Raw genomic sequence first — 72,089 nt, forward strand, 5'->3', positions numbered from 1 at the left:
ATGATGATCCTTCCAATTTTGTACTTGCCATATCCCACAGTACGACCTTTGCTATTATCAGCAAAACTGACTGTAGGGCCAGCTCCTTCTCTTATGTCCTCCAGCAGGGATTTATTGCCAGTCATGTGCATTGACGCTCCACTGTCAAGCACCCAGGTAACACGAACAACTCCACTGGCACCCTGCAAAAGACAACTTGATTAGACAGTCTTTGGGACCCACACTTGATTGGGTCCGGCAGTCTTAAAGAACTGATTTCTATTAGGTAATACAACAGAGCCCCTTGGACTGATACTTGGTTCAGATTTGACTGAACTTACTTCCTTAACAACAGCCTTATAAACCTTGGTTTTAGGCTTTGGAACATAAGTCTCCTTCCTAACACGAGGAGGACTAGCAGTCTTTGATCTAGCATGCTTGTGGTTTGTGTGTTGTCTTGGTGTCGTGTTTTCATTTTTAGCATGCAAATTATTAAAATAAGCAGACATAGTATTGAAAGCACAGAGCATACAGTTATCAACACCACAAAATTTATGGCATGAATCAAATGTAGGAGCAACAGGAATATCAGTCATCACAGTAGGAATGTCAACAGATTCTACTCTAACTTTGTTAACAGTTTTAAAGTTCTCAGTAGAATGACATCTGTTATCTCTGTTCTTACTGTTCACAAAACTATTAGGCTTGTTGAATTTGGTCCTTTCAGAGTTGACACCTAAACCAGCTTTAGGCAACCTAACATTGCCTTTCACTTTGATTGGTTTCAGTGATGTCGGGATCTCATCTTTCTTCTCATTACTCTCTTTCATTTTAAGGTCTTCCTGTTTGAGTTCATATTTAATGACAACAGGAGTTTCTAACAGAGGTTCAGCTTCTGAGGCCTTAAACAAAGGTTGAGGGGAATCTTTCAAAACAAAAGGAATTGCTCTCTCCTTTGCACTCTTCTTAAAGGGAGTAATGTTACTAGCCTTACCTACAGATTTGTTATAGTCAAAGCCTATTCCAACAGTTCTCTTGATCTCTTGTTTATCATTAAGTTCTTTGACTATCATGGAGGCATCCTTAAAGGCTTTACATTTCACTTTCTCTTCGTCTAGCTGAAGTCTTAAAGCAATCTCACCTTTCTCTAGAACTTTGACTTTAGCACTTTGAAATCCTAAATCCATGGTCAATTGCTCTATTTTAGGTTTTAATACTTTCATCTCATTCATTTTATAAGCATGAATATCTAAGACTAAAGTATCAATTTTAAGATTGGCAGCTTTCAACTTTTTAATAGCATCATCTCTTTCAAGTCCTAATTGCATAAACAATTTAGGGCATGTAGGATCTACCTGAAAGCTTCCAGCAGGAGGAGGTGAAGATGATCCAGCATCAGCCATGAGAGCAACATTCCCAATCTGCTCTTCTTCATCACTATCTGTATCATCCCAGCTTTTCCCTTCTGCTAGATATGATTTGCTCTTGAAGCTTTGACTTCCAGAAGTACCATGATGCTTTCTTACTAAGGCATCATACTTCTTGTTAGGTCCAAAGTATCGTAGAAGGGGGGGTTGAATACGATACTCACTACAATTTAAAATTCTTTCGAATCTTGCGGATAAATAAATTGCAGTCCTGTAATGGGTTTCGTGTTCCGGATATTTATTGGGTCGGTTTCTGAGGATATTAAAATATTAAACCAACACACAATATTTTCCAAGGTATATCTGTATATTGATAAATACCTCGAAGGTGCTACAAATCCAAACCCGAAGGTTGGCTACAATGACCACTACTCTCAATATTACAAACTCTAACCACTACTGATATTTCTATTACAAAGCTAGGCTAGGGTGTGTGTATAGTGGGAGTAGCCGTGCAGAGCACTTGGCCATTTCATCCCGAAGGATGATCTGTAAATTGTGAGAACCACAATCACATATTTATAGGCTTTCATAAACTAACCATGGTTAACGAGTTCGTCCTGGACGACTTGAGTTCGTCCTGGACGGATTCGATTAATCAAAATAATCCAAGTCCAAAAGATGAATTGGCGCCAGGAGATGTTTGTTTGGGGCGCAACATTTGACTTTAGTCAAATGTTGCGCTCAACCAAAGTTGCGCTAGATGCTGTGGTGATCCACTTAGAAGAAATTCTAAGTACGAAGTCAAACATGGCGCTTGGGTGGTCAAACCTTGCGCCACTACAGTGTACTACTGTATTCTCACTTAGTCTGTGCAAGTTAAGTTTTGAGTCGCAACCTTTGACTTGGTCAAAGGTTGCGCTCAAGACTCGTCCCCCTGTATCTCCTGTACCACACTTAGAAAATTTCAACACCACATAATACTTGCGCCACAGGGAGGATGACCTGGAGTCGCAACATTTGACTTGGTCAAATGTTGCGCTCCAAGTAGAGTTGCACATGACTGTGTCATGGACACAGTATGTTTACTTAGAAGATTTTCTGGCCAAGTAGAAGTCAAACTTCGCGCTAGTGGCAGTCAAATGTTGCGCTTCCATAATGCTCCACGGTGATGAACTTATAAATCTCTCTAAGTGTTTAAACTTGCGCCTCCTTCCATGAATTCCACTGTTATCTCTCATAAGACTGAGAGTTGACCTGGAGTATGCTCCATCCATATATTTATATTATATTATATTCATAATATTATATAAATATATGTATAAATAAAGATATATATATAAATGTATATAAATAATATTTATATAAACATATAGTAACATATATATATACATATATTTAAATATATTCTCATATATTTAAATATATATAATATACATAAAATTATATGTAAATATAAATATAAATATATATAGGGATATATATATAATTATCTATAGATATAAATATACACATATTTATGCACATAATATAATATATATATATACACTTAAATATATAAATGTTTATGTAAAATATAAATACATATACTATATACATATATATTTATTTAAATATATATACATATAAATATACATATACATATGTTTAAAAACATATATACATATATATTATATATATTATATTTAATTAAATATACATATATACATATATAATTATATTTGTACATATACAAATATATAAGTGCACACATATATAAAATGTCACTTCCTGATATGGCTTTCTGTGGAAGCTTTGACATATGGCATTTGAGCAGTAAGCTTTGGCATAGCTGGCATTTGGCTTGACTTGGCTTTGGAACAAATGACTTGATATGACTGGATCAATTCTTCGATCGATAAATACTTTGCAAAGCTCCGTACGTGCTGACGCTTAGTGCACTGGTCTGGTTCACAAGCGACTAACACTGAAATTAAACATTGTACCGTCTTTGTCAGCAAACATTGATCAGTCGGTTCCGGGTTAGTTTATGCTTCAGTTTGTTGATTATAAATAACCAACCAAGATATATAGAAATATCTTGCTTCAGGGGTTGCACTGAAATCTTTCGAGTACTTGGACAACATCTTCATTGCTTCCACAATCTTGAATACTTCAATCTTTATTCTTCACTGAGGCATGAACATATTAATGAACTTCTTCCAGTGAACTTATTCCTTCAAGACTGTAGATGACTTCTTCAACCTTTGTCTCCGTATCTTCCGATTCCGGTGCAGGCGTAGTGTTATTTACTTGTCCTGTTCTATTGTTGAGTTATCATCCCTATGTAACAGATAGGGTTGTCTTTACATTTAGACTTACAATCTCCCCCTATTTGTTTGTTAATCATAACAAGCAAATCCTCTGGAGGATAACTCAACTAACACTAGAAAAAGTAAAGTCCTGAACTAGTAAATAATGCTACAAAGTTTCTGGATCATATAATACATTTCCAGATTTCATGAATAGAAATAACAAATGTGCATATCACCTTTATTTCTTTGGATCTTGCTTACCTGCCAGATAATCCTCATAGTCTGTCTTGAAGAGAATTCAAAACATTCCATTATGCAAAGAACAATCAGCAGCTTCATTGAATTCTTCAGTGGTAATGAATAAGTTCATGTCTACCACTTACTGAAGAATAGATGTATCACCATGATTCCTCATAAGTAAAGAACAAGTCTTCACTTCCTAGGAATCATACCACGTACCACCTAAATAAGAATACAACACAGTGGTGAGGTGTACATGAGTTGTTATTACTTCTCCTCCCATTACCTTGATCAGGTTCCCCTTAGTGATAAGTAGTTGTCTCCCCTTAGATGAAAGATCAATCCTCCTCCTTAGTTGAAAGAAGAATCTCCCCCTCAGTAGTACACAGCTAAAGAGTAGTTTAATCCTCCTTAGTTGTAGACAGCTAAAGAAAGCTAACTTACTTTTTCTTCCCCCTTTCATATATTCTCCCCCTAAATATATTCTCCCCCTTAGTTGTGGAATCCTCCGAGGATATGTGGTATCAAATATGGTCAAGGAACGTGTACAATACTTCCTGTACCTGAAGATAATCTCCCCATAGAGAACTAAACAACGCTAAAGCTGGGGTCGAAGAAAGAGTTCAGAAGAAGGGTTTACTTCGATTGGGTTGGTCCCTATGCTGAAAGAATAGGTTCCAAACGGAAAAGTAATGAGTAAAACTAACATTCCAGTAACAACATCCACTTTGTCTTTAGGTATAAATTTGGTAATTAGTAGGTGTCTCACTAAAATGTTCTGCAGGTGTATCACTCAACACTCAATTTTCTCTCGGTTTTTGGGTAAGGGTGTCACTCACGAGTTCTGTAGGTATATCCCTCCACACAAATACTGAGCTTCCAAAATGCTGAGTACCTGCAAGAAAATCACCTTAGCCACCCTTAAAGGGGGGTCACCGGTGGTGCAATGGGAGTTCGTAATTCCCAGTCCCTGCAGACTCATCGGATAAATCCGAATCATGGTCCACAAGTTGCCAACCACTAAGTGGCTTATCCAATTAAGGATCCAGAGTTGTTTGCTCTGGGAGGTTAGACAAAGGCTTAATTATGGCAAAGGCCTAAGTCCTCCTCAATGTCTGTGAAGACACTTGATTCAAGAGAATCATCAACCATAAATTCACACCGTGAAATGGAATGAACCGTAGTTGCTTCCGTCAATTCTTTCAACAACATGTGAGTTTTCAATACCGATTATTATTATATGTACGTCACAAGTGTTACACTCTTCTCAAAATCCTATGTGTTTGCACTCACTTATGCTCACATATTTCTCATTCTGATATCTCACTGGTTCTTCTCAGAATCTCACCAAGTGTTTAACTCTCAGTGTTTGGCTCACAGTGTTTCTCTCAGCACTCAAAGTATGGTCTTCTGTACCTGCATGAGAAAATCACCATAGCCCCTTCAAGAGAGGTCACTGGCGGTGCAATGGGGTTTCGTAAATCCCCGATCCTCAACTGACTCATCAATAAATTGACTCATAGTCAGAGAGTTGCCGATCTCCTATAAATAGGAAATCCATTCCGATTGGATCCAGATTTGTTCTTATCTGGGGAGGGAGACGAGAATCCTGAAGATTTGGCAATTGAGATCCTCGTTTCCTCCTTACACCTGTAAAGGCATCAACCATCTTATCTACCGTAAAATGGTAAATGAAGAAGTTGCTTCTGGAACAAAACCTTTAACCTTACTGTGCACTCTCTTGTATTGTGTCCATAAGATTTTTGTTTAGGCTCTTCATCAGAGTGATTACTGATGATGTGCTTGACTCAATACAAGATGCTCTGGCTGACGAGCGAATTTCAATGGACTCATCCTGTTGAGAGAATGATTCCAGAGACTGTTTTATTGCCTTTTCAGCTCTATATTCTTTTGAGAGAATACAGATGAGCAACAGTTACCTCAAGTTCAAAAACACCTTTTCTCCTTGAGAGGTAGAGCTGTGGGTACACTATCCCTCACATCCTTATTTGCTGCAACGAGTACAGTTTCTCCCTCATTGACCTCTAGTCTAATAAGTTCCTTATTACTCCAGGGGGAAAGTTGGGATGTGTTCTGAATTTGGTTTTATAGTCTGGGATAAAGATTGTTGGTTTTCAACCTTATGACTATCTAGGAAAGCCAAGAGGCTGATTAAGTTCCAAAGAACAGAAAGAGATATAAATGCATTTTAGAAAATCTGTGATTTTGAATGAAAGCAATTGCATTTAATCTTTTTAGGAAAAATGAATCAGTTGTGATTGTAAAAAATGATTTTCATAAAGAATGACAATCACAATCGATGAAAGAATCAAAGTTTTCCATTAAAAACTGGTTTGAGTACAAGAGTCTGAATCTATGTATAAAAGGTTTAAATTAACTTGTCTTTGAAAAAGACACAGACTCCTGTTTCTCACTACAATTTAAAAAGGAAACAAGAAAATTTATGCGCTACAGTGTATAAAGCACTCGCCACACTTATTAGTGAAAAGGCCTCATACTAGCACATCGTCAAAACAGACGCTGCAAGTGACAAAGATCACCAAGTACACAAATACAAGATAATCAATGTCTCATCCTATGACGCTACATGTATAGATGCAAAATATTCTAAGAGATATTTATGAAATAGAGTAGTGGATACCAATTATTGAAATCAATTGATAAGAAAATTTCTTTGAAGAAACTCACCACTCCAGAACATAAATATGAGACAGAATAAAGATTATGTTGTCTCCCTTGTACTCAGAATATTAAACACCTAAAATATATTAGCACTAGTGGTTTTAAGAAATATGCAACAATATTTCACCAGTGCCAACACATCACAATCAATTCACAAATAAAACATCAATAAAGCATCAAAGAAAGATACCAATTAACTATTTCAAAAATGAACTAATCATGCTTCTTTTATTCTATCAAAGTCAATCATGAAACAAATAAGCATATAATTGTCATGGATCACAATTTAACTAAGATAAAATAAAAATTACTTACGCAATATCATATAATTATCAGATCAGCATATAACAACTAAAATCATGACAATCATACAAAGATATTCGCAAGCCCGAGGGAAAGTTGAGGAAAAGTTCACGAGTCCTATACAAATAATCACTAAACACACGTGAACGCACACAACTCCTCGCAGAAAAATATTAACAGTTGATATTAGTGATCTACATATAAGCATGCAAAGAAAAATATCACTAACACTAAAAGTATCACAACTATATGCAGTTAGATATGAAATAAAATATCAATTAATAAATCATCAAATATCTAGCACAAATAGTTATGCCTCAAGTATATACACTAATATAAATGGATTCAGCCTAGAGAGAATCTAAGTAACTCCACAAATACTAGTATATCATGACTAAATTCTAACTAGATTCTAACCACATACCAATTACTGATACAAGTCACAAGTCTAGAAACAAATAAGTCATGCTTCAGATTTTATACCTATAAAAATGAATTTAACCTAGAAAATAATCCTAAGTATGTTCACAAATACAGATATGTCACGACCAGATTATGACAAAGTTCTCTACTAGATACCAATTGTTAAAGAGGTATAGTTCAAGAAAAATAACATAATTAAGTCATGCTTCATGTCATCTCTAATCATTTAAATCATGAACAAATAAGTCACTTAATTGTCATGCAACATAATTTAAATAATTGAAATAACAAACGCTCATGCTAAAACATATAATCACCATCTAAGCATGCAAAGCAATAAACATGGCAATCACATATAATAGCAAAAAGCACGAGGTACTGGATTTTAAATAAATTCACAAGTCCTAAGTATAGACAATTTAATACTCATGAATTCATTTAATAAATACGATAGACATGCTCATGAAATAAGTAATACCTTATGAAAAATATAGTATGTGATCCACTTGCAGTTAAGTAAAATGATAAGTTGAATACCTCTGAGACTTGACATTTCAGTTGATGTACCTTTCTTGTACTGATCAAGTTCAGTGGTTGTTGGCTTAAGTCTTGACAGGTCTAGAATCTTCCAAATTGCGCATATTCAAAAGATCCTTGACTTCCTTTTATTGCCATCATTCTTTAGGCTAACTAGTAGACCATAAAGAATTGCAACTTTCCAACAAACTCATCATATCACTAATCTGCATTCACTTAGCAATTATCTTGCACAAGTGATGTTAGTCCACATATAATATAATCATGGTATCACAGCACAGATAGTTGTATTGTGTGTGCCTTGTATCATGAGAGGTATTAATTTGGATACCAAATATGACTCTAGCAAACAGATATTAAAATAATATGCTAATCAGAAGTCATACCATGTTCGTGACGATCATCAGGTGTTGGATAGCAACTCATAGAGAGCTGGTGAAGAAAGAGATATACAAATTCCGTTGGATCTGCAACTGCAAAGTCCTTGAAATTTTGTATGAATCTTCATCTTCTAGCTCACTGTAATATCCTAAACCCGAGTCTCGTCAATGGTGCTTTAGTTCAATCATGAAGGTCGTTGAGTCCTCTAAGATGTAGAGTTCTGAACTTGAAGATTCTGTTTCCATAATCTTCATAACCTTCTCCTTTGTAATAACTCTAAGCAACCAAATTGGCTTGTCCCTCGTAACAGAGCCAAAAACATCCAGTTGGAATCTAAATACCCGACAAGTACTAAGTAATGAATTGTCATTAGGTCAGGGTATCAGACTCCGCACAATCTGCTTTCCAACTTGATTGAGATCATATTGCTGTGCAATCACTCAATCTGGATCCATTTAAGAGCTTCTGAATCTTCCTCAAGTTTCACTTCAGATTGAAACTCAAAGAAATAACATCCTTTCACAATAGCTCTCCCAGTCTTCACTTCACCGTTAGGAACATTTAAGAACTAGAACCCGGGAATGATATTGACTCCAAACCCTTTGTCTAAGCAGATACGTTCTTGATATGTCCTGTTTATCTTGTGTGGTGTTGAGTTTGACTAGTGGATCTACCAAATGCTCCCCCTAAGCTGTTGCTGGGATTTCTTTAATAATCCTTATCCTTGCAAAGAGATTCTGCTTGGATCTGAATCATTATTAAACCAATAATATCACCTTTAACAGCTTGGAGCAAAGTGTCGTTCAATCTCTTGTTCAGACTTACAATCACCTTCTGTTGATTAATCACAATCACCCTGTAGACTGTAGACTCCATAGAGTAGCCGAGGAAAATATTCTTTGATCTTCAAATGCAAGACTTGTAAAGAGGCATTTTCCTCCAAACACATACCAAGAGTTAGTGTTTGCTTCTGATTGGCCACTGACAAGAATGGTGTCTTTCTGGATTATCAATGATCAGGGTTCATCTTGATCAACCTTCATTTGTGACGTCTTGTCCTTCGAACACATACGAACAACACGAAAGAATCTAGAGTAGTCAATGATCTTCGCAAAAAGATATTTGGCTTTGTTGTAGACATGACATTAACTGATCCGTAGAAATTCATACGTATCATCTGAAGCGGCTCAGTAATATAGATCATATCTTTGCTTCTGTGCGATGCTCCTTTGACTTCCCTATTGACATACCTCATAATCTTCATCCATAATGAATTTCAGATGAGGCAGTCCTCTCACCAAATCTCTTCTTACTAATAAAAAGAGCTCCTTGTTTTGACATACAAGTGCGAGAGCTTCAAATGCCATAGCTAACACTTATCTCATGAAGCTTTACTATCGAAATAGCTCACTTCATCTTCAGTTGAAGTTCCATATTAGCTACGAGCAGATTCACATCTTTCCTGATTTGAGATAAAGCACTATTCCATGAACTGACATAATGTCCATTGTCAGAGAACAGTCTGATACTCAGAATTTGTGTGCTTTGACTCTTCCAAGAAAGATATACTTCCATGATGACATTTCAGGAAAACAGGCATGTCCCGCAAGAGAATCTTTGTTGTCATCTTTCAAAGATTATTGACGGAACTCCTCACACGATCACATTTGCTAACAGGGTACTTTTATGAATCATATGACTTCAGCTACTCAGCAAACAGAGTGCACCAAAAATCATATGGAACATATGTAACCTGCAATCACAAATGGAAAGAGTTCTATGGTCCCCAATCATAACTGGGTCCGGATGGATTAGAGATTTTTCTTTAACAGTGGTAACAACAGAATCAACTTTAACATGCTAATTCTTATTTAGACATTGCCCTAATGTGATTCTCAAACATGCTTTTCTAAAATCAATGCAAGTACAAAGACATGCATTCATGACATGAAAGTAAGCAGACATGATGTTGAATACACATGGCAAACAATCAAAGATAAGACAAGAGCAAGACAGGCAGTTATGCAATTCAGAAGATTCAGTACTCTCTACTTAAACCAATTAACACAAGTGCAACAGGTAGCAAGTAGAATTACATATATTCAGTAATCTTCGAAAAGCATATGGATTAGACACAAGAAATTAATAATCACATTATCAATTCATACTAATCCCAATCTGTTGTTATATGGCATTATACTATCTCTATTACCTAAGTCAGTTTTAGATCTAACATGAAGTTCTAAAAGTTCTACTGACACAAGGTAGACATTCCATCATAGAACAAAATAAAATCCTTAACAAACAATTCAGATAAATAAGCAAGTCTAATTGTACTAAGGAATCTGAAACAAAGTGTTTTAACAAAGTTATACATGCTAGGATCATAACCCCTAAAACTAAGAGTCGTGTTCCAAAGGAAAGCTTCTAATCTCACCATTGCAAATAATCAAATTCTAAATATTCATACACATGTTAAGAATCTGCTAAAGACACATGCACAAGATTATCATCAAACCTAGTTACTAGAGAAGTCATCTAGCATACTAGTTTAACATTATCTATTGTGATGTTATCATGCTTGTGCTTGTGTATTAAACAATTCTACTCAGAGATTTATAACATGCTTTGAATACAAAGAAATATGTATTGCATAGTTAGAAAGAATTCGTACCTGAGATGTGCGAGTTGAGTCATCTTCAGAGAATGCTAGGATAGCCAGATAACCATAATCATCCTTCTCATTAGCAATTGATCCATCTCACACCTTTCCTAAAATAGCATAAGAACTTGTTGTGATGTTTCTTTGAAAACATCCACTTGAATTTCAGACAAGCCCTATCATCCTTGTTTGTCGAGGCTTCAATATATATAGCAATCCTTCTTTGCTAAAAATACCAATCAATATTGTGTGTACTGACCAACTCAGTTTTCAATAAACCTGTCGAACTGAACCCCGAAGAGTCTCCACTTGAAACCAATGGATTCCATCTGAATCTGACATGACTAAACCTCTCAGACAGTGTTATACTAATCCTTGAAGTGCTGTCCTCACATTCTTCAAAAGTGTTAACTTTCGTCGACTTGAGCTTCCTCAAATTCAGCAGTTACAAACTCTTCTGTTCAATCCTAAGGTTCTGACATAAATGCACGAAACTGATTTGGTGTGGTAGTAACTCGATAAATATCCATAAACCTCCACAGTTCTCTGTCTTTGGTTTAGTTGATTCCAAATAGATTTAGCATTGGTACAATTCACTGAGTAATTGTATATCCATGAATAACTGAGTTAGATTGAAATCCCTTGAAGATTCGTCCATAAAAACTTCTCTTTTCCTACTACCAGTGGTGCCATTCAAAGTTGACATTCCGAGCCCTGGAAAGATGCTTCATTGTAGATGTAGCAAATTCCCATCCTGATCTGGTGATCTGATAATCAAGTCGGAGTAATTACTCAGATCAAGGCCTGAAGTGCCTTCTTCAAAATCCACTCTTAGTAGTACCAAATTAGTCTTCAATAGAATCTTCTTCGAATCACAATCAGCTTTGTCGAACATAGAAAACTGCTTCTAATAATCCTTTGAGAAATCAATTGGATTGGGTCATCAATGTACTTCCATTACCGGTTCTGAGAATTTGGTATTTGAAAGCCCGGTGTTTGTCTTGTAATCTGTCAGCCTGATCTGTCTCAACTAAATGTCAATCTGATTTGTCTTGGAGTAGAATAATTAAAAAAAGTTACGGGACACTTGATTATTTAAACTAAGTTTAAATTATAAAGAAAATAAATTTAAAAATAAGTTTTAAAAGATGAAAGAAAATAAAGTATAAAATAAACTTAGTCAAATCTATAAAATAAATTTAATTATATTTAAAAAATAAATTCAAATAAATTCATAATAAACTGAATAAGTTTAGAATAAATTTATTTCAAATTCATTTAGTAAATATATTAAAATTTATTAGATAAATTTAATTTTTGAAAATATTCAAGTGTCTCGTCTCCAATTAAATCATAGCTTTCAAAACAAACTAAATTGAACCCTTGAACTTGAACTTATATCCATAATCAGTTAAATCCTCTTAAATTTATATTTTATATTTTAACTTAAATTTAAATCATAAACTATACAAATTTAAATAATAAATTTATAAAAATTTATGATAAACTTGATAAAGTCTAAGAGTAAACTTTACAAGTCTAAAATAAATTTAAGCAAATTTATTAAATGAATTTAGTAAAGTTTATAAAGTAAATTTAATTAAGTTTATAAGATAAATTTAATTAATTCATAATAAACTCAATTAACAAGTTTAAAATAAATTAAGTCAAATTTATAAAATAAACTTATTAAAATTTAAAGTATAAATTTATAAGTCCCGGTCCAAAGTTCAGTATCCGACAGATAATCCTTGCTTAGGCCTACGAACAAATTCAGCAACACAAACCGGAAGAACATTTCCCCTAATCAAATATCAAAAGCTAGGTTCTTGATTTTCCGTACGATTAGGATCCTGATTTGTATATCAATCAGCCTGGCTCTGATACCAATTGTTAGGTCCAAAGTATCGTAGAAGGGGGGGTTGAATACGATACTCACTACAATTTAAAATTCTTTCGAATCTTGCGGATAAATAAATTGCAGTCCTGTAATGGGTTTCGTGTTCCGGATATTTATTGGGTCGGTTTCTGAGGATATTAAAATATTAAACCAACACACAATATTTTCCAAGGTATATCTGTATATTGATAAATACCTCGAAGGTGCTACAAATCCAAACCCGAAGGTTGGCTACAATGACCACTACTCTCAATATTACAAACTCTAACCACTACTGATATTTCTATTACAAAGCTAGGCTAGGGTGTGTGTATAGTGGGAGTAGCCGTGCAGAGCACTTGGCCATTTCATCCCGAAGGATGATCTGTAAATTGTGAGAACCACAATCACATATTTATAGGCTTTCATAAACTAACCATGGTTAACGAGTTCGTCCTGGACGACTTGAGTTCGTCCTGGACGGATTCGATTAATCAAAATAATCCAAGTCCAAAAGATGAATTGGCGCCAGGAGATGTTTGTTTGGGGCGCAACATTTGACTTTAGTCAAATGTTGCGCTCAACCAAAGTTGCGCTAGATGCTGTGGTGATCCACTTAGAAGAAATTCTAAGTACGAAGTCAAACATGGCGCTTGGGTGGTCAAACCTTGCGCCACTACAGTGTACTACTGTATTCTCACTTAGTCTGTGCAAGTTAAGTTTTGAGTCGCAACCTTTGACTTGGTCAAAGGTTGCGCTCAAGACTCGTCCCCCTGTATCTCCTGTACCACACTTAGAAAATTTCAACACCACATAATACTTGCGCCACAGGGAGGATGACCTGGAGTCGCAACATTTGACTTGGTCAAATGTTGCGCTCCAAGTAGAGTTGCACATGACTGTGTCATGGACACAGTATGTTTACTTAGAAGATTTTCTGGCCAAGTAGAAGTCAAACTTCGCGCTAGTGGCAGTCAAATGTTGCGCTTCCATAATGCTCCACGGTGATGAACTTATAAATCTCTCTAAGTGTTTAAACTTGCGCCTCCTTCCATGAATTCCACTGTTATCTCTCATAAGACTGAGAGTTGACCTGGAGTATGCTCCATCCATATATTTATATTATATTATATTCATAATATTATATAAATATATGTATAAATAAAGATATATATATAAATGTATATAAATAATATTTATATAAACATATAGTAACATATATATATACATATATTTAAATATATTCTCATATATTTAAATATATATAATATACATAAAATTATATGTAAATATAAATATAAATATATATAGGGATATATATATAATTATCTATAGATATAAATATACACATATTTATGCACATAATATAATATATATATATACACTTAAATATATAAATGTTTATGTAAAATATAAATACATATACTATATACATATATATTTATTTAAATATATATACATATAAATATACATATACATATGTTTAAAAACATATATACATATATATTATATATATTATATTTAATTAAATATACATATATACATATATAATTATATTTGTACATATACAAATATATAAGTGCACACATATATAAAATGTCACTTCCTGATATGGCTTTCTGTGGAAGCTTTGACATATGGCATTTGAGCAGTAAGCTTTGGCATAGCTGGCATTTGGCTTGACTTGGCTTTGGAACAAATGACTTGATATGACTGGATCAATTCTTCGATCGATAAATACTTTGCAAAGCTCCGTACGTGCTGACGCTTAGTGCACTGGTCTGGTTCACAAGCGACTAACACTGAAATTAAACATTGTACCGTCTTTGTCAGCAAACATTGATCAGTCGGTTCCGGGTTAGTTTATGCTTCAGTTTGTTGATTATAAATAACCAACCAAGATATATAGAAATATCTTGCTTCAGGGGTTGCACTGAAATCTTTCGAGTACTTGGACAACATCTTCATTGCTTCCACAATCTTGAATACTTCAATCTTTATTCTTCACTGAGGCATGAACATATTAATGAACTTCTTCCAGTGAACTTATTCCTTCAAGACTGTAGATGACTTCTTCAACCTTTGTCTCCGTATCTTCCGATTCCGGTGCAGGCGTAGTGTTATTTACTTGTCCTGTTCTATTGTTGAGTTATCATCCCTATGTAACAGATAGGGTTGTCTTTACATTTAGACTTACACTTCTGCTTCAGCTCATCATACGAATCCTTTCTCTTTCCTTGAACCTTGGGCTGCTTGCACTCAGTTGCAAAGTGTCCAGGTTCACCACAATTGAAGCATTTGAACTTGCTTCTGTCCACCATCCCAGTCTTGTATCCTCCTTTGCTTGTTGAAGATGAATAGCCTCCCTTCTGAAACTTACTAACAGTAGGTTTGTATTTATAGGAAGGGTTCTTCCGAAATCTCATGTTTCCAAACTTCTTGGCAAACAGTGATAGAGATTGATCTTCTAACTGTTCAAGCTCTTCCATTGTATAGAACTCTTCGTCACCACTGGAAGAAGCAGTCTGACCCATCTCAGGTACAACAAACTCCTGAGTGGTTTTAGAAGGAACAACAACATCCTTCTTTTCTTCCGGTATAGGTGACTCAACAACTAGAGCTCTCGAATGGTTCTGTGTTTTACCCCAGCCATATCTCTGTTTACTCTGAACTTGCTCCAGTTCATAAGTTTTCAAAACTCCGTAGAGTCTTTCCAGAGAAATCTCATTCAGATCTCTGCTTTCCCTGATGGCAGTGATTCTGTGTTCCAGATGTTCGGGAAGGGTTAAGAGAAACTTCATGTTGACCTCTTTCTTGTCGTAGAATTTCCCATTCAGATTTAAATTATTTATCAAATTATTAAGTCTGATAAATACTTCTGAAATCCCTTCACCGGGATGAGAACCAAACTGTTCATACTGAGCCATCAGTATCTCTTTCTTGTTTTCCCTAACTTCCTCTGAGCCTTCATTGATAATCTCTAACGTATCCCAGATTTGCTTGGCGTTCGTACAATTAACAACAGCATTGTACATTACTGGATCTAGAGATTCCACCAATATTAGTTGGAGAGCGTCATCTAAGTTCATCTGTTCACTCTCTTCATCTGTGTACTCAGAAAGTTCTTTCGGAATGATCTGATGAGGTATTAACACACCATCCTCTTCGTGTGCTAATATGACATTCATCGGAGTAGTAACACCTTTGTCCAAAATCCCGATGTATTTTCGGTTCGCGGTGCGGAGGAATAGGAACATGTGCCTCTTCCATAGGCCAAAGTGTTCTTTGCTGAACGGTGGGATTTTAATGCTACTGATCTTTTGTGTACTCATATTTAAGGATTTGAAGTGAATAGTGTTTGGATGAGATTTGGATTTTTGAAAGAAAAATATTTTAAATCAGAATTAATTTTTGGAATAAAATTAATTCGAATAAAAAATATTTGGACGTTACAGAGTGTGTATAGGATCTGATACGGAAAAATGGTATCAACTGCTCTGATGCCAATTGTTAGGTCCTGAAACGATTGTAGAAGGGGGGGGTTGAATACAATCGTCACTAAAAATCGCGGCGGAATAATCTGATTTGAATTGAACTTGTTAATCAGATTTTAATTAATTAATATAACAATGTTTTAAGTCGTTATATAATTAATAAGGTTCGTTTTAATGTCCACTAAAGTTCGTAGAATAAATTCGACAGGATGTATTCTAGTTTAGTGATTAAAACAACCGAGTGATCAAAGCACAGAAAACTGTGGATATAACAATTGCAAGTTACAAACAACTTGAAAGCTTTTACAATGCTTGAACAACTTTGAAATGAAGAAGTGAGGCCATATATATAGGCAAAGCACTTGGAACTAGGTATGACATTGAAAGGAATGACTTAGTGGCTTAGGAATGACATTACAAAGCAAAGTCATGCCAAAAGGAAGGAAGGAATGACATTTAAAAGGAATGTCATACTGCCACACACGGTATGACATTATTTTCTTGGCCTTCAAGGGTCCTTTGGCATGACTTAACTAGCCATAGTCATACACAAACATTCGGTATGACATATTAAGTCATTATGGCTCAAACGGTATGACTTATTAAAGTCATACAAGCACAAGACATACATTAACCAAGAAAGTCATACTGATTGACACGGTATGACTTTCTTAAGTCATACAAGAGGAAGTCATGTGAGTGCACACGGTATGACTTTCCTAAGGAAACTCATACCGAACGATAAAACCATGCAAAACACACCAGAATGACATTTCTAAGTCATGTTGACAATGCCATGATGAGTGACACGGTATGACATTATTGAATAATGTCATACCGACTGCTATATGTATATAAACACTTGTATTTAATTAAATAAATATCCAATAATCACTTAATTAATTATATTAATCATATAAATTCATAAATTAAATTAATTCGAAGGTGAATCAATTTAATAAATAAATTATACAACTAATTTAATTATTTTGATAAGTGAAGTGATTAAAGAAATATTTATATAATTCTTTTCTTCAAGCAGCAGGGACTCCAGACATGTTTAAACGCTGTAGATCTTCGTCTTGATTGAACGACCACTTATAGTTGATGCAGAACACTTAATCTGAGTAGCTGACACACAAATGTACTGTCTGGTTCATCTGTATCTAGCTGAATTAAATATTCTTTATCAAATAAACATTTGAGACGTGGCTTGTTCGTCGATTCTTTGTCTTCGTAGTTCTTCTTCATTAGTAACAATAGTATGGAATCTTCTGAATAAATAAAGTATTAAAACTTTATACCTTCTGAACTTCTGGACGTGCTACAAAAGATTATTTGTACACTGAGGCTTGAACATATTAATGAACTTCTTCCAGTGGTGTGCAGCAGCATCCTGAAATTCTTCAGACATATAATTTCAATAAATCACTTGACGTTCTTCGTACGGATTCCTTCAACAGTACTTGCTATTTACCTTGCCTTCTTATCAGAGTTGAGTTGGTACCTCTTTAATTACAAATAGGCTAGACATATGCCTTTCAACCTTGCTTTCTTATCAGAGTTGAGTTGGTACCTCTTTAATTACAAATAGGCTAAACATGTGCCTTTCATGTATGCATATCCAGAAGGGTCTGGAATGCCTGCAGATGATGGATTCCACCATACCGGCAGAGTATCATGACGAGTTTAGCAGGATTGCTCCTACATTTATTGAGCCGTACTGCCGATTCATGCAGACGGTTAGAGGGTCGGCATATACGCCCCCGGTGTTGGAGCATGTCCATCTCTCTCCTTCTGCCAAGAGGCCGTTAGTTGGAGACAGCTTTTCACATGATGTCGTTGATATGACACAGCCGTCTCAGCATATCTCTCACGACCCTCCACAGCCTTCTTCTTCGAGGCCCAAGAAGATTGATGTTCGCCGGCCCGCGGAACATAAATGGATGATTAGCAAAAGGCTGATAGAAGAGAAGATGGATACTATCCGGAGAGATTGGGGATGGGGGAAGGGTATGACTGTTGGTCTCGAGGGTGGTATAAGACATGATCTCATGTTCACGCTTGCCCCTATTTCAATGAAGAGTTTGGCCCCCGGTTGCTGGTTAGATGATCGGATCATCTACACATACATGGTACAATTTCTATTATATTTATATTTCTGTTGTACGTTCATTTATATTTGTGTTTGTATAATTCTGTTTAATGTTCTAGGTTGATATATATAATGTTCTATATATGATAATTCGATGCAGTGGCTGTTACGTGATCGGGAGGAAGCAATTGCTGCAGAGGGCATCCACACCAGGGAGCCTACGTACTACTTCATGGATCCCTTCTTCATCCCTATGGCCATGGAATTACCCTACCAAAATGTGACGGAGAGGGTGAAGCATTTTTATATCAAGTGGGGTAGTTGTGGGATTGGTCCACCACTCAACCAGGTGGACTACATATTTGTTCCCACAAATGTTAATGACAATCAACTGGATTCTCATGGCCTTTGCTGTGAAGAAGTGGGCTATCATGGTTCTCGATCCTCTTAACAATAAGGCTGAATATCCAGAGGAAGAAGAAGCAATAGTACTAAATCCTTCACTCCTCTTCTAGTAATCTAAATGATGGTTTTATTTTGATATTTGTTTTGATGTTTTTGTTGTTTTTTAGGTTAATGTACTTGGAGGGATGCTTCGTTTTCTTGCCAAGGGTCAAAAGTTCCCGAAGGAGGACCCTCTAGTTCATGTTTGGGATGAAATGCCGAAGCAGCAAAATTATTTTGATTGTGGGGTATTCGTCTACAAGTACATGGACTACACCTTGCAAGGGTATGACCTCTCCACCTTGACGTGAGATACTTCGGATGTTGACCTTTTCCGCTTTAGGATTGCCAAGGAGTTGCAGAAAGGGAGAGATAGATGAATCCCTCATCATCTTATGCGGAAAAGGCTACAACTTTCCAATCAATAGGACATTTATGTAGTTTCGTAGTTCATGACATTTATGTAGTTTCGTAGTATATGACATTTATGTGTTATTTATTCAAGTTAAACTATGTAATTAACTATATTTCAATCTCATGAGATCTTGGTTGTTGATTATATCGATTGATTATCGACCGTGTCCACCCCCCCTCCCCCCCGACCCCTTTCATTAAATATTTTTTATGTGTTTCTTGTTTGAGTATCCCCCGCCCCTTTATTGCATATTGATAGGAATGTCCACCTCTATGTTGTGATTAAATTTGAGTTTTTTTGGAGTATAGTCATTTTTTGGATGTTTGAGAATTTTTGACGGTTTCGGCCATATTTGAAGGCTTCGCAAAATTTGGTCAATTTTTTTAAAAACATTTGTTGTTGGAATGTCGTTTATTCAGTTTTTGTTGTTGTTGGAACTGGTTGACACTGTTAAAAATAGGTGGGAATGTGCAGAAACAAACTGCACATTCCACCTGTTTCCACTGCATTGTCCGCAGAAAATATCCTCGGATGGTAAGGAGTGTCCGCGGATAACCCAGTGTGCTATTTTTTTGTCTCCCCATATGTGTCTTTTATGCTCAAATATACTCTTCTAGGACCCCTTAACCACATTATGACTTTTAAAAGTTGATACAATAAGTTTTCATTACTTAAAGCCAATTGTTTCGAAAATGACCACTTTCAACAATTTTGTGAACTTTGAATGCATACTGTCGTGAATACACACGTTCAAAAATCATAAATAAATTAGAATAGACTAGAAACACCATAATTGAAGTAATCGTAAGACCTCGTACCATTTTGACAATGTTAGCACTAAGAAAGAAATTACTACATAATATTGTCATTTCAATGTAAATAATATATCAAACGGTGTCTAGTTTGTTACGCTTACAGAAAAATACATATAAAACCTGAAATTAACATTAATCAAGTACGAGAAAGCGAACTAACTAAACACTGCTAAAATGTTGGAGAAGCCTCTCGATAATCGGTGCTTAGATGGCCGGGGCGTAGCATCTGCTTTGACGAAGCATGCAACCCAATAAAGCACAACAACACAACCTTCACGTAGCACACCGTCGGTCACGTTGGCACGACTATAGTGATCATTCCAGATTGTCACACGAATGCTATTAGACCCATCATAGAGACGAAATGTGCTCCATTGAACTTGTCCCGTAATCCATTTCCCCGTATCATCACCATCAAGGTGGGACACTCACCCCTTGACATATTCAATTCTCATTTGGTCATGAGTGCAGCCCGGGCGAGGCCTCAACTTCATAATGTCGGCTATCCTATCACACTCCACAATTTCGCCACCATTCCACAGCGAGACTTTGTTTGGCCCATCATGATAGTCCTTACCCAAGTTCAAAAAAGGGAGGAAATATGAGGTCAAGTTATACGTCACCCTTTCGAACATGTTATCGCTTGCACACCACTGAGAAGCTTCGGTCCAATTTCTTGACCGGTAGGCCGCTTCCTCAAGTGGGTACAACTCGGTGTCTTCTTCCTCCGATTGGGGAGGTGGTTCGTACATCTGTACCAATTCGTCGAGCTCACGACATGCTTCCTCCAAGAAGCTCAAAGTAGGTGAATCACACATTTCTTCCGAGTAGGGTGGTGCTTCGTACATTTCTGCAAGTTCGTCGAGCTCACGACATGCTTCCTCCAAGAAGCTAAAAGTAGGTGAATCACACATTTCACCCAAGTCCGAGATTGAGTTGTTGACGTGTGACACTGACTCATCATCCGAATCGTCGGCCATTTCACCTACAAATCCAACAAAGAACACGTTAGTTACACCAACTCATACGAATGACATATAAACAAAGAACTAAAACATAAGGGAAATTTACTTAAAATGTAAATTACAATTGGGCAGTTTCAGCTTTTCTTAAATCATCTTCTTTTTTTTGGGACACGTTCTAACATCATGTCCCAACATATTGCAATACCGGCATTTTCTTTTTGTTTTTGTTAGTTCCTCAACGGGGCTTTTAAAGCGCTGCTCTTTTTTTCCGTCCCTTCGTTTTCGACACCAAGGGGTCAAGGATAGTCTCATGCAACTTCTCACCACTTTCTTGAGTTGTTTTTGAATTGAATTCACCTCCTTCATTTTCGACCCCGTCAACAGGCATGCTCTCAAGTATTTCTGTTTCCCGATTAATAACCCCAACGGCATACTCATACCGCTCTTTCGATGCCATGCAACTATGACTAAACATCATGGTAAGTAATATCATGTGGTTAAATCTTTCCGTAGGAGTCAATTCATGAGATGGTGATTCAACTTCGGACGTGTGATATGGCAACTTGCCGTCAACTCTATTGGCGTCATTTGCCCAGCGCCGTTTCACAAAATGTTCCGGTAGTTCCACTACACACCTCTTCGTCAAGACGGCAATAATGTGACGGCATGGTATGCCAACATGATCATCTATTCTACAAATGCATGAACCCCATAATGACGCCTTGTTGAATGATACAAGATACGTGGTTCTCTGAGAAGCCTGAGAAGCACGCATCAACGGTCTATAACATTTGTAGAATGTGTCTTCAACATCTTCCGAGGACTGATCTCTATCTTTCTCCCCAAAGTACTTAGATGATTCAACCAATTGTTCCTGAAATCTACGAAACATTTCTTTCGTATAAATGGAAGCCGCGTGGTGCTCTAAAGCAGTTTTCATTTGCATGCAGCAACTTCTATGAAACGTCTTGTAATCCTCGTCTTTCTCACGCATGAATTGCCTCTCCAAAGCTTTTTGTGCACCCTCTACAAAATCTTTCAAACCGGTGCAAGAACCAACATAGGCATCGAAAAAGGCATTCATTCCTTCACTTCTTGATGTGGTCTTTTGACACGCAGAAGAAGTGTTTCTTGTGTAAGCCTCGACCAACTTATGCTTCAAAGCATATAACCTTTGAAGCCATGTATTGCCTTCCAAATTGTACTTCAAAATCAAAGTCTTCCACCGATCTTCAAACACAACTTCGGTCAAAGAGTGATAAATGCAATTGTTGAAATCAAATTTAAACCCTTCCTTGGAATAATATGTTGCAAGTTTCTCGGGGAATTTGTTGCTAATGTGCCATGAGCATAACAAATGTGATGTATTCGGAAGTTGTGATTCAATAGCCGCGGCCATGGCTTGATCTTGATCGGTTATGATAGCCAACGGTTCTTTGCCTTCCATTTCCACTAGCCAAGTACTCAGAACCCACTCAAAAGTTGTCTTCAATTTATCCCGGACGAGTGCAAAACCAAAAAGTATTGATTGGTAGTGATGATTGACTCCGGTGAAAGGCACAAACGGCATAGCATACCTATTAGTTCGATATGTAGTGTCAAACGCAACCACATCACCGAAGTTTTTGTAGGCCATCAAAGAGCGGGGATCGACCCATACAAGACACTTCAATCTTTATTCGTCATCGAGGAGAGTCTTGATGAAAAACTTACCGCCGCTCTCTTCTTGCAAACGGTACAACAAATCCAAACCGGCTTGAGCATCATTAACTCCCATGTTGTCCTTCCTAAAATCACGTACGACATTTCTTAAATGTTGGCTATCAAAACCTATGTGTTCCGCTCCTCCATGCATTTTACCAAAAATATTCATTTGTTGCTTGGCGGGACACCCGAAACATGTAAGGTCTTGATTAATTTTTTCTGAGCCGCCCTCACATGTCTCTCCCCTCTTATCAAGCTCATCTTAGAAGGAGTAACAACTTCGTGATTGTGTTCTAATTCCAAAGCGGTTATCTCCCAATGACTTGTTTTTTTCTTATTAACCAAGTACATTCTAACTTTGCAACCACTCCTACGAATCACATCTCTACGTCGTTTGCCCTTAACACTACCAAGACTACCCATCAAAATTTCATCGTCCTCAACGGGGTTTTTCCCATGATTTTCTCCCGCTAAATTACAGACATACATTCGACCATATATGGATTTATCTTTGGCACGCTTCTGTGTGTTTTGTATCTTAATTACAAAACCGTTCTTTAAAGCATACGCCCTAAACAAATTCTCCCCGACTTGTAAATTAGGAAATTGTTGATTCAAGTAGGGAATAATAATAGGGTCATCTCCATCAACATTATCCTCACTATGATCATGCAAATTACCACTACTTTCATGCAAACTACCTATATCATCATACAATTTCTCACTTTCATCTAATTCTTCACTAACTAACTCCTCACCATCACTATCAACAACTTCAACATACCCAAATTTATCTCTATCATTACCACATTTAACTTTATCATCATGTACATCAACATTCTTGGTTTTTTTCAAACTTTTTCTACCTTCAAATCTTGCAAACATTTTATCCATTACAACACAAAGAATAATCAACAAATCACTACTACAAATTAAGCTTACCAAAGACAAAGATGGAAGTTGGATGAGATTCTTGCCACAAAGCACCACAAATCAGCTCTACACTTTCCAAAAAAAAGATGAACACAAGCTTTGTTGATCAACTAGGTTATAAAAACGGGCGTGCAAATGTCTCTGGGTTGTCCGCGGAAATTAACCGCGGAAACCCCTTGTGTCTGCGTAACAAAACGCGGAAAGACAGAGTATCCGCGGAAAATAACCACGGACACTAAAAAATCACATCTTTTACCCCAGCCGTTGGATCGTCGATCCAACGGCTAAGGAGCAGGTTGTTGTGTAACTGTTCCCTGGCAATCAGTTGTCAGGGAACATGACCCAAAAAGAACATAGAAAGATAGAGAGAGATAATATACGGAATTGTAGAGAGAGCCTCTGGAGAGACGTGAAAAGCGAAAGGACATGTGAAAGGGGAAGCAAACCTTTGTAACCGCGGATAGGAATTGATAAGGTGCTATATAAAAGTAGAGAATTAATTAATTTTAAATTTAAATAAACACAGAAAGCAGCAAAACAGAGGATGGCTAGAAAAACAGGAATACGAGGAGGATTTTGAGAGATGCCACGTCATCCTCTTGATATCCTCCTTTATATAAACGGTTTTTCTAGTGTGTGCCCATGGGCACACACTAAGCACCAAATTCTATAAGTTTGGTGGATTTTGATTGGCTCCTACTTCCTTATAATGGTGGACCCCCTGCAAATTCACCAACTACACCAATAAAAATCCACCAAATTTATAGAATTTGGAGCTTAGCATGTGCCCATGGGCACATACTAGACAAACTCTTATATAAATATAAAGATAGCACCAATTAAAACACCCACCCCCATTTTCATGTCATTTTGTGCAAAAAATATTTACCCAATTTTATGCATATAGCACTATTTATTTATTTAATTTTAGTCAATTCTGATTTGATTTCAGTTTTGGCGGACCAACCAAAATCTTATATATACCACCTATCTCCCACCTACGTCAAAACCTTAGCTTAAAATTATTAATACATACTATAAATAAGAAATATAAACATTATGTAGAAAAAACTCAACTTTAATATATGGTACACTCACATTGTTTATTATAATTATAGTCCATCTCCTCATGTTGGCTATATTTGTCGAATCTTTCCACACCTGTAGATATCCATAACAAGATTCCACGTTATTTATTACCATATTGAACTCATATATTCTATTTATTACAAACTTAATATTAATATCATACTATTTTTAAAATATAGTACTCAATACCGTTGAAACATAATGTCATACAGGTTCAACAATTTTACATAATGTCCTAGAGGTTCAATTGTGGTGTGTAGTCAACTAAGATTTTAATGTATTATATATAGGGTTACTCTCAAGAGAGAACCAATCCTTAAAATAGAACCTTAGCTAAGATTCTGCTGCAGAACCCTAAATTTTAAATAGAATTTTGGGATCTAAATCTAAATACATGTTTTTTGCATCGTTGTTTGTGTTCAAAAATAATTTTACTTGTTTTTTCCGTTGTTGTGTGTGTTCAAAAATAATTTCATCTAGATTTTAATGGATTGTATGTGATTTTTATTTTATCCTGATTTTTGATAAATTGTAGTAGAGTGGATACATGGTCTTTAAAATTTGAGCACAATGCATCATTGCGATATTTGAAAATGCTTAAAATACAACAATCCTCAAAATTCATCATTTTATAAAGTCCAAAAAAATTTATCAATATTTGAATACCATCATATTTTAATGAAATTTTAAATAATCTCAAGCCAATACCATCGAATTTTTAACTACAATTTTAAATCTTAATTGAATACCACCAGATTTTGTAGTATAATTTAAAAATCTTGATCGAATACCACCAAATTTTGTAGTATATTTTAGAATCCTAAATCAATACCCCAAAATTCTGATACATTTTTTAAAGTCCGAGTTGAATACACCTAGATTTCATAAATAAATGAAACAAATTATTTAAATCTCAATTTAATATGAAAATTGCAGATATCCCAAAAGTTATTCCCGATTTGAAGAAAATGTCAGGTATCCCAAAAGTTATTCCCAATACTTTTTCAAATCGTAGTTAGAAATAACTGATTGATTCGATTCACATTAATAAAAATGGACTCCATTTATCCACATAAATCACCAAATTAAATTATCAATATGTCCCGCAGGCCATTTCAAAAAAAAATGGGACAAAATACAGTATTCCGTATTCTTATAATTAATTATTGTTTATATTCCGTCAGAATTACTTTTTGTGTTTGGTTGAAGTGAATGAATATGAAAGGAATGAAATGAAATTTATAATCTTACGAGCAAATATTTATAATTTCATTCCTTCCTCCATTTCATTCTTCACACTCTATGCCTAGAGTTGACGCCCTAAATTTAAGAAGGAATGCTTCATTCCTTCTTATACTCATTTTTTCTTCAATCTCATGATAACAATTTTGTACTGACTCAATATTTTTCAAAATTTTGTTCCTTTCGCTATTACTTTCATTTATTTTAGTCATTCTATTACATCTTATTCTCCCCGACCAAACACAACATTAAAAAACTAAAATCCCATGATAAAACAGAGGGAGTGGAAACAGAAAAATAATGGAGGAGACGGCGTTAACGGAGCTGGAGCGGCTCCAAACCCGCATCCTCCAACGAATATCCGACCTGGAACTCCGCGCTGGCCTCCCTCTGCCCTACACTCCTCAAAACGACAACGTTTCGGCTAATGAAACTCGACTCTCCGAAATTTTGTTAAATAACGGGGTTAAATACTTCGCGTTTAAAAAAGTGGGCTTCGATTTTTACGATTTGAGCCTGGAGTTGAGAAGAGATGCTCTTTGTGCTGCCTCGGTTCATCATCTTTGTAAGAGCATTGTTATGGTATGATTTACTCATATTTAATTTAATATTCGCTCGGGTTCTACAAGAAATTTTTTACATGAGAACAATTATTTTGTGTTTTTTACAAGAATTTGGGTGGGTCAATGCTAGGGTATATGTCACGGGAGTTCTCACTGGCATGCCTGCATGTATTTTACGAAAAGGTATGCCCAAATGGCATGCCATTTTCCATTAAATATAGCAAAAACTGTTGCATCATTACAGAATTGATACTAAAATGCACTTACAAATATAACAAAAGTTAATAAATATTAACAACAAAACTTAGTACAATGGTAACTTATATTAATAGTTTATCTAATATTTAACTATGAAGTTGGATTATATTTAAAATTTTCAATATTTATAAGATATAATATTTATATAATATTTATTATTTATATAAAAAATTAGTAAAAAAGCATGCCAAATGGACAAAAAGCATGCCTAGAGCATGCCCAATCTGGCATGCCCGTGCCGCTGTGACATGAACCCTAGTCAATGCATAGGTCTCTTGTACTTTTCAGCTTATAGTCAAGCTCACACATGAATTTTGCATTCTAATATATTTCATAATAATTTCTTGTATCACGGGCACAGAGGTGCAACTTCTATTATTATAAATAATTTTTCGGTTTTTCCAATATGCGCTCACACATACTAAACACTAAATTTATGGATTTAGATCACTTTAATTTGTGTGGTTTTTATATATGCAGGGATCATCGTTATTAAGAAGTATGAACTAATCAAAATTAGTTAAATCCATATGAACATCCCATCATAAAACCGATAATTATTCTCTTTATATTATCAGTTATATCAAAATAAGTGACCGAGATTTAACTTGTATTGTTAGAAATAATTAATCAATTTATATTGTTATTTATATGCAGTGATTTTTCCTGGCACCGCAAGTGACATCATAATAACTTGCATTGTCACAAATAATTAATGACATAAGTAGTTGAATGTTGATTTATGTGTACAGTAGCTACAAACCATTTGTGCTTATAAACCAGTTAACCATGGACAAGTTATGGTGTCATAATGAAAGAAATCATGCAATACTTAGTGACAATGGTACAAGTGAACTTGCATTGTAACCAATCTCACAGGTTGATTGAATGTAGATATGTGAGTACTATATAGGGCTTATGTTTGAGCTACATACCAGTTTAGCCGACAAGCCAGTTATAACTTATAAGTCACTTCATTGGATCACATAAAATAGACAGTTGCTTGATAAGTTTGTATTATAAGAAAAGATGATAGATATAGGTGAGTTTAGTAATGTCTTGTGATTGTATGTTTGGATTTAGAGAAGGATATGGAGCGGACTACATCTTTGCAGATACTCCCTCCGTCCCACCAGGTTCTTTACACTTACCTCTTTTGGACGTCCCATCCATTTCTTTACATTACAAAACTTTCCCAAAATAGTTAATAGGTCCCACCACTTTATCACTTTTCCTTCCTTTTCACACTACTTTTACTCCACTATCTCTCTTTTATATATTAAAAATCGATGGGTCCCACCACTTCACCCACTTTTCTTCCTCTTTTTCACTACTTTATACATATTTCTTAACCTCCGTGCCCAAACCCAATGTAAACAATTGGGTGGGACGGAGGGAGTATATCTTATAATTAAAAGTAGGATTACGTCTAGGCCTGTCAACAATTTTTATCTGTATAGGATTAAACTACATGAAAAATACATGAAACTGGGTACAAAATCTTTCACAAAATGACATGTTACAAGTTTTTGTTAGAACGAGCCCCCTGTATGTGCATTGTTAACATCAATTAAAATATCCCACTTCAATTGTAATGTCATTTTGGTGCAAAATTTTGTAATATACTATGTAATTTTGGATTGATACTGATTCTTTTTACAGGTAAATACTCGAGCCCCCTCAAATGTCACTGATTGTAGTAATCGTAACTTGTCAAAGTATTATGTTATTATTGTAGTACGCGTATCATTTCTATTGCCAGTCATTCTTTGATTCCACTGAAATATTCAGCACTAAAAGTAAAGTGTCTTTTTGTTGCAGTATACTGCTCGATGTAATATGAAGAATGTGAAGAATTTTTTGTATTCTCTCAACGATGGCAAGATACCAAGAATGAAATTTAATTGTAAGTTAAAACTCTGTACTGAAACAGAGATATAAAGGCTTTAAAATTTCTCATAGGCAAGTAAATGTTTTATGTAGTAGCATATAACGTTTCTGGATTAGTCTGTATTAGATGCTTCTATAAGTTTTAGAATCTTTTTGAGGATTTTGCACAATTATGAAGGAGAGGCATTGTTGTACACAAGGGCAGGGGTGGAAATCAATCAATTATGGAGCATCGGGGTAAGAGCTATGTTACCCAGACTCGGTTAAAAGTGTCCAACATGGATACGTGTCCGAGTGTCGGACTCGGCAGTAATGTAAACTTTTTACATGTTTTTATCCTAATATAAGTGTCAGAGTGTCCATACCAATGTCCGAGTGTCGAGTGTCCGACACGGGTACTCGAGGCAAAATGAAGAGTCTGGATAACATAGGTTAAGAGAATGACAAATATAAAAAACAAGCGAGGATCTCTAAAATGTCGTTTATATGCAAACAGAGGGTGTAGATGAAAATAATCCTGAAAAAAAGAGCATAGTAATATAGTCATTTATCACATACTAAATAATTTGTTTGTACAACTTTTGCTCCTAATTTCTCATTTATCAAAGGATTGTTTTCTGAAAATGTTAAAATATACAACTTAAGTTTAAGCTCTGGCTTGTATACATTTTGGTTTAGTATTGCTTGCTCCGGAAGAGGTCTCTGAGATGTTGACCGGATATGTACGCAATGGAGTGACATGTATCGGCATGAAAACTGACATTCCGGTATTATTCCTTTGTAGACATTAATTCCATTTGATTTCTTATCTCTGTAGTACTCAACAAGTCTGCAATTTATACATGCCTGTCTTTTATGATACACTTTCTGGATAAAAAGTTAAAGTTTGATTACTGAATTTCTTGATAATTAAACCAACATTTATATTTTACACCCTTTGCTGGCGATATTTAAATTTGTCAAAGTTTTTCTGTTTTTTCCCCCAAGTTTTGTCTTCAAATCCCTTTCATTATCGGTGCTTGCAGAAAGTCTTCTAGCAGCTCACATGTAATGGTTGGACAGAACTATAAAATTCGCCAACAAGCTCCCTTAAAATTCTATTATCTTGTTTGACAAATCCTTGGCAGCACTTATGGTCCTTAAGCTTTAATATCTGTCATTATATAGTCTTCTCTGTTATAGACTCTGTTTTTGTTGATACCCGGAGAGATGATAATATATGTCTTTTTCTCATTTTTCCTCCTGGTCTGCATATTTGTGTGTTTCGACTGGTGTGTTTAGTGTATAACAAATTAAGATAAGACTTATATGAAATTTGCACCCCTTTGATTTAGGGTAAATGCACTTTCCACCCAATACTTTCACGACAAAAACTTCGCATCCCTTAATTATCTTTGGGGCGATACTGTGACTACACTTTTAATACATTCCTTACAAAGCCTAAAACATTGTTTAACCAATTGTTTAACTGACGATTATAATGATGTTTAGTGATTTTAATGATGAATTGTCAGGATCTGCCAAAACCTGGTTTGCTTGTGCCTGGAAGTGCAAAGACATGTTACTGATTTAATATATTTGTCGAGAAATCAAAATTCTTTAACCAGTGCTATATATTTATTAACAACTATTTGCCTTTCACCATATTGTTTGTATGAATTGACCTGTTCTGTTATATTCAGGTATTTTGAATAGCAATATAAACTTTTAATCCATCTTAATAACACGAGGTTAACTCTTGCATGGAAAGTCTACTTTTAATCATGTCATGACTTGTGTATGAACAAAATAGTAACAAGAGGAAGGCATCATCATACACTTACATTGATCTATACATGTTTATTATATGTTAGTGTGCAATTGTGTGACATGTAACTTGTGTATTGCCCAACAGATTATTTTGGACGAAGCAATTGTAAAGCTTGATCCGGACTTCTTTTGGATGGGAGGTGGAGATATAGATTTGAAGCTGGGAATCAGAACGTCCGAATTCATCAACTATCTGAACCCTTTTATTGTGAACTGCAGCAGCTCTTAACTTGCCAATGTACATCAATTAATATAGCATCAGGACATGGCTAGACCGCGATTTCATGGTAAATCGTCTCCCTGAAAATTCCGTTTCCCATTATACTTGAAGTCTACAACTTTGTGGCTACACCTTCAGAATGCTTATATTTTCTAGAATTAATTTGGTAAACAGTTTTTGTATTTTCCTTTACACCAGAGGAAACAAGTTAAATATAATGTATGCAGTATTCTTTCGTGTCCAGCTGCATATTTTAGCTGAAAAATTGCTCCTGTCTTCTTAAGTTCAGTTCCTCACCGGCTCACTCCCATTGTTTAAACTTACGGTGAAAAAAAGAATTAAACTTGGCAGTTAGGAATACAACTGAAAGTGTAGAAGACTTTAGTATAACTGTCTCCATTTAATACCAATCAACCAACACCTTTACATCATGTCCAAGCAGAAGAAGAAACGACAAGACATCCATTTCGTTTAAACTTTTATTCATTCATATCATATTAAATACAAAGATAGCAGACATTACATGGGACCATCTCCACAATATTCCTGTCAGCTTTACAATTGTATTACTACTGCTAGATTTCTCTTCCACTGAAAATTCCAACATATATTCAAAGCCATAGATATAGCCTTGCTGCAAAATTCAAAAGTTACTTCTGTATTTCCTTTGATATTGAAGGTATATACTTGTACATATATATTGTTTTGTTAGAGTAAAAGCATATATAATATTTTGTAACGATATATAACTGTGTTGACATATTTTTACACAACGAAAAAGTAAGATGGTGATTGTTTGCAATTGTGTGGATTTAGTGTTTTATATGTGAATAATTGGTATCTGCAGTTTGGCTCAGACTGCCCATAACTGCTTTGTATATGCATGAGATCTATAGTTTTTTGTTGTGGATAGGTGGTTTGCGATGGGGTTTAGCATAATCCATAGATACCACGTCGTCCATGGTTTCGTCATCTTCTGATTTTGCAGTTTCTTTGACCTCATTCGGAGAAGATTCTAGTGTTGATCTTGCTTGCCTCCATTTCTGCAAGAAAAACAAGAAACTGTGTAAGATCTTAAGGTTATTACACCATGTAATCTATTCATCAGCCGTTCAGCCCATCTTAAATTATGAATTATTAATTTAATACCTCTATCTGGGCCGTCTCTTCCAAATATGATAGTGCAACCTTTCCTCCTACAAGTCAACAAATTATATAGTAAGACATGACAGCCACAATACTTCTGGGGACTGGGGACTTCTGATATTGTTTGTTATTGCGAAGAACTTGAAAGTCCACTCTTTAAAAACCGAAATATTGATTAACCGTAGAAAATTTACTCATAAATCGTCGATAAGTTAACTATTGCAGGTCAGACATAGCTTAAGGATTACAGTTTGATGATCCTAGACCTTCATAACAAGGACAGTAAGAAGGTCAAGTTAATCTGTTGTCGATGAATGAAATTTGTACTATCACTACAAGAAAAGCGGCTAATTTCGACCTGAAGCTATTTTCGACCAGATTGTGACTGTCGAAATTAGCCGCTTTTCTTGTAGTGTATAATATGCTCTTTCTTCATTTTGTGCTTTACAAATTTAAAATAGAGTTCAAAGTCCATGTAGATGGAGTAACACCCATTTGTTTTAACTCATGCCACTGATAATTTTCTATTTCTGAGATTGAGAATATTACTTTTGTGTTTTACTAAGCCTTCATTCGAATTTTTATTATATTATTATGACATGGTCATAAACAAAATTATAAGCTAGCTTAAACAGGTAGGTGTAAGATTATGTTCCTGCATGGCTTGCATAAACTTACATACCTTTCTTCCCTTCTTTCTTCAAGGAATCTGCCGCTGAGTCCTTTCCCATCACTTCATCTTCGAATTCATCTGTTCCAGTAGTACTAGTACTGATGTGTTCTTCTGTCTGGACTACTGTTGGCTCTGAGTTTATGAATAAACTTCTGAGTTTTCTGCTATGTACATCCTGCATAGATACAAAATCCAGAACAGAAATTCTCAGTAGCATGTTAGATGCATAAATCAGATCAGAAACTCTTTAGCATGTTAATATACATGTATATGTACTAGTGATCTTACCTTGCCAATCGTGTGAAATATACTGTCAGTTTTCCTGTCTGCAGATAAGCTTAGGCCGCGAGAATTGCATGCATGCAGAGAAACAAGGAAAACTAGAAGAACAAAAACAAGTTTCGACATGGTAAGCCAGAAATATGATTCTCAGATATAGTATTCTAGCTACTGCAAGACCAGATGTATCTCTGCAGATGTATGGTGAGTTGTGAGTTTGATCAGGGTTTGGGTTCCTATAAGTAGTGCAGTGGGAATGGAAGGGCATTAAATGCAGGCAAGATAGGGTTGTTATCGAGAACATGCAAGTGTTTTGCATGATGAAGCTAGAAAACGAAATCTAAGATCTTTGGTGTCTACTATATATGTTCCCCTTTTCTCCCTTTGAAATCAATGAAGTGGCCCTTCGAATAAACCAGCATTATGTTTGTGAGTTTTGACAGTAATGAAGTAGATTGAAAATGGATGGGAGAAAGAAGTGATTATGATTAGTGATAAGCATATCATGGGCAGAACCAGAGCCATACATGTAGTCAATATTAATTTTAACATAGTTTTTAAGTTATGAATTAACCAAAAATCTCAAATCATTGATAATTAGTCCTTTTTCTAAAAAAGTCTACCGATTAATCCATATTCCGTAACTTGTTGAACTGATTAAATTTCCGAATGATCCTCGATTAATCTGATTAATCATTATTCCATAACTTTACCGATTAAGTTCAATTACTGCTTTTTAAATATTTATTAATTACAATAAACAGAGTCAAAATATGATGTGAATAAAACCGACGACTTGTCAAATGATAAGAGATAATTTCCGTTTTTATGATAATAGTCGGTTTTGACTCTGTTTCTTGTAGTGTTACACCTCTTTACATAGTTGCAAATATGGGTTATTCTAGGATTCTATCCCTGTAGCATTTCTGACTGAAAAATTCTTTTTCATTTGTCCCATTTTTTTTTTTCATTTGTCCCATTTTAATCAAACTTAAGACGAAAGAATTGAGAGCTTTGTTAATTGACATCGTTTTCTAGCTTTCAAACAGAATAAGGTGGTGTTTGGCTACGGCTTTTAAGTCGACTTCTGGGTTTATAAGTTGGAAGCACTTATTTCGTACTGTTTGTGTAATAAGTCAAGAAGCACTTATAAAAAGCTAGGAATGCTAGCTTTTGTTTCAGGACTTCTGCTTATTTGTCAAACACTTTAATCACTTATAAGTCTTGTCTGGCTTCTAACTTCTACTCCACTTATTTATTTTAAGCAAGAAGCACTTATTTTAAGTTCAGCCAACGGCCCCTAAGTATATGTTTAACGTGATTTGATGTGGTAACACATACGATTGCGTGTGTGTCGAGATCTCAAAAAACTGTTGTCTAATCTCTCATTTGGAAATTAATGACCAGACATCGACTTGATTAAGCGGTTTAAACCGGTGCATCTTAATCATTTAAGTGTGTATTATTCATAGATTTAGTAGTTATACTATCAAATTCGAGGCATGGCTTTGCTAATAATTTATTAATAATGGCACTGAGATTATGTGGTCTTAAGTAGGCTAATTTTTTAGCTCTTATCTACATTTTCTTGTAAATTTCCAGCCTCTTGTTTTCTTGAGGGGTCCGTCTATTTTTTATTCTGCATTTTAGTTTGTAGCAGATATTTTTAATAATTTGATTGTATAAGAAAAATTAATACTTTTATCTAATTATTTTGAGGATTATAATGTTAAGAACAAAACATATATTTGTTTGAAAATAATAATTTTGTCACACTATTATATCAATGTATCTAGAGATATTGTGCAATAAAAGATGCACCGGTGGCTATATATGTAAAGAAAATTGTAAATTATTAATACAATTTTTTCTTTTTAGCTTGATTCTCCATGTATCCACTTTCCTGTGTAATGATTGACAAAGCAATTAGGTAAGAACTAAGAAGCATGTGTTGACTATACAGAAATTGTCCAAAAGCAAAACACTTTTCCATACTGACAATGTAAATGTGAATAGAAGTGTTTTTTTTCTTTCTTCTTTAACTTCGGGAGAAGTGTGAGAAGTGTTTGAAAGTTGTGAGAATGACAATGAGAAATTGATCTACTCTACGTCCTTTATATTGTGAGGAATTTTAGGGTGGGATATTATAAACAATAACTCGTTTATATATAAAGGTTGATTTTCTTACGAGTAATTTTAGAGTTGTGATTAAAATTTACATTTAGTTACAAAAATTCGCGAGATTTACAAATTTTTGGAAAGGTCGCTAGACTTTATCTCTGTTTTTTAAAAGAGTGGCTCCCGTTTCAATATTTTGAAATCTATCCAACTTTTTGTTACTCGGTATAAACATTGGTAACAATTCTAAATTAATTCTGAAATTTAATTCTTAAAAATTACATAATATATAATGTAATAGTTTCAATATTAATTTTTTTTTGGTTGTATAACATTGTTAAACATTCAACTATGAGTATCATGTTATACAACATAATTAACGAGTATAACGATTATTTTTATAAATGATGGAAAACTATGTACAATATAATTAATAAATAGGAAATGATGATAATAAATATTAAAATTATAGGATGCCAAAGATTAACTCATAATGTTGTTTAAGATTAGTGATATGTTAATTATATATAAATTTTGTTCATGAAAAATATTATTTATAATTAAATTAAACATTTAAAAATGACACTACAAAAGATGTACTGTACTCATGTTACCTGTCTACTAATCTAACAATATGAACATATACTCGTCTGTCCTATTTAATTCTATACGTTTCTTTTTCACTACTCGACACGCACTTCAATGCTCTTACAAAATATAGTTTCGTAACTTTTTTTAAAAATTTTCTTTTTCTAAATAAAAATATAACATTCAAACTTTTATTTAGAAAAAAAAATCTTAAAAATAAGTTATAGAACTATATTTTACAGGAGTATTAAAATCCGTGCCGCGTTTCCGCTCCCAATGTATATAACTCAGGGGAGGAAGGAGTATATAGCATGGTAATTATGTACTTCGGTTTTGTGTGAGAAATTAAATATTACAGTATACGAAATTGTCAGTATATATGTGTGTGTGGGGACAAAATTCTAGTAAAAAACACTTTCTAGGAAATTGGATCCACAAAGATCCATCTCAACAACCTAAACATTGGAGTATGAAGAAATATCATTTGAAATTTCTGTCCTAATAGGTGACTAGAAGAGCTAAAGAGTACGCATACACCCTACCACTAAAAAAATGTGAGAGAAATGTTGGATATCTTGCAAAATGCGATCTTGCTACCGGACCATAAAGTTAATCGTTGAAATTGTGAGTAAATATCATGGACCACATTTACATTGATTGTAAATAATTTGCATGTATCCGAAACATAAAGCTCGACTCGATTATCGTCGAATTCGCGTGACACATCTACTAACACATATCAGTAGACAAGGGGTCGGGGATTAGGAGATGAAACATGCAGGTCCTACAGGGAGTGGCATGCATGTAGGGACTGGACTGCTTTAGGGGACATTGTTTGATGGTCAAACCGTCTTGTAAAGACACATGGGGTCTTGTATCTTACCCCGCCGTCCCGTGCCATGTGAACTAACCAGTAATTCAACATTATTTTTACGAAGAAGAAACACAGAAATTTCTGGTAGAAATAATATTCCTGTCAATGTGATTGCAGGCTATTGCGTGAGCTCGTGGGTTTACCAGTGCGCACCCGAAGAGTAGCGGCTGCGGGTTCCTACGTTAAAAAAAAAAAAAAAAACTTTAGAAATTTCTTAATCAACTCCATTTCATGCCGGTAAATGCATAGAGTTCCCTTTGTTTACCTACTATCGAGTTACTCTGATCGATTTGGTTCACGTGGCAAGATTGACTTGTATAGATGAGTGCAGCTGGAGAATTCTAATGAGTCCACAAATAGAAAATGAAATAAACTTACTCCCTGGTGCCTGAGTGATCTTAGCAATTGTCAACATATATGATGGATCTAGTTTCCGTCCTGGTGTTCTCTCTTATCTTTTCTTTTTATACCTCTTTTTTCCTTAATCACTCCTGATTTTTCTCTTCTTATGTCATCTCGGTGACTATACTGCTTATAGAGCATGTGACTATTTGAAACTACTGCACAGGCAGATAGGTGAGTCAACGAGATAGAGGGCAGGTGTTGCTACAGATGGAAGACAAGTATTCGTCAGGGGCTAAGCAGGCGTGATTCCAAAGGTAGACGGTCTCAAACCCTATAGTCCTTTGGCAAGTGTCGATTTTTAAGTCTATCAATATAGAAAATAAAATAAACTTACTTGTCCCATAAATCGGTTCCAAGCCTGCCAAAAATTATTGTTCTTAGACTTTTAACTAAAGCAATCATGAAAAAATTGTAAACTCCAAGAAATTTAACCATCCTAAATTAAGTTCTGGCTGCCATGCCTAGAGCCGGCCAAACGGGCGGTTTGGCTCGGCCCGAACCGGCCCGAACCGACATTTAGCCCGTATTTTCACGTGCCGGTTCGAACCGGCACGAACCGGCCCGAACCGAGGTTTAACGACGAGCCGGTTACGGTTCACATATCTTCGATTCGCAAACCGTCACAAACCGGCCCGCCAAAACCGATAAAACCCGCTCGAACCGTCTGGAACCGCGACCCGCGAAAGCCCGCGGTTAACCGCGACCCGCGAACCACGGTAGCCCGCCAACCCGCGTGAACCGCGGTTCCGTGAACCGCGGTTCCGTGAACCGTGTGAACCGTGTTACTTGTTTGAGCATGTTTGCATGTAAACTATGTTTGGTCAATCTCAATCATGATGTTAAGTTCATGCAAATTATTACTAGAATATATGAACTAGTAGTAAATATTGAGTATATTTTTTTATATAGATTTACAAGTTCTATTGAGTTAAAATTTGACAAATTGTTAGTTTAAAAATTCTACTCCTTTTTGTGGCTAGTTTTTATTCTTAAAATTTGATTTAACAAAGTATAAAAGATCATTTTAAAAGATAGTTTTTAATATTTTATTATATTATTAATGATTTTATACTCGATAAGTTGTGAATATAAAAAATATTCAAATATATAAATTAAATATTATTTTTCACTTATAAATAACTTAGAACTTCTACAATAAACACTTATTTGTAATTAAGTCAAAGCGACCAATTTTGGTGAATTTAAAATAATTGCTTTTTGTTTAAAATAAATAAGTGGAGTAGAAGTTAGAAACAAGATAAGATTTTGAAATATTAACATGGTGGAGAAGTCATGAGATACAATTTCCAGTTTTAGCTAAAATTGCAAGGGACGTATTAGTAGTCCCTGCCTCTACAATTGCATCGGAGTCGGCTTTTAGTGCAGGTAGAAGAGTTTTGGATGAGAAAAGATCAAGTCTCGCGCCAGATGCGGTAAAGATTTGTGTTTGTAAAAAAGATTGGGACCAAGCTGCGAAAAGACAACAAGGACTTCAAGAAGATGACTCGGATGAGGAAGAAGATCCTTGGATGTTGATGGATACTTCGTCGTCCGAAGGCGGCAATTCGGCAAATGAACAAGAATAAATAAAAAATTTCTTTCGTTATGTATTTTTTTATTTAGTTTGTACAAGCGGTTTGTTCCGTTAAAATTTTTAGAGAGGAGTCCTCTCACATTATTTGTAAAATCTTTTTCTAATTTATAAAATTTACAAGAGGTACCGCCCTCTTTTTACCATTTATTTATTAGTTTATAATAATTTATTTATTAATTAAATGAAACAATTAAATCCCAAAATCAAATTACATTGCAAAGTCACAGTTGCACAGTGCACTAAAAACAAACACTTGCACTTGCACTAAAAAACAAAAAACAAACAATGATCACTTAATTGACTACTGTGGCAGTGTCTCTGCTTCTGTCTGCTAAACCGTGGCAATTGAACCGTGGAACCGTGACCGGTTGAACCGCCAACCCGCTTAACCCTTCAAACCCGTATAAGCCGGTTCCGGTTTCCACTTTCCTCAGCCCGGCCCGGCACGGACCGGACCGTCAACCAATACGTGCCGGTTACGGTTCTTCCTGTGGCGGTTCGGGAACCGTCTGAACCGGCCCGAACCGCCCCGGCCCGCCCGTTTGGCCGGCTCTAGCCATGCCAAGAGTAGCTCTCAATATTACGAGTGTCAAACAGTTCTCATGGTTAACTATTTCATAGGAGTAAGAATAAAAATCAATTTTATCAGCAAACACCACAAATTAAAAACAAAACATACATCTAAAAAATAACATTCATTACCATTAGTTAAGCGATAATAAATAACAATAATGTTCATTACCATATTAAGGGATAATAAATAACAAATACTACTATGAGAATCAATACGAACCAGTTCTAACTTTGAAGATTGTTCCTCTTGTCATGGTAAATTTCAAAGATTATTTTCTTGCCATATACTAGATTTTAGAGATTGTTTTTCTTGCACGCTCGGACCCAAAAGTTTGAGACTCCACTTTTATAGTAGTCTCACTTTGGACATGTATTATATTTAAACAATAACCCATGAGTGTTAGTATCATGTATGCATTACCATTATAATTATAGTGATGTCATAGATAACCTCCTCATATTTATGAAGCACGCAATAGGGGGTAATACGATTATAATTTAAAAGAAGAATTCCACTCACCGAGTAATTTCTTAAACCTCATCTTCATGTGGTGCAGCTTTTCAAGAACAAGTCTAAGTCATAAATCTGAGTCATAAATCTGATCTTAAGTAGACACTTGTACATATGCAAATAACATTAAAATACAGGTGACCACTGAATTGGTTATATAAGAGAACTATAATAGGGAAAAGTATGTCTTGAAAAGTAAGCTGAATTGCATATTGCTCGATGAAGTTATTTTCTTGGCAAAAGAGTAGTGAATTGATCACCAAGTACAAAAGAAAACACAAATATGAAGTCTTTAGCTTAAAATGAGCAAATAAAGAGTTACTCCCTCTCTCCCATTTAATTCTATACGTTTCTTTTTAACTGTTCGACACGCATTTCAATACTCTTATAAAATATAGTTCCGTAACTTATTTTTGAGATTTTCTTTTTCTGTATAAAAATATAACATCTAAACTTTAATTCAGAAAAGAAAAATTTTAAAAATAAATTGCACAACTACACTTTGCAGGAGCATTAAAGTCCGTGCCGCGTCCCCGTCCCCCAATGTATACAACTCAGGGGGACGGAGGGAGTATAACCCACAAGATGAGAAAGGCAGAGGTCTATGCATAAAGATATAAAATGTATGATAATTAGACTTTTTTTAGGTGGCTCCTCAATGGATCCTGTGTGGCTGTTGAGCTGGTATAATATCTCAAGTGGCTCCTCAATGGATCCTGTTGGTATAAATATCTCAAGAAAGCTTATTGTTATAGTATTATATATAATAGATAGGTTGACACTAAAAGCTCATTTGTTAATGGGTGAATGAGACCATAATCTCATATTTGCTATTCATATTGTTTGACTTATATGTTTTTAAATCTTTTAAAATCTGAACAATTTAATAAAAACTTCTGGACGACACGCCCTCAGAATGTGCGCTGAATGGTTCACCTTGTTACCGTCTTGTGTCTTGCCTAGGTTATTTTTCTTCTCCCTGAGGTCCCTTAGATCATGTGACTCATTTTAAACCTTGCACCTTTTTAATAGAATTGAGAAAATCCAGCCTATGCGTATTCCTACTTTTTCTTGTACGTATAAAATACATAATATTTAAATTCTTTTTACAAGATTACTTTTCCAATGATTTATAAATTATGTTAAGAAATTAGGTAATTAGATTTATTTTTTCTTTTATTTCTGATTTAATTGAATATGTTTATCAAGTTATTACTTATGAAAAATAGTATTTTTCGTTAATATAACTTTTGTGTTGAATTTTCGTAATTAATATTTCAGTGCGGTCATAAACATAAAACCATCATTCAGAAGTTTTAGTTTTGTTAATCAAATGACATTATTTATTCTTGTCCAAATTTTGTACTCATCCATAAAATAATGTTCAGATTTAACAAATGGGCTCTAAGTTCTTGTTGTTCAACCAAGTTTGATGTAAAAATTTCTAAAATTCATAAATAAATTATTAAAATAAAACTACATTTATAGATGAAATCAATAGAATGGCGGAGTATATTTTGGTATTCACATTACTCTTAATTAATTTATATATACGGTTAAACACTATGTAATATATCATACACAATCAAATATTAAACTACACTATAGGATAAAAACGGTTATTTTCGAATCTCAGATTCTAGTCGAAAATAACAGTCGACAATCGACCGAAAAGAGTTGGTCGAATATAAGCTACGAAATTAGAAATCCAGTCGAAAATATATATTTTCGACCACATACGGTCGAAATTAATTTCAATTAAACTTGGAATTATAAATTTGACCGAAATTTGAAATTTTAAAAATTTCAAAAATTTGTCAACATATTTCAAAAAATTCAAATGCCGCCCAAAAAGTTTAATTAATTTTGACCAAAAACGGTCGAAATTATTAAATTTAACAAAAAATGTCAAAATCAGTTCAAATTTTTTTTTGACCAAAATTGGGTGGTAATTTTCCTGCTCAATAATAATTTGTGGGAACTTTCCCCTTTATTTTGCGGTCAAAATAAACTCGACCAAAACTGAATAAGTTATTAAATTCGCCCAGAAATGGTCGAAATTATTAAATTTCAACAAAAAATGGTTGAAATTTTTTGAGCTAGAACTTTCCCACTTTCATTTTTCCACCGGAATATTTTCGACCGTAAATGGTCGAAATTAATTAATTCGACAAAAAATGATCGAAATTAGTTGATATTTTCCAGGCTAGAATTTTCCCACCTTCATTTTGCCATCAGAATTTTTTTGACCATAAATGGTCGAAATCATTAAATTTTATATTCAAAATTTTAAAATCCCTAAATAAAATTTTAAAATAAAATTAGATTTATAGATGAAATCAAAATACAACGGTGTATATTTCGGTGTCCACATTACTAATAATTTATATACACGGTTAAACACTGTAATATAATCATACACAATCAAATTTTAAACTATAAAATGTCAAAAAAAAAATTGACATATGATTCTTCGGTTATATATTTCAACTCATTGTATCGACTAAGACCAATCCAACTACGATCGGATGTCATCTACAAAATATACACACAATTCAATATAAATGCAAATACAATAAAATCACAAAATTTTAATTAACTCATACCTAAAATGTATACTAATACACACATCTATACTAATTTCATCATACTTAACATCAAACATTTACACCAATTTCACAAACAACACTCTACACTAATTTAACAAATTTAGGAAACACAATTTAACCTATATAATTATCATAAGTAGGTATTGAATTTATATTATTTTAAGGAAAAAAACTAGTAAAATTTAAATACTAGAATGTGATACTTACCTAATGATCTCAAAGATTTGATGAGAATAATATGATATATATGTTGTCAGTAAAAATTTCTGCCTAGAAATTAATTTTGACTGCAAAAAAATTTGACCGTGATTGGTCAATTTTGATGATGTCATCGAATCAAGCTTTGACGGGAAATTTCCTTCCATTTTTTACGGGGCTCACCATTTAAAATTGATCGGTTAAATTTGACTGATACCTAATTCTGACCGTATTTGGTCAGATATGTGAGCAGTCAAAATTAATCGGTCAATTTTAACCTTGATTTGGTCATGCGAGTTTGACCTTAAATGTGACTGCGTTCGGTCAAAAATAAGGCGGTAAAAAATAATCACTCAAAAATACTCTGTTTTTCTGGTAGTGATAGAAAAGAAGAGAAGATGAAGGTGTTTAGAACTGACCAGGGCGGGGAGTTTACTACAAATGAATTTAAGAAATACTGCGAGGAAGCTAGAATTGAGCGACACTATACCACTCTCTAAAATATTCTGAGTTTTTTTTTTACCAGAATTAGTCCATGCTTTAATAACGTTTCTTTCCTTAGCAAGTTCAGTTTCTAGATATATATGTTTTTCCGGTAATTCTTGTTTTACTAAGAGAACATTATCCCCCTCTTTTTCAAAGTCTACAATATTGACTAATTTTGATTTTAAGTAGTCATTTCTCTTTTTTCAAGATGTAGACTTTTAGATTTCATTCTTTCATTTTCTAAAGTATAATCTGTGACATCCCTCAAATCCGGGGGTCTTTCCCGGATTTGGTGTCACTAAAAGAAAAAAAACAACTTAAAACCTGTATTTTTGGAAGAAAGTAAAAAATAGATATTTCAAAACCTGAATATTTTAAAGAAAATGATTTAAATTAAAAATCGATTTCACCCCCTGAAAACAGGATCGCATACAGGCTATAGTATTGAAATCAGAAACCAAACCATCAAATCTCATTACAACTTAAACTATATTATTAGCTAAACCCCGATAAGAAGGATAGCTTATAACCAATTTAATAAATCTATATATACAACTTAATCAAATTTAGACAACTCCAATTACCACTAGCCTCAACGACTTCATCCTGGATGTTCTTCCTGACTATCAGGTTGACTTTAATCACTTGCGATTCTCGCCTAGCCTTACTCTTACGCTTGGCCTAAACAGACGAACCATCTTTAGCCCTAGCTGAAATGGTTAGAAGAAAATAGCAAGAGTGAGCAACAATGCTCAGCAAGTATATAATTGAAAATCACATGATATATAATTGAATCGATTAGGGTGATTGATATAAGTTTTATCCCTGATTAAATCAGGAATAACAATAACTCAAAGAATTTTTTCATTTACGACTCAACATGGATAACAATCACTGTATGCAATTAGGTTAAATGAAAAACCGTTAAACATAAAGGTCATTTTTCATTAAATACAAATAATGTTCTTTTCATATTCTCCATTTTCTTCCACAGTTTTCCAATTTCATTTCATTAAATCATATTTCCATCAGAACGCTATTTTCGCTAAAACATTAAGTAGATTGAATCTTTACTCAACGCTTCTGAACAATACGGGTGATCAGCCACGTAAAGTCCCCATACCGGACATAAAGTCCCTCTGGACATCATTTGGGGCACCCAACGAGGCAACTCTCTGGCCTTTTACGCTAGACTAGTAATACTAGCCTCTTACGCCATCTTAAAATGACACTGGACCGGCGTCACTCGGCCTCTTACGCATCCAATCCTCTTGACATCTGAAACCCTAATTGGAGTCGCCGCCCCCAATTTTCCCGATCCAATCGACTACGGTTCACTGAGTATGAGCTTGAGACACTATATTATGACTGTAAACAAAAAGAGACAGAGAAATAAGAGAAATATATAGAGGAGACAGAGAGATAGAAAGAAACAAAAGGAGATTGATACAAAATAGATAGAGAGGATAATACATCAGCCTTCAATCTAAGCCCTATTCTTGGATCCTTAGATTAATTGAACAAGTCAGCCCCTTTTTGTCAAACCCTAATGGAAGCCCTTTCTCTCTGATTGCATTAAAGTCCGATTGAGAGTTTCGAATTGAAGTCCGACTGCGAGTTCCGATTGAGAGTGACCAGTGAATGAGAAGCGAGATTAGCGACAAAGACAAAAGAGAGAGAGTTTTCTTTGTTAGAGATGAAGTTGTAGGATAGATGATTTTGATTTAGTTTTTTCAGCTTTAAGATAAAGACATTTGTTTTTCCCCGCCTCAATTTTAATTAAAATTCAATCCCGCTCATGTTTTTTTTTAAATTTTCGATGTTTGGTTACATTTTTTCTAAGATCAACCGTAACATCAATTTTGGTGTAACACTAGATGGCTCATTTTCTTTATGGTTACATTAAATGACATCAACGGTTACAATAAAAAAAACCGTAACCATAGATAGTCAAAAATAATTTTAAGGCAGCTATGGTCACACTTTGGCTGGTTACACCAAAAACATTCGTTACAATAGGCCATATATGGTGTAGTGCGAAAATATTATTACTTAAAACTTTTACCTTCAAAGGAAATTCATTTCTTTTCCAAAACTATTTCTTCTCAATTCTCACCATTCTTTTTCATTTTCAAAATTTATCCTTTTCATTTATTAAATTATTCAAGACCAACTTTGTCAATACTTTGAATACAATTACAAAACCTTGAAGTAGGGTTCAGAGGGAATTCAATTAAGTTGACTAGAAATCAAGTTTCATACTTCCACGTCATATACTTTTCATACTTCCGCGGTATAGGGTTTCGTTTTAATCTGTGCTTATGACATATGCTTACTTATTTATTATTCTTGATTGGATCATGAAAAGTAATAAATAGTATGTCATCTTTATATGATTTTTCATATTCTTTAATGGTTACTTGAGCATGGTGCATAGTTATGGCCTTAAGACCTTAGTTGTAATGGTTTGTTCTTTTGGTTTGTAATAAATACGACTTGCATGTCGTTTTCCTTTTGTAGTTGTTTTATCTCGAATGTAACTCGAGTTCTTTTGTAAGTTCATTAGTATAATTCTTAATGTAACATCCAAGAAGGACAAGGGGAAAAAGGAGGCATCCTATGGAGGCCATGGAGACAATGGAAGCAATAGAGAAGACATATGTAATAGTTATTTTTTTTACACCATAGATTAACCATGATCTTTTCATTAGCCTGAAAAGGTCACATAGGATTGGGCCATAACTATTGCACGTTTACTTTATGCACTTTACATATGATGTATAAATAGTATGTGTAGAGTAGCAAATGCATGTTTTTAAATTAGATTAATGATGCATGTATGTATTAGATACATCACCCATGCCATGCCTTTAAACAAGATAAAATCTGTAACGACTCAAGATTTAAAATTAACTAACGATCATGAGATTCTTGTGTTTATGAAACACAGAATTAATTATGGATTTTCGGTATTTAATAAGAGGAAGATTCCGTCGGATTTGGGGTTTTTAAGTATAGCCATTGTGCCAACACCTCAGGTCGGGTTTTCAACCAATCAAAGAGTATCGATTTGAAATATTTAATTCAAGGAAAAATTGAGAATCTCTTTATGATGGGATCATGATCGTTCTTAATTAAAATCCCTAAGTAAAAATATTAAGTTTTAATCAGATGCTTTCCAATGAATGAACACTCATTGAATCCTAGATCGATACGGGGAAGGGCTGTCAGTGGCAGGGGACTCCTATCTGTCGTGGTAAAATTCGACAAATATAAAAGGTTATATTCGGATGTTGTATCATTGGGTCTAACTTAACTGAGTTATCCTAATAAGGTGAATATAAACGGTTATATTCAACTATTATGAACTTAGAAGCATAGAGTTTGGTTAAAAATCTATTAGATAGATAAGATCAATTGTTGTTCACCAAACTATCCAAGAATTATATATGATATAATTGACAACTATTTTCTACCTAAATAATCATGTTTTAAGGACTACCAATGGTTGACTTAGGTCATGACGAAATATGGATCTTGGCTCACTAGAAAGATTTATGGGATATACTTTCTGAATTAATAGTTAGGGCTATTAATTTGATAAAAATAGTGGGAGATATATTATGAATATATCATATGAACATAAATATTTAACTCAGACAATCTAATGTTTATTTTGCGCTTTTATCATTGCAGATACTGAGTAATGGCAAACAACACAAACACACTATCCGTACGATCAGTCCTTGAGAAGGAAAAACTGACAGGAGGAAACAAATTCCTAGACCGGCAGAAGAATTTGAGGATTGTCCTCAGGCAGGAGAGCAAGCTTCATGTCATTGATATTCCTCCTCCAGGACTCCTCCCTGAGGGTGCTACTGCTGATGAACGAGCGGCACACACAAGGGATGAGAATGATGAAAATGATGTTGCATTTCTTATGTTGGCAACTATGAGTGCTGAGCTTCAAAGACAGCATCTGCATATGGATGCATATACTATCAATGAGCACTTGAAAAGCATGTTTGCAAGCCAAACTCGTCAAGAAAGGTTCAACACGAGTAAGTCACTCTTTAATTGAAAACAAGGGGCAAGTGAACCAGTTGGCCCACATGTTCTGAAGATGATTGGTTACATTGAGTACCTTGAAACTTTGGGTTTCCCGATTAGTCCGGAAACTGGTATTGACCTAATCACGAATTCTTTGAACAACAAATTCACTCAGTTTGTTGTGAACTATAATATGAATGAATTTGACAAAACACCTACTGAATTGTTGCATATGTTGAGAACATATGAGACCAACATGAAGATAGTTGAACCTGCTCCCATACTGATGGTGGGCAATGAAGGTATGGCCAAAGGGAAGGACATGTGGAAGGGTAAGAAGAAGATTGGATCTGATTCTACACCCAAGCCAAAGTCAGGTCCCAAACAGGCTTTAAAGCCTAAAGATGGTGTTGCCAAGGGTGAATGTCACTACTGCAAGAAAGCTGATCACTGGAAGAGAAACTGTCCAATTTACTTGGAGGATCTAAAGAAAATGAAGGCAGTTCAGATTTCTGGATCAGGTATTTATGTTATAGAAGTCAATTTGTCTATTTCTACATCTTGGGTATTAAATACTGGATGTGCTTCTCACATTTGTATAAATGTACAGGGCCTGCAGAGAAGTAGGACTTTGGCTAAGGGAGAAGTGGACCTAAGAGTAGGCAATGGAGCAAAAGTTGCTTCTTTAGTTGTAGGGACTTATTATTTATCTATGCCCTCTGGCTTGTTTTAGAACTAGATGACTATTATTACGTGCCTGCGATTCGCAGAAACATTATTTCTGTTTCTTGTTTGGACAAGAAAGGTTTTTCGTTTACAATAAAGAACAACAATTTCTCTTTTGCTTTGAATGATTTAACCTATGGTGTTGCGCGTTTATTTAATGGTTTATATGTTCTTGATTTAGATAATCATGTATGTAACATAGAAAACAAACGACTTAAAATGAATGACTCAAATCAAACATACCTCTGGCATTGTCGTCTAGGCCACATAAATGAGAAATGCATATCCAAATTACATAAGGATGGATACTTGGATAAGTTTGATTTTGAATCATACCAAGAATGTGAATCTTGTTTGCTTGGTAAGATGACTAAAGCCCCTTTCACTGGTAAGGGTCAAAGAGCCACTAAACGTCTAGAGCTAATACATAATGATGTATGTGGCCCAATGCGTGTGATGGCTAGAGGAGGCTACTACTACTTCATAAAATTTACTAATGATTTCAGTAGATATGGATATGTATATCTTATGAAGAACAAATCTGATTCTTTTGAAAAATTTAAAGAATACAAGGTTGAAGTAGAGAAGCAAATTGGCGGAGGTGCAAATATTAAGATCTTACGATCCGATCGTGGGGGTGAATACTTAAGCACCGAATTTAGAGAGTATTTAAAAGAGTATGGTTGTATCACAACTCACTCCGCCAGGTACACCTCAATGGAATGGAGTTTCAGAGAGGAGAAATCGCACCTTGTTGGACATGGTGCGATCGATGATGAGTCATGCAGATCTTCCAATAAGTTTCTGGGGTTACGCTTTAGAAACGGCGGCTTTCACACTTAACCGTGTTCCTACTAAGAAGGTTCAAAAGACTCCATATGAGATATGGAAGGAGAAACGGTCAGGCATGAACTTTATGAAAGTTTGGGGATGTAAGGCGTTTGTGAAACGTCAAGTATCTGACAAGCTTGGACCTAAATCCGAAGAGTGCATTTTTGTGGGATACCCTAATGTAACAAAGGCGTTTTATTTTTATAGTCCATCTGAGCAGAAAGTGTTTATTTCTCGAGATGCTTTCTTCATGGTAAGAGATTTTGTTTCCAAAAGAAACAGTGGGAGAACTATAGATCTCGATGAAGATCGAGAACCACAAAATAGCATTGAACCTGAAGTGGAACAAGAGCAGAATAATGATAATGCTCAACAAACACAGGTTGTTCGTAGATCTGGTAGAATTCGTCATGAGCCAGAGAGATATGGATTTCTCTTGACTCAGTGTGGTGATTTGATGCTCATAGATGAAGATGAGCCTCTCACATACCAAGATGCTATGAACACTCCGGACTCTAAGAGATGGCTTGAAGCCATGAAATCCGAGATAGATTCCATGTATGAAAACCAAGTATGGACTTTGGTTGATCCACCTGAAGGGGTAAAACCCATAGGGTGCAAATGGGTTTTTAAGAAGAAAAAGGACATGGATGGAAATGTTCAGACCTATAAAGCTAAGCTGGTTGCAAAAGGTTTCAAACAAATTCATGGTATTGACTATGATGAAACTTTCTCACCAGTGGCTATGGTCAAGTCTATAAGGATTTTGCTTGCCATTGCAGCATTCCATGATTATGAAATCTGGCAAATGGATGTCAAAACAGCCTTCCTTTATGGAAGCCTTGAAGAGGATGTGTACATGACACAACCTGAGGGTTTTGTCGATCTAAGGAATGTTGGCAAAGTATGTAAATTGCGTCGGTCCATATATGGATTGAAGCAATCCTCTAGGAGATGGAATATCCATTTTGATGAATTAACAGTCACAGAGTATGGCTTTGTTTAAAACGAAGATGAACCATGTGTTTACAAGAAGGTTAGTGGGAGCTATGTGGCATTCATAGTACTGTATGTTGATGATATACTACTGATGGGGAATGACATACCTTCTCTAAAGGTTGTTAAGACTTGGTTAGGGAGCAATTTCTCTATGAAAGACTTAGGAGATGCTTCCTACTATCTAGGAATGAGGATCTATAGAGAAAGATCTAGAAGAATGATCGGTCTAAGTCAGAGCACATACATTGATAAGGTTTTGCATCATTTTGGAATGCAAAATGCAAAAAGAGGATATGTCCCCGTGTCTCAAGGGATAACGATCTCTAAGGACCAGTGTCCGAAATCATTGGATGAGAAGGACCACATGAATAAAGTTCCATATGCTTCAGCAATAGGATCTATCATGTATGCAATAGTTTGTACTCGCCCTGATGTCTCGTATGCTTTGAGCATGACGAGCAGATACGAGTCTAATCAAGGTGAAGGTCACTGGACAGCAGTCAAGAATATTCTTAAGTACCTGAAAAGAACTAAAGATTCATTCTTGGTGTATGGAGGAGAGGAGAAACTCGTTGTAAAAAGTTACACCGACTCAAGTTTCCAAACAGACAGAGATGATACTGTATCACAGTCTGGTTTTGTGTTTTGTCTAAACGAAGGTGCTGTAAGCTGGAAGAGTTCAAAGCAAGAAACAGTAGCTGATTCTACAATGGAGGCTGAGTACATTGCAGCTTGTGAAGCAGCTAAGGAGGCTGTTTGGATTCGAAAGTTCATTTCTAATTTGGGAGTGGTTCCATCGATCGCAGATCCCATTGATCTATACTGCAATAATAATGGAGCCATTGCACAGGCTAAAGAACCTAGATCACACTCCCGGGCCAAACATATACTCAGGAGATTTCACCTTATTCAAGAGATTAATGAAAGGGGTGATATACACATATGTAAAGTGCACACAAATGATAACATTGCACACCAACTAACCAAAGGCTTGTTGCAACAGAAGCACGATGGTCACACTAGTTTCATGGGTATTAGATATATGGGTGATATGCTCTAGTGCAAGTGGGAGATTGTAAGTGTAGGTGCCCTAGAGGCAATACATTATTCTGTTAAACCTTTATGTCAGTTGTTCATTCGATAAATGTTTTTATTATGACTTTAATTACTGCGATATTTTGTTAGCATAATAAATGTCCTTAGAATCATGATACACATTATATAGTTTAAGTACATGACTTGAACTTGAGATTATATAATATATCATATTCTTAAAGGTCCCTAGTCGAGTATTATTATATAGGACAATAATAATACATAGATAGACTATTATGTTGTTTGACAAGATAAACACATCTCATTTGTTATAAGTATGGGGATACTAAAGTCAATACATAGGTACATGTGAGAGTACATAGTACTAGACAGACCCACAGTGATATTCTTCATGTTTAACAAAGTCATAAGAAAGACTCACAGTGATAATGGTGTAAAGATCCTTTGACTTGAAATCATTATATTTCTATACGAGGATTAATATACTTTGACTACATTAAAAGTTACCTTTAACCGGGTGATGATAAAAGTGGACATCTGGTATATCATGAGTCGTATGAGAAATATGAATGATAGATAAAGAATTTAGCCCTCCTATAAATAGGAGAGATATTATTGGCCTCTTGATTGAGTAAGACTATAAAAGCATGGCCATGCTCAATTAATGATTTGTCTTGATAGTCTACTCATGGATCAAGTAAACCCGGATTAAATATTGAAGAGGATGACTAAATACATGCCTCGAGTTTAATCTCTAATATGTATGGTTAAAGGGATTATAGTACACGAAAAACATTAGTCACGAAAGGTTTTATCTAATCACGATTTAATTATTGTTTAATTGGGTAACAATGATGTATTACTAGATGCCGCTCATTGTTTATAATTTTATTAGAGAATAAAATTATTGCCAATTAAATGATAGCCTATAAGGTCACACAAATAGAGCACTTATTGGAATAGTTAATTTAAATTAATTGATGATTATTTGAATTTTATTATAATTAAGTAAGACTTAATTGAGATAAGATAATATAAATTCGAATTAAAGGGAATGCTTTTGCCCATAATAATTATGTATGACTTAGTTATTAATTAAATAATAGAAATTCGTTTTTATTATTTAATCCTATACCTACTATGGTTGGGCTTTCCTGTTACGGGCCTTTTAACCGGTCATTATAAATAGATAATGATAGGAGAAGGAGGCTTGTACCTTTTGGGAGAAAAACCCTAGCAGCAAAGAGAGGCAGAGGCAATTCGGATCGTCGAGAAGGAGGCTAGTACGTCCATTCCGTAGCCAAGATCGTGAGACTTTCTTGGAGGTGCTCGTGTGGATACTGTTATTTTACATTAACTATAAGAAAGATTGTAGAAGGGGGGTTGAATACAATCTCTTACAAAATAAAAGATTCAAGAACAAACACTTTAAAACAACAAAACAGAAAAACACCAAGTATTAAAAATACGGGTGAATTGAATGATCCACCCGTGAGATTTTATATTGAAGAATCTGTGGATTGATTACAATTCGCATAGCTGCAGGTTCATCACTTGAACAGTTTCTAACTCTCAGATTTTCTCTCAAGTTTTTCGAACAAATTCAACTGATGCTTCTAACTTGGTTATATACTCCAAGTTTTACAAAGCTTTTTAACTAGAATACAAATTGCACTCTAATCTAAACAATGCCGCACATCTTTTTCTTATGCATGCTTTCTGAGATGTCTTCATCTTTGACCATCATCTTGATTTGATCCAGATTGCATTGCATGAGATAAGAATGTTTCTGCTTCTTCTTTATTTTCCTAATCAGTCTTCCATGTCTATTTTAGTGTAATTCGATCCATGTGATTTGTCAGACTTAAGCTCTAGTCACTTTCAACTGCTCTTTGCTTCATCAGTTGAAAGTTCTGGTTACTTTCAACTGCTCTTGACTTCATCAGTTGAAAGCTCCTTCATCAGTTGAACGAATTACAAACTTCATCAGTTGAATGATGTTCCAGTCTCATCAGTTGAATTCCTTAGCATCATCAGTTGAATACTTTGTTTTCAGTTGAATGCTTGATTTTCATCAGTTGAAACATGACCCAGTCTTCATCAGTTGAATAGTTACATCTCATCAGTTGAATATCCTTCACTTAGATAAAATTACATGGCATTGGATATTTACAATTAGCCATCCTATTCTACCCATCCGTTGATAATTCCCAAAGACAAGAAGTATAACAATTACAACTGAAATTTGATAAAGATTCTAAATAAAACATGTTACAAAGTGTTTATGTTATCATCAAAAATTATTGATTCCTAACAATCTCCCCCAATTGATGACTGGAGAAGATGCAGACATAAATTCTATAGTTGATGATAACAAAACACAAATAAAACAAAATGCAGAATTTAAATACAGATGATTATGCTCCTCTAGACTGAGCAGATTACTTGTTCCTAGAAGATCTTCTTCTTCGGGACTTAAGCTTTTCTTCAAGTATATCAATCTGTTTCTGAAAAATCCTGTGGAACCATTCTTCATCACTGTCCTGTCTGTTGAGCTTGGATTGGAGAGTCTTCAGAGTATTCAAGCTAGCAACCTTGAGTTGATCCTTAGGTCTGAAAAATCTCCTAACACCTTGACTGTCCCTGAACTCCATGAGTGGGGTTGTTTCATGATGAATTTTCTTTCCAGTGTAGGGGATTTTCAGCCTTCTTTGTAGACTAGCATCTGAGGTCCATTCCTTCCTGATTTCAAGGATTCTCTTCAATACCATCTGTTTGGAAGGTGGTGTAAATCCTCCTGTCCTCTTCATGGAAGAATAAATCTTGGTTAGAGAGCTGAATCCTTCAGAATTCAGAACCCTGTGAAGAGGCCAGATGACATCACCTTTTCTTTTGTATGAGAATGCCAATCTTTCAGGAAGCTTGGAAGTTGCTTCTATTCCTCTAACTTCTTGAAGATCATCCAACTCCAGTTCCAACTCAGAGATTTCTTCAATGTTAGCAATGACAAGATAGTCATCTGGATTTTCAGGTTCTTTTTGAGGTTTTGGAGGGTTAGCCATTTTCTTAGCCACAGTCTTCACTTTCTTCTTTGGCTTTGGAGCTTCTTGAACAAGGAAGGCTGGGATTGGAATATTGTCAAGATCAATTGGCTCCTCCTTTGGCATTATTGGCTCATCATGGAAGTTGACATCTGGATGCAGCACTGTGGTGTCTTTGATTGGAGAAGAAGGTTTTGAGATTGGTACAGACTTTTCAGGCACTTCTTCTCTTCTCTTAACAGCCTCAGGCATCTTTGATCTAGACTTGACTCTCTTCTTCTTTGAAGGATTCTCAAGAGCCATTCTATTTTCACTTTGAAGTTCAGTTGCCAACTCCTCTTCCAGCTCAATTGCATATCTTTCATCAACCTCTATTTCTTGATTCTTAGAGAGTTGAGACTCATATTCTTTTCTTTCACAATCTCTGGCCACCTCTTCAGCTTTTGCAAATGAGTAGTGAGGATGGCCATTTCCAATGAACAGCTTTTGGCCTTCTCTGTAGATGATGGCAAAATGTGATTTTAAAGCCACATCTGTAGAATCTTTGTAGCTCTTTATTTCTTGGCCCAAAAGCTTGTACTCATTCTTGTCAGACCTGGCTGGTGGGAAGTAGATTGAACTTGAGTCTTTGTTAGGCCTAGAGTAACCACAACTGTTTCGAAATAGGGTGGCTTTGAATTCATACACAATTGATGGCTCACCCTTTTCTTTCTTTGAAGGTATGACAATTTCAGGTGTGATTACCCTGAGAATTGTAGTTGTGGTGGGAAAAGAAGTTGGAACTGTTGTGGCTACAGATGTGGACTGTGAATTTGTAGAAGTTTTCTTATCCAACAGAGCCAATCTCTTTTCAATGGAGTCCAGAGCTGCAAGTCTTTCAAGCCTTTTCTTTTCGTTAGCAGTATGGAAAGGGGGAGGAATTCTGCTCACCAACTCTACAGGAGAAGGCAAGGGTTCTTTCTCCCCCTTTTTTGTTAGCATCAAGTGCAGTGGAAGGACTGGGAAAAGAAATGCCAGATGCCAGAAGAAGATGTTGGAGAAGTCCAGTTTGCACTCTTTGGTGTTGGGGCATCTCTTCCATCCTTGAATTCAAAATTTGGACATTGTCCTCCAGAGCTTCCACTTGCTTTTCCAGTTGAGCTTGCTTCTTTTCAGTTGCAGACAGTGCAGATTTGACTTGAGTAGAGAACTTCTCATCAATCTGTTTAGATAAATCAGTTTTAATAGAAGTGATGAAAGAGTTGAGATGTTCAGCTTCTTTCTGGAAATGGAGAGACTGATACTTGTGCAGTCTGAGATTTTCCAAGGCTTGACTAGAAAAAGTAGCAGTAATGGATGGAGAAGGGGAAGAGCTCCCAGATTGTGGATGGAGAAGTGATGTGGCTTGCCTCTGCAACTCCAGACTGACCACTGTTGCATTGGCAGACTGCATAGAGAGCCAAGAGGGAAGAGAGACTGTAGGCTCTTCACCAAGAGAATCCTCAAGAGCTTCATTGAGGTCTTCATCACTATCATCATAATGGAAATCATCACCAGCATTGGCAGGCAGAGCTGGAAGTGCCTCCTTTGCTCTGAGCATGGATGATGTAGTGTGAATTAGATTTAAACTCTTCTCAGCTGCATGATTGTCCAGTCCTGCAAAGGCCTGAACAGAAGACATTCCATGAGTAAAAGTCTCAGGGTCTAGTGAAACACTATCCAATATGGATCTGTATTTTGCTTGATATTCTTGTTCACTAAACCCTTCATTGACACCTGCATTTCTCTAATTTTCTCTCAGTTCTTGCATCAAGGGCTCCCCTTGGCTCACAACACAGCTCACCTCTCCCTCACTTACCCTTTCTAAAGGGCCACTCATTTCCTCTACTTTTTCCTGGCTTGAAAAAATAGCCAGACTCTCCACTCCCTCTCCTTTTGCCAGCTCCTAAGGCTGCCTCTCCACTCCAGAACTCACTTCACTCAGTCCTAAAAGTGTTTGTGCTACCATGTGATCAACTGCTGTAGAGGATGGTAGATTAGTTGAAGTAGCAGCATTTGTCAACTGATGAGAGACATCAGTTGAAACATGAGTAGTTGAGGCTTTCAACTGATGAAGGCTGTTAAGCACATTAGTTGAAGGACAAACACTGTTCAACTGATGAAAGAGATCAGTTGAAGATAAGGAAGAAAAAGGCAAGGAAGCTGTGATAGTTGAGTCTGTGGTGATTGATTTTGAATGTAAATCCACAGAACACATTGTCACAGAAGAAGAAACTTGATGAGAGAGATCCAACAAATCATCAAGATGATGATGATCAATCTCAGAGAGGGGCTTCTCCATGAAATCCAAAGATGGAGAATTTACAATTGTGGTGTGAATTAACTCCACATCCACAGAAGAGGTAGGGGAAAGTGTTTGAGCTGTAGTAATAGTAAGATCATGTGTGTGCAAGACAGATTGAGAAGTAGAAGGGGGCTGTGACTCCACATTTATTGGAGTCACATCAAGCTAACTTTGAGAATATTCAGTGTGTGTAGTGTGCTTGGACTTGTCACCTTTGAGTTTCTTTCTCCCATAGGCTTTTATAGGTGATGGTGTGTCCCTCCCCCTCTTTTGCTGTGTCCCTGGATGGGGACTATTTTCAATAGCAACATCCTTTTGGGAGGATGCTGCTAGGGATGTGTTTGAATCCTTATTAAGCTCTACAGTCTTTTGGGAGACTGTAGAGTGACTAGGCTGGTTATCACTCACCTCTCCAGCCTTATCCTCAGGGTTTCTTTTATGTTCACCATGTCCCTCCCCCTCACTTACTTCAACCATACTCCCCTCAGGTTTGTGTTTCTTGGATTTTACAACAGGTGCCTTTTGAGAGGCACCTGAGGTTGGTTTAGAGGATTTGGATTTTGAAGGTTGTGCCACTTGTGTGGACTGTTGATGGGCCTCCTCAACAGCCCTGATGGCAGAAAGCAAAGAAGATGAGGGTTGAAAAGGAGTAGAGGGAAAGCCATGTACCTCTTTTTCTTTACCAGCTTCCATTATTGGCAGATAGACCACCTCTAAAGAGGGGTATAAATTCATCCTCAAGAGGTCTTTGAACACCCACTTTTCCTGCACAAAACTTGGAAGCTTGGCTGCCTGGTTAGTGATGACTAACTTGTCAGCAACATGATTAGCTAACATCATCAAAAATCTAACATAGTATATGTTCTTAGGCCTATCAGTCCTATCACCTAGCTTCTCCCCAATTTCATGGATCATCAAAGTACAAAAGTTAAAGTACTCATTGGTCAAGAACATATAAAGCATTTGCAGAATCTGAGAAGTAATAGCATTGAAGTTACTAATTTTGCCAGAAAATGATTTAACAAAGGCATCACATAAGTGACTCCACTCTCTCCTAAGACCTCTCCTCTCTATTTTACCTAAAGCATCAGTAGGCAAAACATAATTCATGGCATAGAGCATGTTAACCAATTGAACATCAGAAGGCAAAGAATTAACAGTGTTATCAGTAATTTTAAACCATGCATTCATGATATCACAGTTAATAACATGAACATTATTTATAAGAGAGAAAGAAATAGTATCATCCTCACTATTGAATTCAGCAAAAGTCCATATTTCTTCTACAACCTCATGATAGACAGTTGGAGTTGAAAGCATGGCATGAGAGAGTTGACTTGCTTTGATGAACTCCATCATTTTGTGATACTCTTTCTCCTCTACCGCCTTGGTGTCCACAAAGGAGGCAAAATTGTTCTTCTCATAGATAAAGTTAGTGGGAGAAGTGTATTTCTTCATTGGCACCATTGCAGTTACAGAAAAAGCTTGAAGAAGATGAAAGTTTTCTTTGCACAGAGAGAGAAGGGGGTCTGTGAATTCGAAAGAGTGTAGTGAAAAAGAAATGAAAATAAACTAAAACACTTAAATACTTTTTCAGAAAATTGCTGTGATTGGCTGAGAAATTACCGTTGAGAAAAAATAACTCTTATTTAACTCTACAAAAATTACATACACGATCGTATGTATAAAGTAGAGGAGAGATAAAAGAAATTTCAACGGCTCAGATCTGATAATGGTTTCAACGGATGAAATAAGCGCCTCTTTAAACTTCTTATTCAACTGATGATGATCAGTTGAAAGTGTTTTCAACTTATGTCATCAGTTGAATGAAAAACAAGACAAAAGAGTATTGTTTCAAACATCAGTTGAAACAATTTCACTAATTCATCAGTTGAAATATTACATATTTTATCCAGAATTGTAACTAACTTAATTATAAAAAATGGCTGCCAAATTACAGAAAAATTCACTATAAATTAGTTAACATACCTAATTTACTTACCAACCTTGTGAATGTGGTTTCATCAAGAGGTTTTGTGAAAATATCTGCAATTTGTTCTTCACTTGGAACAAAATGCATTTCAACTGTACCAGCCATCACATGTTCTCTTATGAAGTGATATTTGATGTCAATATGCTTGGTTCTTGACTGCTGCACTGGATTTTCAGTTATAACAATAGCACTGGTGTTGTCACAAAATATTGGGATTTTTGAGAGATTTAAACCATAATCAAGTAATTGATTTCTCATCCACAATATTTGTGCACAACAACTTTCAGCTGCAATGTATTCAGCCTCAGCTGTAGAGGTTGAAACAGAGTGTTGCTTTTTGGTAAACCAAGAAATCAGCCTATCTCCAAGAAATTGACATGTGCCTGTTGTACTTTTTCTATCAATTTTGCATCCTGCAAAATCAGCATCTGAATATCCAATTAGATCAAATCCAGAGTCTTTAGGGTACCAAATACCAAGATTTGGTGTTCCCTTAAGATATCTGAATATTCTTTTTATAGCAATAAGATGTGATTCTTTAGGATCAGCTTGAAATCTAGCACAGAGGCATGTACAAAACATAATAGCTGGTCTACTAGCTGTCAGATATAAAAGAGAACCAACCATGCCATTATAATTAGAGATATCCACAGATTTCTCATTAGGACTTAACTCCAATTTAGTAGTAGTTGGCATGGGAGTCTTAGCTTCTTTGCAATCCATTAAATCAAACTTCTTAAGTATATCATAGATGTACTTAGTTTGATTTATGAATATACCTTCCTTTACTTGTTTAACTTGTAAACCAAGAAAGTAGGTGAGCTCTCCCATCATGCTCATTTCATACTGACTTTTCATTAGATTAGCAAACTTTTTGCAAAGTTTCTCATCTGTAGAACCAAAAATTATATCATCTACATAAATTTGAACTAAAATAAAAGCACCATTTACATTTCTGTAAAATAATGTTTTATCCACAGTTCCTCTAGAAAAATGATTATCTAATAAGAATTGAGATAGAGTGTCATACCATGCCCTTGGTGCTTGCTTTAATCCATAAAGTGCTTTCAATAAAAAGTAAACATACTCTGGAAATTTTGGATCTTCAAAACCAGGAGGCTGACTCACATACACCTCCTCTTCCAATTCACCATTTAGAAAAGCACTTTTGACATCCATTTGATAAACTTTAAAGTTTGCATGAGCAGCATAGGCCAAGAATATTCTTATGGCTTCCAATCTTGCAACTGGTGCAAATGTCTCATCAAAATCAGTTCCCTCAGATTGAGAGTCACAAGCCTTGCTTTGTTTCTGGTGACAACTCCATTCTCATCCATTTTGTTTCTGAATACCCACCTTGTGCCTACAATTGTTCTATTTTTAGGCTTGGGTACCAGCTTCCATACTTTGTTTCTCTCAAATTGGTTTAATTCTTCTTGCATAGCAAGAACCCAATCAGCATCTTTGAGAGCATCTTCTATTACTTTAGGCTCATCCTGTGAAAGAAATGCACTGTATAAACATTCATCTTGAGAAGCTCTTCTTGTTTGTACAGATGCATTTGCATCTCCAATAATTAATTCAAAAGGATGATCCCTTGTCCACTTTCTCTGAGGTGGAAGTGATTGTCTTGATGATGTAGCTTCATTGTTATAGTTCAGATTTCCATGTTGAAAAGCTCCCCCTAAATTTGACATCTCATTATTTCTGGATTGATTGAAATTTTGAGACATTCTTTCAACTGATGATCCTTGAGCGATTTCAACTGAAGCCTCCAAAGTAGTTTCAACTGATGCTTCAGTTGAGTTTTCAATGGCAGTTGTCTCTTGTACCAAGGACTCACCAGTTGGAATATTAATTCCAGGATTAGTTCCAGCATTCTGAACAGAATCATCACAATCATCATCATTGTCATACAGATCACCTTCACCTTCATTCTCAAATCTAAGATTGTCATGAAATCCTTCATCTGTCAATCCTTGAATCTTTTTATCATCAAAAACTACATGAATTGATTCCATAACAATGTTGGTTCTCAGATTGTATACTCCAAATGATTTTCCATTAGAATATCCAACAAAGATAGCTTCATCTGCCTTGGCTTCAAATTTTCCAAGATTTTCACCTTGATTCCTTAGAACATAGCACTTGCATCCAAATACATGAAGAAAGCTGATTGTTGGTTTCTTTCCCTTGAAGAGTTGAAAAGGAGTTAGATTGTGAGGTTTGGTAATTAAAGAAATGTTTTGAGTGAAGCAGGCAGTATTCACAGCTTCAGCACAAAATTAGGTTGGAAGCTGAGCTTCATTTATCATGGTTCTTGCAGCCTCAATGAGAGTTCTGTTTTTCCTTTCTACCACTCCATTTTGTTGTGGAGTTCTTGGTGCAGAGAACTCAGGAATAGTTCCCTTATTTTCACAAAATTCTTTTATCACAGAATTCTTGAATTCTGTCCCTTTGTCACTTCTTATTCTTTCAACTTTGACATCTGGATTGTTGTTTAGTGCCTTGATATGATTGATAATGATTTTCCCAGCTTCATCCTTAGAATGCAGGAAGAAAGTCCAAGTAAATTTTGAAAAATCATCAACAATCACTAGACAGTATTTCTTCTTTGAAATGGACATAATATTGACTGGTCCAAACAAATCCATATGCAAGAGCTGAAGAGGTTTCACAATTGATGAAAGAGATTTGCTTTTGAAAGAGCTTCTCTTTTGCTTTCCTTGCTGACAAGCTCCACACAGACCATCTTTGGAGAATTCCATCTTTGGTATTCCTCTTACCTAATCCTTCTTGACTAACTCATTTAATGTCTTGAAATTTAAATGAAACAATCTTTTGTGCCATAGCCAACTGTCATTTGAGCTTGCTTTGCTGCGAAACCAAGTGATTGATTCAGACTTGACAGAATTGAAGTCAGCTACATACACATTTCCTTTTCTTTGTCTAATTAGTACCACATTGCTGTCATCTCCTTTGGTGACAACACAGGCTGTAGGAGTGAAATTGACTTTGTATCCTTTGTCACAAAGTTGACTGATGCTAAGCAAATTGTGCTTAAGACCAGACACCAATGCAGCTTCATCTATGATGACATTCTCTTTTGCTATCAATCCATATCCCATAGTATATCCTTTGCTGTCATCTCCGAAGGTAATGCTAGGGCCAACTTTCTCTACAAATTTTGTGAGCAGGGAAAAATCACCAGTCATGTGCCTGGAGCATCCACTATCTAAGTACCACAAATTCTTCTTATGGTTTCCCTGCACACATTTCCAAAAACAGATCAAGTTGATTTTGGTACCCAAATTGCTTTGGGTCCAGATTTGTTAGTCTTAACAGCTTTTCCTTCATTCTCAACTTTTCCCTTGGATTGAAGTGGTTCAATCTTTGGTTTTGGTTGAGAAATTGGAATTTCAACATTGTTTTTAAACATAGGCATTTGAGGCATGCATACATTGTTTATACCATGCAGGTTTGAATGAAATTGAGGCATGTTAAAAGCATTGAACATATATGGCATGCCAGGCTGAGAATATGAATTGTGAGGCAATAAACCAGGCATCATGTTCATAGCAGATAAGTTCATGTGAGGAACAGATGGCATAGGAATAGGCAATGATAAATTAGGAGCAATCACAGTTTTACAATTAGTAGATAGGTGAATTACACTACCACATTTACTGCAAGTTTTCCTAGGAGCACTGGCATTGGGTGTGTAATTAGTGTGCTTATTGACTCCAATTTTACCATTTCTATTCCCCTTCTTCTTCTTAGTCTCTTCTGATTTAAGCTCACTAGCATCAAATTTCTTCTTGACCTTTCAACTGGAATTATGAATGTTGTTAACACTCTCACTAGTCTCAGAAGAATTATTCTCACCTTTGACAAAGTTCTTCTTAACAGGACCATATTTCTTGTTGAGTTTCTTGAGAACTTTCTTGTCAACTGATGAGTTTTTGTTCAACTGATGACTTTCATCAGTTGAAGCTTTGCTTTTCAACTGATGATCATCATCAGTATTCTCATCACTTGAACTGATCTCAGAGATCTCAAGAGCTTTCTTATTCCTTTTCCATTCATTCTCCATAAAGTTTTCTCTACCTTGCATGTTGATGATATTAGTGGAAACATCTCTCCCAGATTTCCATTTAGCAATGATTTCTTGTTCCTTATCAAGCTGTTTTCTTATGATCTCTTCTCTTTTTAAGACATCCAAAAGATCATCCTTGGCTGTTTGACATTCAATCTTCAGTTTCTCAAACTCAATGAACTGAGTTTCTAGAGCACTGTTTCTATCACTAAGAAAGGTGTTAGCTTCCTTAATTCTACAATTTTCCTTAGTAAGATATTTCAAAGAGACATGCAAATGATATAATTCAGTAGACATTTCATTGATAGTAGCATTGCATTTATCTTTAATTAACTCTACTAAGTTTGTAGTGAATACCTGACTGCTGCTTCCAGTGTTTTCTTCTTGATCTGTGGAGTTGGCCATTAGAGCAAGATTGACAAACTCCTCCTCATCATCAGAATCATCTCCACCTGCCCAATCATCCTTTGTAATGAATGCTCTTTCTTTTTGCTTGAGAAGTTCATAATATTTCTTTTTGTAATCCATATGTTCACTGGACCTTTTCTCAGCTTTTGGCTTTCTGCATTCATTTGCAAAGTGACCTGCATTTCCACAGTTGAAGCACTTAAATTTGGATCTATCCACCATGCTCCTATCAGGCTTGGAATTGCGTTTAAATGATTTTGCAGGGTTGAAATTCTTCTTGAATTTCAGTTTGGAGAATCTTCTTGACAGGAAAGCCAAGTGCTCATCAATCCCATCACTTTCTTCACCAGAATCAGCTACATCTTTTCCTTTTCCTTTGCTTGATTCTGAGCTCTCTTCTTTGACCAACTTCTCAGTTTCTACAACTTGAGATTTTCCCTTGTCCTTGACTGCTTCATCAAGAGATGCAACTAAAGCCACAAATGAATACCCTTTCTTTTGGCTTTTCTCTATCTCTTTATCTTGTTCCATTTCAAGCTCATAGGCTTTCAAAGTTCCATACAGTCTCTCAAGAGTGTAGTCTTTGAATTCTTGAGTGTTTCCGAGAGAGACTGTCATGGGCTTCCATTCTTTAGGAAGAGCTCTCAAAAATTTCAGATTTGAATCCTTAACCTGATATACTCTTCCAAAAAGTTTCAGACCATTCAACAGCTTTTGAAATCTGTTAAATGTGTCACTTAAACTTTCTCCATCCTTGAAATGGAAAGACTCATATTGTTGAATCAGCAACTGCATTTTGTTTTCTCTTACTTGCTCATTCTCTTCACAGATAGTTCTGATGGTGTCCCAAACTTCTTTGGCAGTAGTACAGCTAATGACACTATCAATCATTTCTTGATCCAAACCATTAAACAGAAGATTCATGGTTTTCTTATCCTTGTGCACTTCTTCAGTATCTTCTTGAGAGTATTCATGGATAGGTTTTGGAATCATTTTACCTACCATGTCTTCACCATCAGCTCCAATACTAGTGCAGACCTCCATGGGGACATGAGGTCCTTTCTCAATGCAGTTCACATAACTTTCATCAATAGACAACAGATGCAGGTGCATTCTCACTTTCTAGTGAAAGTAGTTATCTTTGTCAAGAACAGGAATCTTCACTCCAGCATCCTTCTTTCCCATCTTTCTCTAGCAGTGTTGATCTTTTTCCCTGTTTGTTGGGAACCTGGCTCTAATACCAATTGTTATTTTACACTAACTATAAGAAAGATTGTAGAAGGGGGGGTTGAATACAATCTTTTACAAAATAAAAGATTCAAGAACAAACACTTTAAAACAACAAAACAGAAAAACACCAAGTATTAAAAATACGGGTGAATTGAATGATCCACCCGTGAGATTTTATATTGAAGAATCTGTGGATTGATTACAATTCGCACAGCTACAGGTTCATCACTTGAACAGTTTCTAACTCTCAGATTTTCTCTCAAGTTTTTCGAACAAATGTTCGCACAAAATCACGCAAGCGTACGTGGTCACAAGTAGTAAAGAATCAAATTCAGTTCGTTCCCACAGAGACTGGTGTATTCAGAATTATGCACTTATGCACCAATGTATGATTATTATTCAATGCTTAGACAAGTATCAAATTGGGTTTTGGTTTTCTACTTAACTAATTCGATTGAATTATGAAACTAAGAATTATAAACTAAGAGAATAACGATTTACTAATGAGAATAAAACATGGGATTCTAGCTTCATTAACAACTTCATTCAGAGTTCTACCTTTATTCGATTGTAATGGTTGATAACTAATCAGATAACACGAGACTGATACACGCTAACTGTCGTTATACGTGCACCATACTGCTACACATCCACAATTAAGATAGAAGGTAAACAGACACCAATTATGCTTAGACCCTATATGTCTATAGAATTTGAAAACATAACGGTTGAAGAGCAAGTTATCTATCAAGATTACATAGGGCGATGCAAGATGGGTAAATCACATCACAAGTCATGTTATCGAACACGAAACCTATGCTCGCATGGCAAGTTCTAAATCAATATATTCACTGTCGCTTCAATAAAGATTAACAAGCAATCTTTGATGTTAGCTACGCATCCAAGACGAATAAGCACAACCAATACGAGGGAATCAAACCATCACATATGAACAAGACAAATTAACTACTGAAATTCATCGATAAATCCGCTAAAATTCCATGACAATGATTAGTTCATAATCGAACTTCTCATCATCATGGGTTCGAATGTAAACATGGTACTGAATATGAAAAACAAACTCAAAGTGCGAGAATAAGAGTTAAGAAACAAATCCGAAACGAGCATCCAAAGTTACGCCTACTTCGAAGAATTACAAAAGTTAAAGTTATGAAATTCGATCTTGATCTTCTCCGTAGCCGTCACGTGCTCCTTGGAATGTTTCTAGGTTATTACCTTAGTCCCCCCAAGCCTTTCTTAAACTTCCCCAGCGATCGGGCCTTGAAACGGATCAGAAACGGGCAAACGGGCTTAAATTCGCTGCCGGTTTGGTGCGGGTGCGCCAGATTTGGGGCAGGTGCGCCAGATTTGGGGCGGGTACCCCAATTCAGCAGCCCACTTCTTTGTCCCTAACTTTTGACTCGCGCATCCGATTGCTTCGCTGTTTTTTTTCAATGAAAGCTATGAATCTCCTCTTCGTTCTCCTCCAAAGAAACCTACACAACATCACACTAAAACATATAAAAAACATCAAAAGCTTGAGGCCAGATCATCCATTTAAGTCAAAACGAAGGCTTCCAAGTGGATATAAAATCCACTTATCACACCCCCAAACTTAAACCGATGCTTGTCCTCAAGCATAGACACACACACAAATACTAATAATGGAATGCATGAATGCAACTAAATGCCTACATCTAGCGAATCATGAAGTGTAATCCTTGTTAACATAGCATCCTCAAAATATGCAACATTCTCGGCATTCATCTCTTTCACACATTAGCCATGTTCTCTTCCACTACTAGTGTGAAGTGCATCGTGTGTGCTAGCATGCTCTCTAGTGAAACAAAACAAAGACTATCAAACTTCAATAAAGTCCTCACTATGAGCCGTTAATAAGAATCCGGCTTAAACACTTCTTTACTACAGAGTCAACTACAATTTAGGGTCACTAAAGAATTCCTATGCCTCTCCTATTTTTTCTATTTTTTTTCTCGCTAAGTCTAAGGTTGGAACGCTTCTCAGTGTAAGTGAGTCACGACCGCCATTCAACTTCGCTTTTTTTTTTCTTCTTTTTTTTTTTAATCAAGTAATTCTCCCGTAATCAAGGGTTGTGAAAAGTCACCAAGAATTTGCTTATTCTAATACATTTGCACTTAATACCAGCACAAGTACATGGATCGTCCCTTTCACATGACATTGCATTTTACCCATTGATCTCAAAGGAGTACCTGATATTTTTTTTCTTTTTTTTTCTTTTTTTTCTTTTCTTTTTTTTAGAAAGGCATATTCATCCTTTAACTCCCCCAAACTTAAGATTTACAAACTCTAATTTCAAAAAGGGAATACTCCAAACTCTACGCCCTACTCAACGCAAGGACTCAAGAAATAAGTTAGTCTAAGTCTTATCTCTAGAGCATAAGTGTAATTACAATTTCCACACAAGTAGTTTCCAAGTAACAAGGCATCACATGTAATCAAGACTACTAGCCAAGAAATTATGCACATAAAATCATCATCATAGGAAATCAACTTGGAAAACAACTTCATGATTCATGCAAATGCAACTATATGAATATATGAACTACTACACATACTAAACACAAGCATATATATAAAAAAACTACTAACATGCACTATATGAGATAGATAATACTCTAAACTATATGCATCATGCAATCTATATGAACACACACTACTACTAGTCCTTAGATTACCACCCCCAAACTTTAAATCTTCAATGTCCTCATTGAAGGTGATAAAAAGGATCGAATGTACCTAGAAGTTGGGAGGATCACCCTCCTCGGGTGGAGGATCAGGTGGTCGAGACACCATGCCATCTCCAAACACTGGCCAATCAACCTCAACACCAATGGCTCGAAAAGCACTCCCAAGAGCCTGAGTCAAATCCTCTGCAAAACGGTGGTGAATGTCATGCATGTCATCTATGCGCCGTGACAACCTTCTAAACTGCACATCACTAAAGAGATCCGGTGGTAGTTTGAGTTCGAGATTGGGAGCTTCTTCAATAGATGGTTTAAGATGCTCCTGAACATTTTTAAGCTCTGTTACTCCTTGAGACTCGAATGGCATATCAACCTTCCTCTTCCATGGAGATGCATTCAAGAACTGAAGTTGCTCTGCTTCCTCTTCATCTCCGAATTCAGCTTCACCTGTTAGAACCCTTTCCAAGATGTCAGTTTTCAGCCTTTGGTCAATTTCCGGATGAGCTGCAGCTTCTATTGGCTCCACCTTAAAGCATTCTTCTTCGTCAGTTGGAAATTTCATTGCGTTGAACACCTTAAAAGTGACACTCTGATCTTGAACTCTCATTCTAAGCTCTCCTTTTTGCACATCGATCAAAGTTTGGCCTGTAGCTAAGAACGACCTTCCCAAGATAATGGGAATCTTCTTATCCTCCTCGAAGTCTAGAATGACAAAATCAGCAGGGAAGATGAGCTTATCCACCTTAACCAAGACATCTTCCACTATACCTCTCGGGTATGTGATGGACCGATCAGCCAGTTGTAAGTACATGTTTGTAGGTTTCGGCTCCGGCAGACCAAGTTTCTTGAAGACAGATAATGGCATCAGATTAATGCTAGCTCCCAAGTCACATAAACACTTGTCGAATGACAATGGTCCAATGGTACACGGTATTGTGAAACTCCCCGGATCTTTCAGCTTCGGAGGCAATTTCTGCTGCAACACAGCAGTACACTCCTCGGTCAAAGCCACAGTCTCCAAGTCCTCAAGTTTGTGTTTCCGAGATAGAATACCTTTCATGAACTTAGCATAACTCGGCATTTGTTCTAGAGCCTCCGCGAAAGGTATGTTGATTTGTAGTTTCTTGAAAACTTCTAGAAATTTAGCGAATTGCTTATCGAGCTTATGCTTCTGAAGTCTCTTCGGAAAAGGTGGAGGTGGATATACTTGCTTGACCCCAATATCAGCTTTCGGGTTAGATTTCTCGGCTGAATCCTTGCTTGCTTCCTCGTTGATTTTATTCTTGTCAGCTTCAACAACAGTTTTTCCACTATCTGACTTAGATGAGAGCACGGGTGTTTCAACCTGTTGATCACTCTCTTCCTTGTTTTGCTCTGTTGCTGATTCTTTTTCCCTCGTAACCTTTCCGGACCTTAAGGTGACAGCCTGTACCTGTTCCTTCATCTCTTTCTTACCCGGATTGGCCTCGGTATCACTAGGAAGAGTTCCTTGTGGTCTGTTTATCAACGCGTTAGCAATCTGTCCAATCTGGTTCTCCAAAGTCTTGATTGACACCGCTTGGCTTTTAACCATTAGTCTTAATTCTTCCAATTCTGATCTTTCATTGGAAGACTGTCCAGCCACCCCATGATTTTGTTGCTGGAATCCCGGTGGATGGAATTGCTGCCTCGGTGCAAACTGTTGTTGGAAACCAGAAGGGTTAAAAGGTCTAGCTCCTTGCTGCTGAAACTGTTGCTGCTGTTGTGGCATATAGTTCTGATTATTGCTCCAGCTGAAATTCGGATGATTCCGATTATTGGGATGATAAGTGGCAGGAGCTGGCTGTTGAGACCTCTGAAAATTGCTCACAAACTAAGCGGATTCACTTATTCGTATAAAGTATTGATAAGTGGTATTTATACACACTTATAGGCCTTCATTTCCACTTAAATTGGTTGGTTGTACTTAAGTGTTTAGTGTCTTTTGATGTGTTTTTAGTGTTTTTATGTGCAGGTCACGAGTTGAGGTGATGAAGTGATTTTCTATCATTTTAGGTTGTTTTTGGTGCATTATTTGCAAGAATAGAAAATTGTGGATTCATCACGACTTGGGATTTTGTGGGTACATCTTCTACAAACCCTCACGAGAACACACTCGTCCACTAGAGCTGTCTAGGGGTTTAAAGGGCTTGTTGCATGTGCTAAATGCAACCGTGATCACCTACGGAAGTGGTACTAGAGCGAGGAAGGGCATGCACGCGAGAACGAGCTAAAAAACGAAGAAACGGGCTGCCAGTGGCAGACAGTAGCGCGCCCGCGCTAGATCTTAGCGCGCCCGCGCTAGCTACTGTCCCACTAGCGCGCCTGCGCTAGTTTAGCGCGGCCGCGCCCAGCAGAGCTGTTCCGGGCCGATTTTTGGAGCTTTTCTGATGGATTTTAGCAGCGGTCAAGGCCCGGTTGACTTGGTCAATGTATCTAATTTCTCATGTGTAAAAAAACCTAGCCTCACTTGTATCGTAGAAGATCGTAATATAGTTTTATTAGTTTTTCTCTTGAAATCAAGCACATTATCAGTTTTGTAGTGGATCGTTCTTCGCGAGGAAGTGACAGTTTCGAGCGAGATCGTGAACATCAATTCTGTAACGTTGTGTTCTTTATTATTAATTCAAGCACTTTTATTCCGCTTAATTCTCGTCTTTTATTTATCATGTTTTCATTAGAACCCATGATGTCGATTAGTTCGATTATGAACTAACCGCCTTCATGGGATTCTAATGGATTTATCGATGTAGTCTAGTAACGAATATTAATTGCTTGATTTTGTGACGTACGTTGATTTCTTTGCATGCGCCGTGCTTATTCTTCTTAGAAGCGTAGCTAACTTCTAAGTTGTTTGTTAATTCTTTCTGAAGCGAGAGTGGATGATTGAATTTAGAACTATGCCATGTAAACATAGGATTATGTGAATGAAGCGTAATTTGTGATAGACTTGAACTATTTTTATCACCCTGTGTAATCACGATAGAAAACCTGTTATTAAACCTCTCTGCTTACACTACCGCTATAGAGATATAGGGTCTGAGCTTTGTTGGTGTCCATGAGATTTCTGTCTTAATTGTGGATTTTGATTGGTATGATATGTGTGCAACGAGAGTTGGCATGTATTACTTTCGTGTTGTCTGATTAGGATCAACAGTCACATGTTAATCAGTAATTTCAATTCTAGATGAATTCGATAATGAAGTTAGAATTCCATGTGTTTTCCTATTCTGATTTTGATTAGTAAATTTAGTTAGTAGTATAAAAGAACCCATTCTTGTTAATTGTCTTAGCAGTGAAAATTACTCATACATTGTTGCATAGGTGCGTATTCTTTAATTCACCAGTCTCTGTGGGATCGAACTTAATATATTACTTGTGATCACGTGCACTTGCGTGTAGATTTTTGCGAACAAGTTTTTGGCGCCGCTGCCGGGGACTCGGTGTTAATTAATTTAGTTTATGTACTTGTCATCAGTGTGCATTAAAATTCACTGACTAGGATTCTATTCTCTTCTCACTTTTCTTTTTTTTTTTCCCTTTAATTCAGGTACTTGAGTTGCGTTTATGCTAACACGTTCTAAAGCTCGTAAGGAAGCAATTGATTCATCTTCTTCTTCTGATTCTGAAACAATGGAGTATGCAAAGACAACAGTTGATGAGGCGTCACAGGAATTTTCTCGTTTGAATATCAATGATAATCAGGATGAAACAATTGAGCCAGCGATATCAGCCAGTGGTATTCGAATTAAGCCATCAATCATTCTCAGGCTGCAGGATACTATTCAATTTGGGGGGTCTGTTCTTGAGGACCCAAACCTGCATCTAAGGAAATTCGAGGAATTCAGTATTGCATTGGATTTCAATATCGGACCTAAGGATCTGGTGAAGCTGAGACTCTTTCCATTCACGCTACGTGATGTAGCACGATCGTGGTTTCCCTCTCTCTCGGCAAGCACTACTAATAGCTGGAACAAGTTGGAGAAAATATTCTGTACCAGGTTTTATCCTCTAATTAAAGTATCAGCTATCAGAAACACCGAAAGTAAATTCTCTCAATTCTCGGGAGAATATCTTTGTTTAGCTTGGGACCGGTTCAAGAAGATTCTCGAAAATCTCAATGAAGATGGCATGCCTCCTGGAATGGCAATTCATTATTTCTACAGGGGTCTTAATGGTCAATGTAGAGCAGTGTTAGACGTGGCAGCTGGAGGAAATCTGTGGAGCAAGAGCTTCGATGATGCTTACGAACTGATAGAGAACCTGGCTGCTGCTGAGCACAGAGACCTAAAGTGGAAAATGCCAAAAGAGAAAGAATCAGAGGATGATGAAGCGGTCGAAGTCACTCAGGAACTTCAGATGACTAATTGGCACAGAATTAGAGCTCACTCCGACTCAATTCCTAATGCATGTGGAGACACTTGTCCTCTACTTTCTACCAGTGCGAGTAGCCAATCTGTAATTCAATCACCTGCTGATTCAACATTGAATGAAGCACAGTACCGAAGGATAATCCGGCGTATTGACGCGGTTGAAGAACGAATCGGTCGCTTTGCTGATATATTAACGGACTCTCTTGCTGAAGCATTCTTAGCACTAGATGTTAATGTTACTTGGAATTCGTTTGGTTATGGAACGAGGTATCCTCCACAGGATACTTCATCGGAATCGGATTAATTCTGGACTTCACGTCGAGCTAACGACGTTAAAACAAGCGCTTCGTGGGAGGCAACCCGCGCATTGGAACCATGTTGTACCGTTGTAAACCTCAAAAACGCAAAAAACGAGAAAATTTGGCCCTGGGTGGCAGACACTAGCGCGCCCGCGCTAGTGTCCAGCGCGCCCGCGCTAAAGTGTACAGCGCGCCCGCGCTACACTTAGCGCAGCCGCGCTACTGTCTGCCCAGAACCCGATTTTCTCCCAAAAATATTTTATTTTCCGTTTTTAAAAGCCCACAATCCTAATTTTGCATGCCTAGCCCGAAATATATCCTCAATAACCCTAACTCAGCTCTCAAATTCCTATATAAACACAAAACCCATCTCCAATTCCTATTCTAATTCTATAAACCCTACCTATATATATACACATCCATACACACAACCATACCATTAAATCTCTCAACCCCTTGCAACTCTAGATCTCTATCAATGGCACCCAAAAGAGCCCGAAGAACACAAGGACCAAGCACCCAAGCCCCTACATCTAGCGATTCTTCCTCGATGGGCGAGGTTGAATTCACCTCCGATGGTGCACGAAACGAGTTTCAACGGCTTATGAATAAGTCGATAGTCAAGGAGAGGGGATTCCTACCCACAGCGGAAGATGGTGAGCTCTTAAGCATGATTCAAGAAAGGGGATGGGAGTCTTTTTGCGAGGCTCCGGAGGCGGTTCCCTTGGCTGTTATTCGCGAGTTCTATGCTAATGCCAAGGAGAATCGCGATGGTTTCACGGTGGTGCGAGGCACCCGGGTGGAGTATAGCGCGGAGGCGATCCGTAGAGTGATTGGGGGGCGTGCCAAGCGCCGTAATGAAGAAGATTGGGTTGTAGAGAGGATTGGGCGTGCCAAACGCCGGTTTGACGAGGATTCGATTGATCTTGATAGGTTGGTGTATGACATGTGCGTGCCGGATACGAATTGGAAGATGACGGCACCTCCTTTGCCGGCACATGTTTCTTTTCCGGCAGCCGCTTTGAACCGGTATGCGAAGGCGTGGAACGCCTTCATCTGTGCTAATATCATGCCATCTTCACATGGGCATGAGGTGACGGTGGATAGAGCTATTCTGCTCTTTGGGATTGTCTCGGACAAGTATATTGATCTGGGACATGTG

General features: G+C 36.2%; 2 protein-coding genes and 1 long non-coding RNA gene across 3 annotated transcripts; 1 reads left to right on the forward strand and 2 right to left on the reverse strand.

Moving 5' to 3' along the window:
• Window positions 1-20,459: 20,459 nt before the first annotated feature.
• Window positions 20,460-22,632, reverse strand: LOC108207086 (protein FAR1-RELATED SEQUENCE 5-like). Its single transcript, XM_017377552.1, has 2 exons — window positions 21,354-22,632; window positions 20,460-21,016 (listed from the first exon to the last, which is right to left on the reverse strand). Exons 1-2 carry the CDS (start codon window positions 22,630-22,632, stop codon window positions 20,460-20,462), a joined length of 1,836 nt encoding a protein of 611 aa, XP_017233041.1.
• A 5,958-nt stretch (window positions 22,633-28,590) lies between these two features.
• On the forward strand, window positions 28,591-30,921 carry LOC108207087 (uncharacterized). The gene is made up of 3 exons (XR_010288579.1): window positions 28,591-28,691; window positions 29,354-29,442; window positions 30,570-30,921. It is a non-coding gene; the product is annotated as an uncharacterized LOC108207087 (long non-coding RNA).
• Window positions 30,922-31,078: 157 nt separating this feature from the next.
• Window positions 31,079-33,117, reverse strand: LOC108208442 (uncharacterized). The gene is made up of 4 exons (XM_017378972.2): window positions 32,812-33,117; window positions 32,533-32,698; window positions 31,854-31,900; window positions 31,079-31,747 (listed from the first exon to the last, which is right to left on the reverse strand). Exons 1-4 carry the CDS (start codon window positions 32,929-32,931, stop codon window positions 31,595-31,597), a joined length of 486 nt encoding a protein of 161 aa, XP_017234461.1. The 5' UTR covers window positions 32,932-33,117; the 3' UTR covers window positions 31,079-31,594.
• Window positions 33,118-72,089: the final 38,972 nt, after the last annotated feature.

The sequence above is a fragment of the Daucus carota genome, chromosome 2, assembly GCF_001625215.2.
Source record: "Daucus carota subsp. sativus chromosome 2, DH1 v3.0, whole genome shotgun sequence".
Taxonomy (NCBI): Eukaryota; Viridiplantae; Streptophyta; class Magnoliopsida; order Apiales; family Apiaceae; genus Daucus; species Daucus carota.

Excerpts from the sequence above, each read along its gene's own strand:
- LOC108208442 (XM_017378972.2), bottom strand. The coding sequence starts at position 32,931 with ATGTCGAAACTTGTTTTTGTTCTTCTAGTTTTCCTTGTTTCTCTGCAT. Across the intron at positions 32,699-32,811 it reads TATTTCACACGATTGGCAAG|GATGTACATAGCAGAAAACT; the intron begins GTAAGATCACTA and ends GTATCTATGCAG. Across the intron at positions 31,901-32,532 it reads GAAGAAAGAAGGGAAGAAAG|GAGGAAAGGTTGCACTATCA; the intron begins GTATGTAAGTTT and ends GTTGACTTGTAG.
- LOC108207086 (XM_017377552.1), bottom strand. The coding sequence starts at position 22,632 with ATGGCCTACAAAAACTTCGGTGATGTGGTTGCGTTTGACACTACATAT. Across the intron at positions 21,017-21,353 it reads CGGGGTCGAAAATGAAGGAG|GTGAAATGGCCGACGATTCG; the intron begins GTGAATTCAATT and ends TTGGATTTGTAG.